The sequence below is a fragment of the Theropithecus gelada genome, chromosome X, assembly GCF_003255815.1.
Source record: "Theropithecus gelada isolate Dixy chromosome X, Tgel_1.0, whole genome shotgun sequence".
NCBI lineage: Eukaryota > Metazoa > Chordata > Mammalia > Primates > Cercopithecidae > Theropithecus > Theropithecus gelada.
In genome coordinates this window covers 151,359,768-151,417,064 of record NC_037689.1, presented here as the reverse complement: position 1 = coordinate 151,417,064, position 57,297 = coordinate 151,359,768, and the positions used below count along the sequence as shown (strand labels likewise).

General features: G+C 52.8%; 1 protein-coding gene and 1 pseudogene across 4 annotated transcripts; one reads left to right on the top strand and one right to left on the bottom strand.

Moving 5' to 3' along the window:
• Nucleotides 1-16,162: 16,162 nt before the first annotated feature.
• LOC112615311 lies at nucleotides 16,163-22,416 on the bottom strand (annotated as a pseudogene).
• L1CAM (L1 cell adhesion molecule) lies at nucleotides 19,673-44,802 on the top strand. Of its 4 annotated transcripts, none has more exons than XM_025371731.1 (29): nucleotides 19,673-19,782; nucleotides 30,371-30,554; nucleotides 33,067-33,081; nucleotides 33,655-33,760; nucleotides 33,999-34,201; nucleotides 35,134-35,256; nucleotides 35,353-35,523; nucleotides 35,813-35,924; nucleotides 36,067-36,251; nucleotides 36,373-36,504; nucleotides 36,644-36,787; nucleotides 37,357-37,468; nucleotides 37,582-37,748; nucleotides 37,851-38,007; nucleotides 38,187-38,311; nucleotides 38,399-38,509; nucleotides 38,756-38,953; nucleotides 39,185-39,255; nucleotides 39,438-39,660; nucleotides 40,469-40,584; nucleotides 40,786-40,987; nucleotides 41,076-41,198; nucleotides 41,292-41,465; nucleotides 41,581-41,700; nucleotides 41,808-41,963; nucleotides 42,275-42,409; nucleotides 42,743-42,815; nucleotides 42,913-42,924; nucleotides 43,396-44,802. In XM_025371731.1, the coding sequence occupies exons 2-29, from the start codon at nucleotides 30,479-30,481 to the stop codon at nucleotides 43,625-43,627; spliced, it is 3,774 nt and encodes a 1,257-aa protein (XP_025227516.1). In that variant the 5' UTR covers nucleotides 19,673-19,782; nucleotides 30,371-30,478; the 3' UTR covers nucleotides 43,628-44,802. The 4 variants fall into 4 exon arrangements, with proteins under 4 accessions (XP_025227516.1, XP_025227518.1, XP_025227517.1 ...); XM_025371733.1 differs by lacking the exon at nucleotides 19,673-19,782 and adding an exon at nucleotides 29,965-30,201; XM_025371732.1 differs by lacking the exon at nucleotides 19,673-19,782 and having other exon boundaries at nucleotides 30,270-30,554.
• Nucleotides 44,803-57,297: the final 12,495 nt, after the last annotated feature.

Genomic DNA, 57,297 nt, shown 5'->3' with positions numbered 1-57,297 from the left:
TTAAAAAAAAAAAAAAAAAAAAAAAAAAAAAAAAAAAAAAAAAAAAAGATTTGACAAATGCATACAGTCATGTAACCACAACCACAGTCATGACATAGAATAAATATTTTGAACATTCCAGAAAGTTCCCTCGTGGCCTTTTGCAGTCAAGTTTCTTCCCCTACCTGAAAGCCTAGCAAACACTGATCTATCACTATAGATTTTCCTTTTCTAGAACTTTATATAAATAGAATCATAGAGTATGTAGTATTTTGAAAAATTAGCCGCACATGATGGCGTGCGCCTGTAATCCCAGCTACTTGTGAGGCTGAGGCAGGAGAATCACTTGAACCCAGGAGAAAGAAGAAGAAGTTGTGGTGAGCCGAGATTACACCACTGCACTCCAGCCTGGGTGACAAGAGTGAAACTCCATCTCAAAAAAAAAAAAATAAATAGGCCGGGCGCGGTGGCTCAAGCCTGTAATCCCAGCACTTTGGGAGGCCGAGACGGGCGGATCACGAGGTCAGGAGATCGAGACCATCCTGGCTAACACGGTGAAACCCCGTCTCTACTACAAAATACAAAAAAACTAGCCGGGCGAGGTGGCGGGCGCCTGTAATCCCAGCCACTCGGGGCTGAGGCAGGAGAAGGGCGTGAACCCGTGAGGCGGAGCTTGCAGTGAGCTGAGATCTGGCCACTGCACTCCAGCCTGGGCGACAGAGCGAGACTCCGTCTCAAAAAAAAAAAAAATAAATAAATAAAAATAAATAAATAAATAAGGGCCAGGGGTAGTGGCTCACATCCGTAATCCCAACACTTTGGGAGGCCGAGGCGGGCAGATCACCTGAGGTCAGGAGTTGGACACCAGTCTGACCAACATGGTGAAACCCTGTCTCTACTAAAAATACAAAAATTAGCCGGGCGTGGTGGTGCACGCCTGTAATCCCAGCTACTCAGAGGCTGAGGCAGGAGAATTACTTGAACCTGGGAGGCAGAGGTTGCAGTGAGCCGAGATCTTGCCATTGCACTCCAGCCTGGGTGACAGAGCAAGACTCCATCTCAAAAATAATAATAATAATAAAAATAAATAAATAAATGAGTACGTAGTACTTTGTAACTTCTTTTTTTTTTTTTTTAATTTTTTTTGGTGGGGAGGAGGAATAGTCTCTCTCTGTCTCCCAGTATACTGAAAGCTTTTATCACAAGTGAGTATTGAATTGTTTCTTTTTTTTTCTTTTTTCTTTTTTTTTTTTTTGAGCCGGAGTTTTGCTATTACTCCTGACCTCAGGTGATCCACCTGCCTTGGCCTCCCAAAGTGCTGGGATTACAGGCGTGAGCCACTGCGCCTGGCCGTTGTTTACCATTTTTACATCTGTATTAATGAGAGATGCTGGTCTACAGTTTCCTTTTCTGTAATATCTTTGGTTTGGGGATGGCTATAATGCTGACTTTATAAAATGAGTTGAGAAGTGTTCTCTCTTTCTGTTTTCTGGAAGAGTTTGTAGAGAATTTTTTTTTTTTTTTGAGACTGAGTCTCACTCTGTCGCCCAGGCTGGAGTGCAGTGGTGTGATCTCGGCTCACTGCAAGCTCTGCCTCCCGGGTTCACGCCATTCTCCTGCCTCAGCCTCTGGAGTAGCTGGGACTACAGGCACCCGCCACCACGCCCGGCTAATTTTTTTGTATATATATTTTTTAACAGAGACAGGGGTTTCACTGTGTTAGCCAGGATGGTCTCGATCTCCTGACCTCGTGATCCACCTGCCTCGGCCTCCCGAAGTGCTGGGATTACAGGCGTGAGCCATCGCGCCTAGCCGAGAATTTTTTTCAGTTATAAATTCAACTCCTCTAACAGATATAGGGCTAATCAGGTTATCTATTTTTTCCTAAATGAGCTTTGACCATTTGTATCTTTCAAGGAATTTGTCCATTTCATCTAAGTTGTTGGATGTATTGGAATAAGTTTTTCACAACATCCTCTTATTATCACTTTTTTATTTTTGTAGGATCTGTAATAATGCCCCCCTCTCTCTTACTCTTCATATTGGTAATTTGTATCTTCTCTCCATTTTTTTTTTCTGATCAGTCTGGCTAGAGGCTTATCAATTTCATTGATCTTTTTGTTTTGTTTCTTTCTGTTTTGAAGCGAAGTTTTGCTCTTGTTGCCCAGGCTGGAGTGCAGTGGTGTGATCTCAGCTCACTGCAACCTCCACCTCCTGGGTTCAAGCGATTCTCCTGCCTCAGCCTCCCAAGTAGCTGGGATTACAGATGCCCACCACCATGCCTGGCTAATTTTTTGTATTTTTAGTACAGATGGGGTTTCACCATGTCGGCCAGGCTGGTCTTGAACTCCTGACCTCAGGTGATCCACCCATCTCGGCATCCCATGATCTTTTCGTTTCTTTCTTTCTTTTCTTTATTTTTTATTTTTGAGACAGGGTCTCACTCTGTCATCCAGGTTGGAGTGCAGTGGTGAGATCTCAGCTCACTACAGCCTGGACCTCCTGAGCTCAAGTGATCCTCCTACCTTAGCCTCCCTAGTAGCTATGACTGCAAGCATGAGCCACCACACCTGGCTAATTTCTGTATTTTGTGTAGAGACAGGGTTTTGTCAGGTTGTCCAGGCTAGTCTCAAACTCCTAGGCTCAAGCAATTCACCTGCCTCCACCTCCCAAAGTGCTGGGAATAGCACCATACCCAGCCTGATTTTTTCATGGAAGCAGATTTTGTTTTGATCCATTTATTCTTCTTCTTTCTTCTTTCTCCTTTCTTCCTTCTTCTTCTTCTTCTTCCTCTTCCTCTTCCTCTTCCTCTTCCTCTTCTTCTTCTTCTTCTTCTTCTTCTCCTTCTTCTCCTTCTCCTTCTCCTTCTTTTTTTTTTTTTTTGATGAAGTCTCACTCTGTCATACAGGCTAGAGTGCAGTGGCACAATCTTGGCTCACTGCAACCTCTGCCTCCCAGGTTCAAGCGATTCTCCTGCCACAGCCTCCCAAGTAGCTGGGATTACAGGCGCCTGCCACCGAGCCCAGCTAGTTTTTGTCTTTTTAGTAGACACAGGGTTTCATCCATGTTGGCAAGGCTGGTCTCGAAATCCTGACCTCAGGAGATCCACCCACCTCAGTCTCCCAAAGTGCTCGGATTACAGACATGAGCCACCGTGCCCAGCCCCGTTTATTCCTCATTTGTTGTTTTGCTTTGTGATATTGTTTGGGTTTTTTTTTTTTTTTTTCCTAGTTTGTTTAGAGACAGGGTCTCACTCTGTCACCCAGGCTGGAGTGCAGAGGTGTGATGATAGCTCACTGCAACTGCAAACTCCTGGGCTCAAACAATCCTCCTGCCCCAGCCTCCCCAGTAGCTAGAATTACAGGTAGTCACCACCACATTTGGCTTTTTTTTTTTTTTTTTTTTTTTTCTGAGATGGAGTCTCACTCTGTCACCCAAGCTGGAGTGCAATGGTGTGATCTCGGCTCACCACAACCTTTGCCTCCGGGGTTCAAGTGATTCTATTGCCTTGGCCTCCTGAGTAGGTGGGACTACAGGCACGTGCCACCATACCCGGCTAATTTTTTTGTATTTTTAGTAGAGACAGGGTTTTACTATGTTGGCCAGGCTGGTCTTGAACTCCTGACCTCAGGATCCACCCACCTCGGCCTCCCAAAGTGCTGGGATTACAGGCATGAGCCACCGCGCCCAGTCCACCTGGCTAATTTTAAATTTTTTTATAGAGGCCGGGCATAGTGGCTCACGCCTGCAACCCTAGTACTCTGAGAGGTTGAGGCAGGTGCATCACTTGAGGTCAGGAGTTTGAGACCAGCCTGGCCAACATGGTGAAACCTCATCTCCACTGAAAATACAAAAAAAATTAGCCAGACATGGTGGCATGCGCCTATAGTCCCAGCTGCTTGGGAGGCTGAGGCAGGAGAATCGCTTGAACCCGGAAGGTAGAGGTTGCAATGAGCCGAGATCGCACCACTGCACTCCAGCCTGGGTGACACAGTAAGACTCTGACTCAAAAAAAAAAAAAAAAAAAAGAAAAGAAAAGAAAAATAGCCAGGTGTGGTGGTGACTACCTGTAATCCTAGCTACTTGTAGAGACAGGGTCTCGCTCTGTTGCCCAGGCTGGTCTTGAACTTCTGGCCTCAAGTGATCCTCCCACCTTGGCCTCCCAAAGCACTGAAATTACGGACGTGAGCCACTATGTACTGCCTACTCTTTTTAATTTTTTCTATTTTACTGATTTATACTGTTTATTATCCCCTCCCTTATGCTTATTTTGGATTTAATTAGCCCTTTCCTTTCTAGTTTCTTTTTCTTTTTCTTTTTCTTTTTCTTTTCTTTTTTTTGAGATGAAGTCTCGCTTTGTCACCAGGCTGGAGTGCAGTGGTGCGATCTTGGCTCACTGCACCTTCTGCCTCCCAGATTCAAGCAATTCTCCTGCCTCAGCCTCCTGAGTAGCAGTAGCTGGGATTACAGGCACACGCCACCATGCCCAGCTAATTTTTATATTTTTTAGTAGAGATGGGGTTTCACCATGTTGGCCAGGATCGGCTCGATCTCTTGACCTCGTGATCTGCCGCCTGCCTCAGCCCTCGCAAAGTGCTGGGATTACAGGTGTGAGCCACCGTGACTGGCTCTAGTTTCTTAAAGTAGAAACTTAAATAATTATTTTGGGACCTTTCTGCTTTTCTAATATAAGTAGTTCATTTTCCTCTCAGTTGTTTTGTTGAATTCCCAAATTTTGATATTTTGTTTTCATTTCTATTCAGTGAAAAATATGTTCTACCAATAATTTTTTTTTTTTGTGTGTGTGTGTGTGTGTGTGAGACGGAGTCTCGCTCTGTCGCCCAGGCTGGAGTGCAGTGGCGCAATCTCGGCTCACTGCAAGCTCCGCCTCCCGGGTTCCTGCCATTCTCCTGGCTCAGCCTCCCGAGTAGCTGGGACTACAGGCGCCCACAACCTCGCCCGGCTAATTTTTTTTTTATACTTTTAGTAGAGACGGGGTTTCACCGTGGTCTCGATCTCCTGACCTTGTGATCTGCCCGCCTCAGCCTCCCAAAGTGCTGGGATTACAGGCGTGAGCCACCGCGCCCAGCCTCTACCAATAATTTTACTTGGGGTTTCTTCTTTGGTTCTTGGGTTATTTGGAAGTAGATATTTTTTCATTTCAAAATACTTAAATATTTAGAAAATTCCTAGATGTCTTTTTGTTGTTGATTTCTAATTCAACATCATTGTGGTCAGAAATCGTACTTTGTATGATTTTGACCCTTTGTAATTTATTGAGGCTTGCTTGATTGCCCAGAAGCTGTCTATGTTGGTTGGGGTTCCATCTGCACTTGAGAAGAATATGTGTTCTGCTGTTGTTGGATGTAGAGTTCCGTATATATCAATTGAGTCAATTAGGTTGATAGTGTTGTTCAAATCTATATTCTTCTGATTGTTTTCGTATTTGCTTTATCATTTACTGAGAAAGGAATGTTAAAGTCAGCCAGTATGTTTGGAGATTTATCTGTATCTAGAATCCTTTAGTCCTATAAATTTTGTTTCATATATTTGGTAGATTAGGTTCTTATATATTTGAAATGGTTGTGTTTTCTTGATTACGTGTTCCTTTTTCATTATGACTGTCCCTCTTGATCTCTAGTAATACTCTTTGTCTTGAATTCTGCTCTACCTGACATTAGTATGATGCCATGGCAGCTTTCTTATGCTCAGTGTTTGCTTGGTATATCTTTTTCCATACTTTTACTCTCAACATGTCTGTGTCTTTATGCTTCAAATGTGCTTCTCATAAATAACATATAGCTATTTTATCTAGCCCAACAGTCTCTGCCTTTTAACTGGTGTGTGTGGCAGATTGTGTTTTTCAAAGGTAGCCCCAACAATATCTCCCATCCCACATGCTCTCCTGGAACCTTGCCACTTCCCCATCAAGAGGTGGAATTTAACCCCCCCCCCCCATGATCTGGGCAGGCTTGTGACTTTCTTGTACTCAAGATAATATGGTAAAGGTGGTGCTGATTGATTTCTTTTTTTTTTTTTTTTTTTTTTGAGACGGAGTCTCGCTCTGTCCCCCAGGCTGGAGTGCAGTGGCCGGATCTCAGCTCACTGCAAGCTCCACCTCCCGGGTTCACGCCATTCTCCTGCCTCAGCCTCCCGAGTAGCTGGGACTACAGGCGCCCGCCACTGCTCCCGGCTAATTTTTGTATTTTTTTTTAGTAGAGACGGGGTTTCACGTGTTAGCCAGGATGGTCTCGATCTCCTGACCTCGTGATCCACCCGTCTCGGCCTCCCAAAGTGCTGGGATTACAGGCTTGAGCCACAGCGCCCGGCCGGTGCTGATTGATTTCTGAGGCTAGTGCAGAAAAGGTAATGAAGCTTCTGCCTTGTTAACAGGGACACTCACTTTTCAAGCCTTTAGCCACCATGTAAGCATTCCAACTTCCCTGAGGCTACAAGAAAGCCCAAATCAGCCATCATGGAAGGACCACACGAAATAGCTCTGAGGCCAGCCACGGTGGCTATGCGTGTAATCCCAACACTTTGGGAGGCTGAGGCAGGCGGATCACAAGGTCAGAAGATAGAGACCAGCCTGACCAACATGGTGAAACCCCGTCTCTACTGAAAAACACAAAAATTAACTGGGTGTGATGGCATGTGCCTGTAATCCCAGCTACTCGGGAGGCTGAGGCAGGAGAATAGCTTGAACCTGGGAGGCGGAGATTGCAGTGAGCCGAGATCATGCCACTGCACTTCAGCCTGGGGACAGAGTGTGACTCTGTCTCAAAAAAAAAAAAAAAGGCCAGGCACCGTGGCTCATATCCGTAATCCCAGCACTTTGGGAGGCCAAGGTGGGCGGATCACTTGAGGTCAGAAGTTGGAGACCAGCCTGGCAAACATGGTGAGACCCCATCTCTACTAAAACTACAAAAAATTAGCTGGGGCATGGCAGTGCATGCCTGTAATCCCAGCTACTCAGGAGGCTGAGGCAGGAGAATCACTTGAACCCGGGAGGCAGAGGTTGCAGTGAGCTGAGATCCCGCCACTGCACTCTAGCCTGGGCAACAAAGTGAGACACCGTCTTAAAAAAAAAAAAAAAAAAGGCTCTGAGGCAATATAAAGAGGGAGAGATGCCCAGGCAACTCTCAGTTGCTCCGGCACCACACTGTTCCAACTTCAGCCACCATCTGACAGCTACCACATGGAAGACCTGGGCCAGGACTACCCAGGTGAGCCCTTCACAAATTCCATTTTTTTTTTTTTAAGGCAGGGTCTTACTCTGTCAGCCAAGCTGGAGTGCAGTGACATGATCACGGCTCACTGCAGCCTCGACCTCCCAGGCTCAAGGGATCCTCCCATCTCAGCCTCCTGAATAGCTGGGACTGTAGACATGCACCACCACACCCAACTAATTGTTGTATTTTTTGTAGAGACACAGTCTTGCCATGTTGCCCAGGCTGTTCTCAAACTCCTGGTCTCAAGCAATCCTCCCACTTCAGCCTCCCAAAGTGCTGGGATTACAGGTGTGAGCCACCACACCTGGCCTATTTCTATTTTAAGAAGTAAATAATCATATATATTTACACCTTCTTGGGTAAATATATGTAATAGAACAGTGGGGAGGACACAAATAAAATTATGCCCAAAAAAGGGCATGACCCTTCTTGTTTGTTCATGTGTGTGTGTGTATTAGAGGCTGGTGTGTAGTTAAGCGGAGTCTGGGGTTTCTTGTTGCTTTGCGTAGACTCAGTTTCCTGTATACTTCAGATGATTTCAGAGCAGGATCAGAACATTCTTTTTGGCAGGACTTGTGATCTGAGTGGCTGGGAGTTTCTTTGGCTCTTCTGCCTCACCCGTAGACTTCAGCAGATCCCTGAACGCACGTTCCCGGGTGCCTATTGTAGGTCTTTTGCCTCCACTCCACCCCATAGTTGGCTCCTGGTTTGTACTCAGGGTAAGGCTTAGAACCAACTGGAAGGTTTGTTTCAGTTCTTCTGTCCTGCCTTAAGACTTCCTAGAGGCCGGGCGCGGTGGCTCAAGCCTGTAATCCCAGCACTTTGGGAGGCCGAGGCGGGTGGATCACGAGGTCAGGAGATCGAGACTATCCTGGCTAACATGGTGAAACCCCGTCTCTACTAAAAATACAAAAAATTAGCCGGGCACGGTGGCGGGCGCCTGTAGTCCCAGCTACTTGGGAGGCTGAGGCGGGAGAATGGCGTGAACCCGGGAGGCGGAGCTTGCAGTGAGCCGAGATCACGCCACTGCACTCCAGCCTGGGTGACACAGTGAGACTCCGTCTCAAAAAAAAAAAAAAAAAAAAGACTTCCTAGAGCCTGGGGATGAACTCTTCAGTCCTCCTGCCCTGCTTCAGTCACCAGTTACAGCTGCTCTGTACTCAGTGGAAGGTCAGGAGCCCAGGGGGGTTCCTGTCTGTTCCCTTGTCCTACATCCAGACTTTAGCAGCCTGAGCACATCTCTACCTCAGAGAGTATCTCTCGACCCACCTGCTTTGCCTTCAAACTCTCTTGGTGAAGGCCCATGCAAAAGAGTTAGTGGGTGAATGTAAGCTCTCTTGAATTGGAGGCATTAGAGAGTCTATAGCCTCATGCCATCCCACACTCAGCCTTTTAAAATGTGTTCAAAGTTTCTCTGTTTCTTTCTTACACAAGTCTGTGGCAGCCTCCTCTTCCTGCTGCTGCTCTGCCAAAAATAAAAGCAGCTATGGGGCTTTTTTTCTCCCAGAAAGGGCTTTTCAAGATTTTGATTCTTTTTTCCCCCAACCTCAGCTTCCCAATAGCCTTAAAATAAAAAAAAAAAAAATTCTATGATTTGTAGGTGATCCAGCTTCTTCTTGTAGCTAGGATGGGAGTGATGTTGTCTTGCAACTTTCTATGTTTTGTTAGAAGAAAAATATCCATCTATTGAATTTTTCATGCATGCTTCCACAAAAAACTCTTGTTTGTTCTCTGAATGTTCCTTTTTTATAGCGTCCTCTTCTTGTTTCATGGATATTTTTGCATTCTATTATCTCCCTGAGTGAGTTAATAGTTTTAAAAATTCTTTTTTTTATTTATTTTATTATTTTTATTATTTTTTTTATTTTTTTATTTTTTTTATTTTTTTATTTATTTATTTATTTTTTTTTTGAGATGGAGTCTCGCTCTGTCGCCCAGGCTGGAGTGCAATGGCCGGATCTCAGCTCACTGCAAGCTCCACCTCCTGGGTTTACGCCATTCTCCTGCCTCAGCCTCCCGAGTAGCTGGGACTACAGGCGCCTGCCACCTCGCCCGGCTAGTTTTTTGTATTTTTTAGTAGAGACGGGTTTCACCGTGTTAGCCAGGATGGTCTCGATCTTCTGACCTCGTGATCCGCCCGTCTTGGCCTCCCAAAGTGCTGGGATTACAGGCTTGAGCCACCGCACCCGGCCTTTTTTTTTTCTTTTTAATGAGAGAGTCTTGCTCTGTTGCCCAGGTTGGTGTGCCATGGTGCAATCTCAGCTCACTGCAATCTCTGCCTCCCGAGTTCAAGCAATTCTCCTGTTTCAACCTTCTGAGTAGCTAGGATGACAGACATGCGCCACCACGCCCAGCTAATTTTTGCATTTTTTAGTAGAGAGCAGGTTTTACCATGTTGGTCAGGCTGGTCTCAAACTCCTGACCTCGTGATGCGCCCGCCTCAGCCTCCCAAAGTGCTGGGATTACAGGCGTGAGCCACCGTGCCTGGCCTAGTTTTAAAAATTCTTATCTCTCATAGTTGTGTTTCCCAACAATTGTTTTCCTCTTTGTTTTGATCTTGATCTTTCCTGCCTTCATGCTAGAGGTTTTCCTCAGGTGTCTGGTGATCCTTGGTTGTCTTCTCATATTTAAGAATAGGGCAGGCTGGGCATGGCAACTCACGCCTGTAATCCCAACACTTTGGGAGGCTGAGGTGGGCAGATCACCTGAGGTCAAGAGATCAAAGCCATCCTGGCCAACATGGTGAAACCCTCTCTCTACTAAAAATACAAAAATTAGCCGGGCGTGGTGGTGCGCACCTGTAGTGCCAGCTACTCAGGAGCCTGAGGCAGGAGAATCGCTTGAACCCGGGAGGTGGAGATTGCAGTGAGCCGAGATGGCTCCACTGCACTCCAGCCAGGGCGACAAGAGTGAAACTCCGTCTCAAAAAAAAAAAAAAAAAAAAGAATGGGGCACTAATGAGCTGAATGGAAGGGAAGGACATGTCAACTATGAGCCTCATCATAGGATGATCTGGCTGGGCTTGTTTTACTGGAGAACCCCAATTTTACTACCTTTAGTTCCTTCACCTTGGGATGGCCAAATACCCAGAGATGGGTAGCCTGATGCCTGAGGCTGGTTGTCAGCACTTGAGAAACAGAGTGGGCCAAGAGGGTCCAAAGTGGTCCAAATTCAGTAGGTAAATATTTATTCAACCCCCTCATTTTTAGTATGCTATCATCTAAGCTGCTCCTGGAATTTATTCCCCACTTGGAACACTCTTTGCTTCATCATCTCCAAAGAGTAAACATTCTGTTCTGTTGGGATGGGGAAAAGCACGTGGAGATCTAACTGCCTCTTCAACAGACTTTTAATGGCACTTCCATACTCACCCCCATTTTCTGGCTCCTCTCTAGGATGTGTGTGGGTTCTGCAGTGAAATTCAGGTGGTGCTCAGCCTTCCCCATTGTCCCACTTTCCTGGGTCTGCTTCATCAGTTACTGTTCAGCTCCCATGATTTTGCAGCTGTTATCTATTTTCCCATTATTTCTGTCCTTGGGAAGTTTTTCTTTTTAAAAAGTCATTTACTGTCATTTTGGTGGGATTTCACGAGGAAGAGAAATTGAATGCTTCATCTGTCACTTTCGCTTGCTTGCTTTCTCTCTCTTTCCCTTTCTTTCTTTCCTTCCTTCCTTCCTTCTATCTGTCTTTCTTTCTTTCTGATGGAGTCTTGCTCTGTTGCCCAGGATGGAGTGTAGTGGCAGGATCTCGGCTCACTGCGACCTCCGCCTCCTGGGTTCAACTGATTCTCCTGCCTCAGTCTCCCAAGTAGCTGGGATTACAGGTGCCCCATCATGCCTGGCTATTTTTTTTTTAACTTTTAGTAGAGACAGGGTTTCACCTTGTTGGACAGGCTGGTCTCAAACTCCTGACCTCAAGTGACCCGCCCGCCTTGGCCTCCCAAGGTGCTGGGATTACAGGCAGGAGCCACCACGCCGGCCAGTGACTTTCATTTTCAAATCAACAGTATGTGGAGAAAGTCTAGAAGGTGCACTGAGTGGAAGGGGAAGCAGGGCTGGCTAAGGGCATGTGGCAGGATTGTGATATTCATGGGCAGCTTGTTTGGAGCCCATAAGCCCCTAGGGATACCAGTCTACACAGTAACATGATCACCTCCAGGCTGTGAGGAGGAGTGGTGAAGGCAAATAAGCAATTCTGTTCAAAGCACGGGGCTTCGTGGGCCTAGTATAAAGTAAAAACAAGGAAATGCACGACTTCAGTGTGGTTAGATAGGAGAGGCTGAGCAAGATGCCCACCAAGACATACTTCCTGCTGCAGCAGCACCACTAGCCAGTGACTTACACATTGGTGGTGTCTTAGTCAGCTCCAGCTGTCATCACAAAATACCACAGACTGGGTGGCTTAAACAATGGAAATTTATCTTCTCACAATTCTGGAGGCTGGAAGTCCCAGATCAAGGTCTGGCAGGGTCCACTTCTGGTGAGGGCTGTCTTCCTGGTTTGGAGACAGCCACCTTCTCACTGTGTCCTCACATGGTAGGGGCAGTGGTGGAAGGGAGGGAAGAGTGCTTTTCTTGTGTTCTTTTACTTTCTCTTTTTTTCCTCTTCTTTCTTCTTTCTTTCTTTCTCACTTTCTTTCTTTCTTTCTCACTTTCTTTCTTTCTTTCTTTCTTTCTTTCTTTCTTTCTTTCTTTCTCTCTCTCTCTCTCATTCATTCTTTTTTTTTTTCTTTCTCTCTCTCTCTCTTTCTTTTTTTTGAGGCAGGGTCTTACTCTATCACCCAGGCTGGAGTGCGGTGGTGCAATCTCGGCTCACTACAGCCTCCTCCACCAAGGCTCAAGTGATCCTCCTACCTCAGCCTCCCAAGTAACAGACTACAGGTGTGTGTCACTATGCCTGGCTAATATTTTGTATTTTTTGTACAGCTAGGGTTTCCCCATGTGGCCCAAGCTAGTCTCGAACTCCTGGACTCAGGTTATCTGCCCACCTTGGTCTCCCAAAGTGCTGGGATTACAGGCATGAGCCATCACGTCCAGCCTCTCTGTTCTTCTTTATCTGCTCCATCTGGGGGTTAGGACTTCAACGTACGAATTTTGGGGGCACATAAACATTCAGTCCATAACAGATGGCCATACTGCATATCACACAGCTTGAACCAACCTTGGCCTCAGCTGTCTGGACCAGGAGCCCGCACCTGGCCAAGACTAGCTAGTCCATAGGCTGGTTAGTTGCCTACGAAGTTACCTGGCATGAAGGCTCTGCCAAAATGAGAATAATGAGTATTTGGGCCCATAAATTTCTCTCTCTTGGAATTGAAACTTCAGTGAGATTAAAAGCCAAAAGACATGTGCAGAAAAAGCCATGGGTATTTGTCACAAAGCAGGATAATGCCAGGAGAAGCAAAGAGATGAAGAAAAGATGGACACAGAGGAGAGGGGACAGCAGCTGGTGGGTAGTGACAGGCACCGTGGGGACTGCAGCACCATAACAGTAGCTCAGGGGTGGGAAGGTGGGGGTGTGGGAGTGTGGGTAAGATAAGCTGGTCCCTAGACCTACTGAAAACCAGGCTTCCCAAAGCTCAGACGGCTGACTCTGCCTGGGTTCCTGTCCACATATCTGAGATTACTGCCTTCCTCGTTCCTAAATGAGAATAGGGTCCACCTCATGTGGCTAGTATGTTATCCCAGGCAGTGCATTGTGTAGGAGGAGGGAAGATGTATAAGTGATCTGTGGCTGCAAACCAAATCACTCCCAAAGGCAGTGGTTCAAAATGACAGTAACCATTTATTTTTTTATATTTATTTATTTATTTATTTATTTATTTATTTATTTATTTTTGAGACGGAGTCTCACTCTGTCGCCCAGGCTGGAGTGCAGTGGCCGGATCTCAGCTCACTACAAGCTCCGCCTCCCAGATTTACGCCATTCTCCTGCCTCAGCCTCCCGAGTAGCTGGGACTACAGGCACCCGCCACCTCGCCCGGCTAGTTTTTTGTATTTTTTGGTAGAGACGGGGTTTCACTGTGTTAGCCAGGATGGTCTCGATCTCCTGACCTCGTGATCCGCCCATCTCGGCCTCCCAAAGTGCTGGGATTACAGGCTTGAGCCACCGCGCCCGGCCTATGACAGTAACCATTTATTATATCATAATCTCTGTGAGTCAGGATTCAGGAGTGGCTTAGCTGGATGGTTCTAGCTCAAAGGCTCTTGTGAGGCTGCAGTGCGATTCTGGCCATGACTGCAGTCATGCAAAGGCTTGACTGGGGCTGGAGGATCCTTTTCAAAGTGGCACACTCATGGTTGTTGGCGGAAGACCTTTGTTTCTCTCCACGTGAGCTCCTCCATAGGGCTGTTGAGTGTCCTCACGATGTGGCACCTGGCTTCACCCAACAGACCAATCTGAGAGAGAGAGAGAGAGAACAAGGAGGAAGCAGCAGTGCCTGTGTGACCTAGTCCCCACAGCTGCAGCCATTGCTTCTGCTTTATTTTATTCCTCAGAAGTGGTGAGCCACGTGTGGTGGTGTGTGCTTGTGGTCCCAGCTCCTCAGAAGGCTGAGATGGGAGGATGACTTGAGCCCAGGAGTTCAAGGCTGCAGTGAGCTATGATCATGCCACAGCACTCCAGCCTGAGTGACAGAGCAGGACCCCAACTTCTAAAATAAAATTTAAAAAAGAAGTGAGGCCGGGCACAGTGGCTCAAGCCTGAAATTCCAGCACTTTGGGAGGCTGAGGCGGGCGGATCACCTGAGGTCAGGAGTTCGAGACCAGCCTGGCCAACATGATGAAACCCTGTATCTACTAAAAATACAAAAATTAGCTGGACGTGCTGGTGGGCGCTTGTAATCCCAGCTACTTGGGGGGCTGAAGCAGAAGAATCGCTTGAACCCAGGGGTTGGAGGTCGCAGTGAGCCGCCAGCCTGGGCAACAGACTGGGCAACAGACTGAGACGCCTTCTCAAAAAAAAAAAAAAAAAAAAAAAGCCCAGCGTGGTGGCTCACACACCTGTAATCCCAGCACTTTGGGAGGCCAAGGTGGGTGGATCACTTGAGGTCAGGATTTCGAGACCAGACTGACCAACATGGTTAAACTCTGTCGCTACTAAAAATACAAAAATTAGCCAGGCGTGGTGGCGCATGCCTGTAATCCCAGATACTTGGGAGGCTGAGGCAAGAGAATTGCTTGAACCCAGGAGGTGGAGGCTGTGGTGAGCCGGGATCACACCATTGCACTCCAGCCTGGGCAACAACAGCAAAACTCCATCTCAAAAAAAAAAAAAAAAAAAAAAAAAAAAAGTGAGCCACCGAGTCCAGCCTATACTCAAGAGGAGGAGAATTAGGCACTACCTCTTGAAGGCAGGAGTATCAAATAATTTATGCACCTACATTAAAACCAACAGAGCAGAGGTATTGGTTAACTTTAGACTTTGTTAAGAATACATGTTAAAATAGGTAGAGGAACTACTAAAAATTTCATAGAACACTTCTAAACAGAGGGGAAAATAGAATAAGAAAACAAATCCAGTCCATCTAAAAGATGACCAAGAGCAGAGCGTCTCCCTGGGTGTGTTGACAGCTCTGGGCACTCACTCCCACCTCGTGGGCTCTGCATGGCAGAGGCTGGAAATGTCCCAGACTCCAGAGCAGCTGGGCTTTGGGAAGCAAATTTAGTTTTGCCAATCTGGTGTGCTCACATGAAGTTTGGATGACCGAAGGAAGAGAAGTCACCCTTCTGCTGTGTGGGGCTGCGTTTCTGCTAGACATCAAGGAATTTCTGGGGTCTAACCTCCACTCCTTGGTTGTTGAGGGGCACTTGTGGCAATGGCTTCCAGGTCCCAGCTTGCTGATCCTCAGGTCATGACTTTGGTGGTATCTTTTTGAACTCAAAGGTTACACTGGCCGCCTCCCAATCCCCCACCTTGTGGATGGTGGCAGAGGTAGCAGCTTCCTTGGGGAGCCAGGTCTGCACTGGTGTTACTGACACCCAGCCCAGAGTCCACTCTTTTGACCCATCCAATGGTCAAGTACGCATCTGATCACTTCTACAGAATTCCTTTCTGTTCATGATCACAGGAGGAATTTCTGCTTCCTATCCTGAACCTTTGAGAGGTGAAGCCAGCTAGACTTCCTGGGTCAAGTGGGGACTTGGAGAACTTTTCTATCTAGCTAGAGGATTGTAAACACACCAATCAGCAGTCTGTAAAAATGCACCAATCAGCACTCTGTGTCTAGCTAGAGGATTGTAAATGCACCAATCAGCACTCTGTAAAATGGACCAATCAGCAGGATGTGGGAGGTGAAAAATAAGGGAATAAAAGCTGGCTACCCCACCTTCCCTCCACCAGCAGGGGCAACCCGCTTGGGTCCCCTTCCATGCCGTGGAAGCTTTGTTCTTTCACTCTTCACAATAAATCTTGCTGCTGCTCACACTTTGGGTCTGTGCCACCTTTAAGAACTGTAACACTCACTGCGAAGGTCCGCAGCTTCATTCTTGAAGTCAGCCAGACCAAGAACCCACTGGAAGGAATCAACTCCGAACACACCTTCACTGATACAAAGTGGGGGTGAGGCCGGGTGCAGTGGCTCACTCCTGTAATCCCAGCACTTTTGTGAGGCCAAGGCAGGTGGATCACCACTTGAGCCCAGGAGTTCAAGACCAGTCTGGGCAACATAGTGAGACCTCACTTCTACCAAAAAAAGAAAAAAAAATTAGTCAGGTATGGTGGTGGCACATCTGTTGTCCCAGTACTTGGGAGGCTGTGGTGGGAGGATCACTTGAGCCCAGGAGGTCAAGGTTGCAGTGAGCCCTGGTCACACCCCTGCACTCCAGCCTAGGCAACAGAGCAAGACCTTGTCTCAAAGTAATAACAACACTAATAAAAAAATAATGAAGTGGAGGTGGGGGAGAGAAATGGGGAAAGCAGGACAAATAGAAAGCAAACACTCAGCTGGCATGACTACATCCAGAGATAATAGCAGTCATCACTGTGCGACCAGCTGACCTGCACAGTCCAAAGACAAAGGCAGGTTCAACGTCAATCTACCACTTGACCGAACAATCCACTCCTAAGCAGTTACCTTAGAGAAATGAAGATGCGCGTTTACACACAAGCCTGCACATAAATGTTTAGAGCCACTCCATCATAATGACACAAAGCAGGAAACCACCCAAGTGTCCTTCAGCGGGTGAATGGCTGAACAAACCCCGATCCAGCCAAACAATGGAATACTATTCGGCAATCAAAAGGAAATGCACTGCTCTCTCTCGCTCTCTCTCTCTCTTTCTCTCTCTCTCTCTCACACACACACACACAAACACACACACCAACACGGATGAAGCTCAAAACGTATGCTGCGTGAAAGAAGCCAGACAAAAGAATACATACCGCATGATTCAATTTATAATAAAGTTTAGAAAAGACAGAAATCAAATCAGAGGTGGCCAAGGGCAGGGGGTGGAGGGAGTGGTTGGCTGCAAAGGGCATGTGGGAATTTGGAGAGGTGATGAGATGTTCTAGAGCGTGGTTTTGGTGATGGTTACACAACATTCACCAAAACTCATTGAACTGTAAACCTCAAAAGGATGAATTTTACTGTATGTAAACTATACTCCAATAAAACTGATTTTTTTTTTTTTTTTTTTGAGACAGGGTTTCACTCTGTCGCCCAGGCTGGAGTGTAGTGGTGTGATCATGGCTCACTGCAGCCTCAACCTCTTGGGCTCCAGGGATCCTCCCACCTCAGCCTCCTGAGTAGTTGAGACTATAGGCATGCACCACCATGCCTGACTAACTTTTCTATTTTTTTTTTAAGAGATGGGATCTCACTATGTTGCTGCCCAGGCTGGTCTCAAAGCTGATTTTTAAAAAGACAAGAATTGTTAGACAGAGTCAAACGAAACCAAAACCCAACTATGTGCTGTTTCCAAGCGCCACACCTGAGATATGAAGGCACAGAAAGATTGAAAGGAGAACAGAGAAAGACATGTCTGGCTGAACGCAGCTTGCCTGCCTGCTGGCCCTTCCTTCCTGCCCCACTGTTGGCTGTGGCTTCTTCGACTTCCACATGCTCATCACAGGGTCAGTCTGGGGCTTCCCTTGTCCAGTCCACTGTGTCTGTGAGGGGTGGGTCACAGGGAGCAGGGCTGTGAGAAGCACTTGACGTTGAAGGGAAAGAGGCAGCCATCTGTCTGCTTGGTGTCTCCCTAACCGCCACAGCAAGCACATGGCAGTGGAGGGGTGGCTTGCCTCTTGTTCAGGGCCAGTCCCTCCTGCTTCTCCTGGGACTTACCCTGCCCTTGGTCTTCTGTCACTCTTGCTTTTGCTCCCATTGGCTCCTCCACCTCATTACATGGAAGTGAGAATGGACATTGTGGTCAAGCAGAAGGGAATTCAAGTCCCAGTTCTGCCATTTACCTTCTGGGCGATCTTGGGTGGGTCATTTGACCTCTCTGGACCTTGGTTTCCTCATCTGTGAAATGGGGGCACTGATAGTGCCAATTATTTCCTGGTTGCATGACTGCCCCTCTCTGGACCTTGGGTACCTCACTGGTAGAGTGAGGATAATAACAGCACTGTCATCTGGGGGAGGTGTGTGTGTGGATGCAATGAGCCAGTGGAGATAAAGAGACCTTCCTAACTGTGCCTGCTGGACCCAGCCCTTGAGCTCTGTGGGCTTTGGTTTTCTCATCTGTAACGTGGGGCGAATGCTTCAACAGACCTCCCCAGGTTGGTGTGCAATTTAAATGTGCAGGAAACGTAATGATGGCAGGTCCATGGCTCTGCTCAGGAAATGTGATGTCGTGTGTCCTAGTAATGAATTTTTTGTTATCATAAATGGACCCATCACTACACATTAGCAGTAGCATATAAACGGGCTCTATTCTCTGCTTACTTCACCCCTGTCAAAGTCATCATCCTGATGGGCATCAAACCCTAGATTAGGGAAAGGATTTGCAGAAGTTGGGGCTTGGAGAAAAGGCTGGGAACATAGGGAGTGAGTGGAGGCAGCAGCTGGAGAGGAGAGAGGCCTATCAGAGTTCAGATCAGCAAAGGCAGAAAGCTGACCACAGCTCAGTGCCTCATGGAAAACACACCCTCTTCGCCCAGCTCATGGGCCCGCTGGCCTCGTGACCCAGGCAGGCTCAGTTTCCTCTGCTGTCACCTGAAGATGCCCTGCAGGTGCCTCCACTCTGGGAGCAGTCTCCCTAGCTGTCCACCTTCACTCAGGTGCCTAGTCTTGTCCATTTCCCTCCTAAAGACTGGGCAAACATGGCATCCAGACCCTCTCTGAGCACAGGTGGGTCACCGCAAGCTTCCCATTCCAGGGGAACTGAAGCTGGCACTATGGGGGTGGGGCATCCAAGCCAGGATGCCAGGGCTGCTCCCATGTGGGCCCTCCAGGGCCCCACACCACTTGGGGAATCTTGTGAGACTGAGTTGAGGGCCCCTGGAATGCTTCACTGGGCAACAGGCATGCCCATAAAAATATCTTGGCCACCAGAGCTGTAATCTGCCATCAGGGCTCTAGGCCTTCCTAGCCCTGCGGCTGCAGCCAGCTCGCCAGCTCCGGAATTCCTACCCCTCCATTTTGCTTCCTCGCCTGTGAGGTCATGGCCTTGAGCCTAGAAGGGGGCGCTGGGGAGGAGCTCCTTCCTTCTCGATCCTGTGCAGGGCTGCGGGGAGAGTGGGAGAGAGTGGGGTCGGCGGGAAAGGTCGAATGAGGCCAATCCCGAGGACAAAGAAATAAGACACCGGAGAGCTGGAGGAAAATCTGGGAGTTGGGGGTGGCAGTTCGAGGGATACCCTCTCCGAGACCCTGTCGCCCCTGGACTCGCCTCCTACTCTGCCGCCCGCCTGGGCTCTGGGGTGCGCAGGAGCCCGCCCTCCGCGGCGCCTCCCCAACACGCTGGAGATCGAAGCCCCCGCACCCCTCCCATTAGGACCCGAACTGGGAGCTCAGGATCGGGGGGGCATTCGGGAGAGGTCCCGGGAGTCCTGCCCTGGGTATGTGTGTGTGTGTCGGGGGGAGGGGGCGTTACATGCGATGCCCATCGCTGGCCTGCGCCGTCGAGGGCCGGGCCGAGACTGGGGGAGAATCCCCTTCCTTGTCGGACTCCTCTCTCCACCGCCCGGCCCCAGGTCTCTGGGAGCACTCTCGCCCCGCGATTCCCGCTCCGAGCCTTCACAGCGGGCTCCCTTGCGCTGGGGCTGGGAACACTCTCCGGCCGGAGACTCCTGGTCCGCTGGGGAGGGGGTCTGGCGGGACCCGTCGACTGGGATCCCAATGAGCTCCCTGAGTGGGCTGCCCGGGGGCCCCCAGCCCGAGTCGCGCTCGGCTGGAACCAGGGGCTAGGGTGCGGCGGGGCGGGGCGGGGCGGGCGGTCGGGGAGGTGATCTCACTCCTCCCTCCTTCTCCTCCCCGGCGCTCCCCTCCCCCGCCCCGCGCGCACGCCAGCCCCGCCCCGCCACCGCCGCTGCTGCCGCAGCATCGGCATCACAGACGCGCTCGGTCGGCGGGTCCGAGGCCGGCGTGCGCGGAGGCTGGGCGGGCAGCCCCAGCGGTGGCCACAGCGCAGGTAAGGCGGGCTGGCTTCCCCGTGCGCCCGGGCCGCGGCTGCGATCCCCGGCGTCTCCCACCCCACTCTGCCCGGGGTGCACGGACCAGGGAGCGCCGCCCGGCCCGGTCCGGCCCGCGGTAACCTGCGTTGCTGACGGAGCCCCACCCATGCAGGGCGTCCGGCTCCAGGCACCGCGGGCGGGAGCGGGGCGGGGGAGGGAGGCCGGGTGCCCGAGCCCGACAGGTGAAGGGTACCTGGGCGGCGCCCCATATGCTGGCCTGGGCGAGAGAACAGGGCGGGGGGCGTCAGGTAGGGTCTGTGTGGGCAGGCGGGGGCTGAAGTTGGCGGGTCCCCGTGCGCGTATGCGTGTCTGAGAAAAGAAGCCAGATCGGGCTGAGCGCTCCCTCACCGGCCGCCGTGGGGTGTGGCCCTGGGCGTGGCTGCCCCCTCATCCCCAGCCGAGAGCCCAGTTTGGTTGAAAACCCCGGCTGACAGCGTGGTGAGGGGAGATTGGAATAAGCCGCCCCTGCAAAGCGGGGAAGGGAGTGAACGGGACTGGGCGCTGCCTGCCCTCCGCCCCAAGGTTGGGGGGCTTTGTTCTCCTCCTTCTTCTTTCCAAATCCCAGCCTGGGCTCCTCCGGGCTCACCTGAAAACCTGCCGCAGAGCCAGGGGCTCCTCCCTGGAGGCGCAGGGCACCTCTGGAGCCCGTTTCCACAGGCTCTGTGGCCAGTCAGGGCTGCAGTGGGTGAGGTCGGTTCGGGCACACACTGCTGCGCCTCCCGTGCATGGGTGTCCATCAGGTAGGGTCCATCAGGTCGGGGTGAGGAGGGTGGGCCTCACTGGCTCAGACGGTTCCTGCGCATTGCAGGTCTTTTGCCCACTGCCACATCTTCCCATCTCTGTGCGGTTATGGGAGGGGTCAGCGATTCCTATTCCTTCCTTTCCAAGACAGACTTTTGGGGCCTCTTGGTTGGCAGGGATTGCAAAGAACAGGTACTACAATCCATTGCCCCCAACAGGGTATCTGGACCCCCCACCTATCACTGCCCGTCTCAGGAAGGCAGGCCTAGAGCCATCTGCCCCTTCCCCAGAAGGAGTGGGGCCTGGCACCCCCTACCCTGCCCTTATTAACCCCACCCTGAAGGCAGGGGCATCGGGGCAGCCCAGTGCCATCTCTGCTGACTCACGTGGCCCTGACATAAATCACTGCAGTCCTCCCTTCTTTCCCCGGGGGCTGCTGCCCAGTGTCATCTTTCTGAGTCGGGGGCCTCTCCCCTCCCATCGGCTCCTTGCTGCAGGTGGTGGGACTTGGCCCAGCCCGGCCTCTTCCCTGGCACAGCTCCCATGCAGCCCCGCATGTGCACACCTGTGGGCCCCAGAGCCTTTGAGGACTTAGCTGTCTTGGCCACATGGGAAGTTCGGGGCAGGGTTGGGCCTGGGACCTTCCCACCTCCCTGGCTCCTGGTCATTTCTCTCTGCTGCAACTGAGTCTCTCTCCATATTTATTGATGTTTGTGTGTGTATGATCCCGAAAATAATACATCTTATTGTAGGACACTTGAAATATACAGAAAAGAACAAAAGAAATTAAGAATCGCTGGTGATCTGATCACCAAGAGGGAAACACGTTCAGCACGCCCCAGCCTCCCTGGTTTGCTACACCGCACTCCTAAAAGGCTCCTCCCCCTCCCCTTCCCAGCTGCCAGCCCCCTGCTGAGCATCAGGAGGACAATCAGCGCTTCAAGGTGGCGGGGTCCGCTGCCCTGCAGCCAGTGAAGAGCTTCCCTACCCGGGTGCTAAGCATCCCAGCGATGGGCAGTCATGTACTGGGCAGCTGCTCACTGCCAGTGCTCCTTTGGGCCGGGCTCTGGGCTGCCCATGGAAGAGCCAGTGGCACACTGGAGCAGCGTCATCCCTGTCTTCGTGGGGTGTCACTTGTTTCCTTTTTTTCTTGATGATTATCTGAAGGGAAAAGGGAGGCAGAGAGTGAGGAAGGGCCTGGCCTGAAGGCTGCTACAGTGAGCAGGGTGCCCAGGTTGTGCCCCCAATCAGCCTCTCCCAGTTCTGAGCCCTTTCCACCCCTGGACCTACAGCTGGCGCCTTCCTTGGCATGCACCTGGCCAGGACTGGCCCGTGAGGGTCGAGGAGACAGGCCTGTGTGCCATACTGGCCAGCCCCCAGCCCAAGGACTTGGGATAGTCGGTCCCTTTCCCATGGGGGTAGGTTCCTTGATCACCAAGATCCCTTTCAAAGCTTGGAATGGCTGCAACTGGGTGCTTTTCTGGATGTGAGGGTGATGTGGCCTTGCAGAGTGGCCCAGGCTCCAGGAGGGCACGTTCACGGGAGAACACGGGGTAGCGGTGGGGTCCTGTGAGGAGGTCTGCAAGGATGGGGATTCCAGCCAAGCCCCTGGTCTGCCAGGCTTCCCTCTGTGGGCATGAGTGGGGGCCGTGCCCCCCATCCCCCGTGGTTCAGACAGTGGGGGACGCAGGGGGTCTGGATGCCCCTCTAGGGTCCCCAGCAGGGTGCTCATTGCCCTGTCCTCTGCCCTCACGATGGGCTGGGGTTGGGTCCCTGGGTGGGGCCATCTGGAATGGGCCTGCAGCATCCCTGCCCTCACAGTCGCTCTTACTTGCTCTGATCTGGCCCATCCCGGACACCTCCCTCTCCTGCTTCCCCCGCCCCGCAGCTCTCTCCTCTGAAGCCTCCCACGTCTCCCTGCGCCCCACCCCCAGGGCCATCACCTTCCCCCTCCTTCTAGGAAGAAGTCTGCTGCTGCCAGGGATGGGGTACACCACTCCCTGTCTCCTCCCTCTGCCTCTGCCTGCCTGGCCCTCCCTCCCCTCTTCCCCCTTCCTGTCGGGGCTCTGCTCCATCTCTCTGCTTACCCTTTTGTCTGTCTTCCACCACTCTTCTCCTCTCCCTGTCCCCCCTAGCTGCCCCTGCCTCACCCTTGAAGGCCCTGAGGTTGTGCCCTGTCCAGCAGCCACTCAGCACCCCTCTGCTGGACTCTATGCCTTAGGGTTGGGCCCAGACCCCCCATGGGGGCCTTGTCTGAGTGGAAGGCTGGATGGGGGGTGCCTGGTGAATACCAGCCAGACAAGCACTGGGGGAGGTAGCCTGCCCAGCCTGCTTCTTCCCCAGATATCAACAGGGTCTTTGTGGCTTCCTGAAGGCTGTGGCTGGAAATAGAGGGAGGAGCCGGGAAGGGTCTGGTCGCTGTTCTTTCTAGAAGCTTTTCTTTGTCCAGTGGCCCCCTCCCCAGGCCCCCGTGTTCTTCCCAGGTTGGAAAGCTGCAGAGGGAGTGCCCAGCCACCGCCAGTCAGCAGCTCCTGCTCATCTAACTGGCCCTTATGCCCAGCAGGGGCAGCTGCGCGGGCCAGGGGTTGGGTGGGGCAGGAGGGTGGCAGCGTCCTGGGCTCCATGCACTTGGCCAAGGAGGACTTCTGAGCCCGTCCATCCCAGTGTGAGTCTGAGAGTGGAGCTTGAAGGAAAGAGACTGAGTCCCGGGAGCCCCTCTGCCCCCAGCCCTCCAGCCAGGCAGTCTTCCTATCTGCATGTGTGGGGTTTGTGTCTCTGCTTGTGTTTGTGTATTTGTGTGTGTGTAACTTCCAGTATTCCTGTTTGTCTGGGTGGGGTCATATATTTGGCTGCATGTATGTGTGTGTTCATGAGCCAGCATGCACACAGATATTGTCATGTGGCCACGTGGGTCTCCTCAGATGCCCCAACAGGGCCTGTGCTGGGAAGGGGTGGGGCTGAGGGTGGCGGCTGCAGTGGTTGGAAGCAGCGATGCATGATATGGGGACAGAGCCTCTGGCCAACCCAGGCTGTGCTTCAGTGGAGGGGGGTTCCCTGTGGCCCTCTCCCCCAGCCATCTGCGTCTGTGTTCATGACTTAGGAATGCCCAAGCCCTGGGGATCACAGAGGCTCCATTGTCTGCCCCCGGGCTTCCTGTGTCCCCCTCTGCCCTTTAACCCTTTGGGAGTGGGTCCCCTGGAGGGGGCCGATGGGGCCTGGCAGTGTCTGAGCTGTTTCCAGGCACCTCCACCCCACCCCCTCAAACCAACACAGGCTAGGTGTTCCAGGACTGATGTGGGCCAGGGCCTCTCCCTGCCTCAGGCTCGACTCCCTCCCTGCTCTGCTTTTCAGGCCACAGCCCCAGGAACTGGATGCACTCTGTTCCTTCTGGCCTGACCCCTGAAGTCCCCTCTAGTACTAGGGTTATCCTAGCTCACTGAGGAGGCCCGGGGCTGGAGAGGAGCCCTATTTTTGCTGCCACCGCATTTCTCTGGCCTTCTAGGGGTCTGGGAGGCTGAAGCCTTGCCAGCTGCTGGGCATCAGTATCCCCTTTGACACAAGAATGGGTCTAGTGCTGTCCCTAAGTGCTGATTGGAGACAGGCCTCTCTGGGAGGGTTCTGGAGCCTCTGGCTGCAAGAAAAAGTCCAGATTTCAGACAGCAGAAGAGGGGACCAAGAAACCAGCCTGTCCCCAAACCCAAAAGGGAAAGGAGTTGGCCTTCTCTTGGACTGGGTACCTGGGTGGGGGACTTGGGGGTTTGTTTAGTGTCAGGCTTCAGCTCTGTGCTGAGACGTGATGTTGATCACATCCTTCTTCCGCATGGCCTCCATCCCAAGATGTCACTCCCTGCCCCCTACATTTGCCTGCCATCTGCCTGGCAAATAAGCCCTCCCCGTGGGGCAGGATGGCTTGGAGGCCATCCTTGCTCAGGCCACTGGTCCCCTGGGAAGCCTAGCAGGCACACATATTAGGATGCCAGAGCCTCTGAGAGGCAACTTGGGGAGCCACCATGCCCTCTAGAACCCCACCCCTGCTGAGAGCCAGTGCCAGCTCTGTGATCTTGGACACAGTTTCCAGTTTTCTGAGCCTCCGTTTCTCATCTGTAAAATGGGGATGATGATAGCACCTCTCTCCCTGGGGCAAATCTGGGGAGGAGATGAGTGGATGTGCTTGGAAGTGCTCATGAGACTTTCTGGTATGTGGTAAGTCCACGCCGAGGGTTGATTTAATAGAACAGACCACAGAGGGATGTGATTTCGGGGATGGAGTGGGGCTCCTCCCTCCCTTTCCCAGTAGTCAAGATCATCCTCCCTGCACCCCCACAAAAGGTAAACCTCTGTCTCTTCTCCCCATCTTTTAAGGAGAATGGTCCATGACAGGTGAGCTGTAGTTGCCTTGGAGACTAAAGCCTCAGGCGAGATGAGGGGGCTGAAGGCTCACTCTCTGGGGGGTACCCCCTTAGGGAGGGGTGAGGTGGGGAGTGCAGGGACTAAGTAGCAGTCATAAAGGACTTCTGGGCCCCCAGGTACCTGTGGGGGCTCCCTGGAGCAGCCCCCTTTATGTGCTGTCTACATAACACATAACAAGGCTTTCCTTGGCTTCCCCACCTCTGGCTCCCCCACCTCTGCTACCGAGGGACTCGGGCTGCATCACCATAGAAACCTGCCAGCCACAGCCTCAGGGGGAGGGCCAGCGGGAGCCTTAAAGGGACACAGTGCAAGGGGTGTAAGTGACACCCACACCATCATATACACACCAACAGGCACAAAAGACCCCCAGGCTCCCAGGCCTGCAAGCATATGGGCCTAGCACCACACTCTGACCGTCATGTGCCCTGTGCTGAGCCCCCAGCCCCACCCCCACTCTGACCCATTGGGTCACCAGGCACCATGTCCCCAGAAGACAAGGGCAGGAGAAGCTGGGGAGTCTCTGCTGTGCTGTTGAAGGGCCCTCTTGTTGCTTTTCCTTTGAGAGGAACTCCAGGCAGAACCTGAGAACTGACAGGCAGGTGTGCAGGGCACATGTGCAGGGCACCGCTGGAGGTTCCCTTCCCAAGGTGTGTGGTGGTGGTGGTGGTGGTGATGGTGTGTGTGTGTGTGTGTGTGTTTTCAGAGAGGAGGCAGCCACCCCAGGTCTAGCCAGGCTCCACGACCTCCCAGGTCCCTCCCTGGCAAGCTGCTTCCCGTCAGACCGAAGCAGGCATTTCGGAGCAGAGGACAGAGGACTCCCTGAGGGACCTGCGGTCATAGTGGGAGGCCAGGTAGGGTGGGATGGGGCGAGGTTCTTCTGGGGCTGAACCCCTCCCTGTAGGCTGCTGGGCCTGACCCTTGCCTCCCTGGTCCTTTCCCACCAGGGAGGATGGGTTTGGGACCGGACTTACTCAGGAACGGTCCCACCTTCAACTGCCCCAGCACAGCGGCTACTGTCCACTCAGTGCATGGTCAGACATGATCACTGTTGGCCTAACACATGTGTGTCTCCTCCAGCCAGGTGGCCGCTTACTCCCAGCCAGCAGCAATATTGGAAGGCTTCTCTGGGGTCTTCTGGGTGCTTTTCCCTCTCCCATCCCTACCCACAGCAGGAAACCCACCACCTGTTCCCTGGCTTGGCATGGGTCAGCCAGCAGTGCACCATTCATCCTGTCTCACGGCCGTCCCTTGCCCAGTGCCACAAGTGGGCAGGGCCTTGATGCTCTGTTGCATGGGGCTTTGTAGGCTCTTCCGGCCCCAGCTCACAGCTTCTCCACCCTCTGTCTGTCTCTACCCTGCTCCCAGGCCAGCATGACGTCCACACTTGGAAGCCCCTCCACTGACCCAGGACCATCTTCCTTCCTCCCCGCCCCTTGCCTGGCACAGCCCCTAGGGACAAGGATGCTGTGCAGGCGGCCTGTGCGCACGCGCATGCGCACGTGCACACGCCCACCCCCACCCCTCACTCTTCTCGCTCTTTCTGCCATTTCTCAGCAGCGCTCTCTGCGGCTGCCTCTCACCCTTTGTGCTCCGGTTTCCTCTTCTCTCCCTTTCCCTGCTGCCTGGGTCTCCGTTTCTGAATTTCCCCACCTCCCTAACCGTCTCCATCGTGGTTAGCGCTGTCTTCCTACATCTGTCTTTGTCTCCTGCTCCCTCCTGCCTCTTCTCACTCTGTCTGTCACCCTTGGCAGACCCGGCCTTGGCTCCATCTGTGGAACACATCCCCTCCCCGCTCCTTTGCCCTTGGTGGTGCTGGTGGGAGGTAGAAGGCCTGCTGAGCTGACAACCCTAGCCGCTTGCTCTGTAATTGCCTGAGGAACGGTGAGAGATCAGAGACCCAGCAGCAGTGGGAGGGGAAGAGGGAGGGGAAGAGGGAGCGCAACCTTCTGGCTGCTTCCTGCCTGTCTCCAAGTGCCCAGGGCGGTGGAAAGCTGGGTGGAAAATACTGGGAGACCAAAAAAGAAGTTGGATATGAGCCTGTGGGAAGATAGGATAGCGCCGGGATGGGGCAGGGAGTGGGGACCAGGGGTTTGGGGATATTGTATTTCCCCTGAGTGTACATGCCACACACCATTCCAGGATTCTAGATTTGGAGGACAAATAGAGGAACTTGCGTGGCAGAAATCATCAACCTCCAGAGCACCCAAGCCTCTGATATGCAGGAGGGCCCTTCTTTGAGCTTCTCCTTGCTCCAGTTTCCTCCCCTCCCCCTCCCAAGACCAATGCTCAGAGCTCCCAAGGCTGCTGTTTGATCATCTGCTCTCTGATCTGAGTCTCCTACTGCTCCTACAGGCCTTGAAGTTGAGGCCAGTGCTGCCTGGGGCCTCCCCTGATCCACTGGCTTTGTGGGGAGAGGCTGGGGTGGAACAGATCCACTGTTGCTCCTCCCTTCTGGGCCCTGGTCCAGCTCTTGCAGGTTGGGAATCACACTTCTTACCCTCCAAGTCATCTCTTGGCCTCCAGGCCATGCATGCTGACCCACCCTGCTGCTTCTCCACCACCCTCTGCAGCAAGCTCCTGCCCAGAGTCCCCACAGGATCTGCTGCATTCACAGCTCTTCTTGGGTGACTCTGTTACACAAAACTGACAAGGCCCAGAGCCTTAGCACAGCATGGCTGACTTCTCTACCATCCTTTCGGTGTTCCTGCTGAGACTCGGTACCCGCTTTGATAAGGTCCTGGCTGGGCAGAGGGAGGATGTGCAGTATGGATTAAATGAAAGCGTCCAGTCTGGGACTTCAGCCTCCAAGCTCTGTCACCTAACAACACCTTTTCTTGCCTCACCTGCACTTTAACCACTTCCTGTTTGTAATTGAAGTGGTCTGGCCACTTGGGAGTCTGTTTCCTCTTCTTGTCATTGTCAGAGGAGCTCCCTCTTTCAGACCCTTAGTCTTTGGGTCCACTTACTTGTAGGTGGATGTGGACATGGTTGGTGTGGCTTGGGTTTGGGGTGGACACATGCAGCAGTTGAGCTCTGAAGACTCAGACAAAGACCTAGAAGTTGGGACTTTGAGACACACAAGAAGTGTCAGAAACACTCTCACAGAAAATGTCCTGGACGGGCGCGGTGGCTCAAGCCTGTAATCCCAGCACTTTGGGAGGCCGAGACGGGCGGATCACAAGGTCAGGAGATCGAGACCATCCTGGCTAACACGGTGAAACCCCATCTCTACTAAAAAAATACAAAAAATTAGCCGGGCGTGGTGGCGGGCGCCTGTAGTCCCAGCTACTCGGGAGGCTGAGGCAGGAGAATGGTGTAAACCCGGGAGGCGGAGCTTGCAGTGAGCTGAGATCCGGCCACTGCACTCCAGCCTGGGCGACAGAGCAAGACTCCATCTCAAAAAAAAAAAAAAAAAATGTCCCAGAGCTTGTCCTGACCCCTGTCCTGACCCTAACCTGGAGCATCTGGAAGGGAGGAGGCCTCAGTGGCCTCTCTTGCCCCCAAGGGGGATGAGGAGCAGCAGGGGGGCTGTTTTCCTCCTTGCTCTCATCTCCCACACCAATTCTCGAGGGAAGGCTTCCTTCCCCATTCCCTCTTCCTTCCTTCCTTCCTTCCTTCCTTCCTTCCTTCCTTCCTTCCTTCCTTCCTTCCTTCCTCTTTCTTTCCTCCTTCCTTCCTTCCTTCCTTCCTTCCTTCCTTCCTTCCTTTCATGGAATTTCTCTCTTGTTGCCCAGGCTGGAGTGCAATGGCGTGATCTTGGCTCACTGCAACTTCAGCCTCCTGGATTCAGGAGATTCTCCTGCCTCAACCTCCCGAGTAGCTGGGATTACAGGAATGCACCACCACACCAGGCTAACTTTTTCTTTTTGAGACAGAGTCTTGCTCTGTTGACCAGGCTGGAGTGCAATGGCACAATCTCTACTCACCACAACCTCCGTCTCCTGGGTTCAAATGATTCTCCTGCCTCAGCCTCCTGAGTAGCTAGGATTATAGGCATGCACTGCCATGCCTGGCCAATTTTTTTGTATTTTTAGTAAAGATGGGATTTCACCATGTTGGCCAGGCTGGTCTCAAACTGCTGACCTCAAGATCCGCCTGCCTCAGCCTCCCAAAGTGCTGGGATTACAGGCTTGAGCCACCGTGCCCGGCCCTAATTTTGTATTTTTACTAGAGACAGGGTTTCACCATGTTGGCCTGGCTGGTTTTGAACTCCTGACTTCAGGTGATCCACCCACCTCGGCCTCCCAAATTGCTGGGATTACAGGCATGAGCCACTGCGCCCGGCCTTTTATTTTTATTTTTATTTTTAGACAGAGTCTCACTCCATCACCCAGGCTGGAGTGCAGTGGCACAGTCTTGGCTCACTGCAACCTCTGCCTGTCAGGCTCAAGTGACTCCCGTGCCTCAGCCTCCCAAGTAGCTGGCATTACAGGCATCCACCACTACAGCTAATTTTTTTTTCTTTGCTTTTTTTTTTTTTTTTTTTTTGTATTTTTAGTAGAGACAGGGTTCCACCATGTTGGCCAGGCTGGTCTCAAACTCCCACCCTCAAGTGGTCCACCTGCCTCAGCCTCCCAAAGTACGAGGATTACAGGCATGAGCCACCGTGCCTGGCCCTTTCTCCATTCTTTCTTCATTTTCTTGAAACTATTTTGTGAAATGCAGCCATCTTGGGCCCCTTTCCTCCCTTCTCTATCCCATTTTCCAAGTCCCCCATTAGCTTTTTAGGGCTGTACAGCACCCAGGCATCAGTTGGCTCTGAAAGCTATAGCAACGTGACTGCAAGAAGAGTTCTTCTTTACATATATGTGCACACAGAGATAATAGATACATGGATTCATCTCCACAGATACATAAAGACACACGTAGCTAGCAGACTTGTGTGTTGATTCCCTCAGGCACACATACTAACACACCCACTCATGAGTGCAACCCCTCCCAGAGAAGACACGCCACAGAAATACCAGCTCACATTCAGCTCACTCCCTGCATGCAGATCTACAACCACACACATGCCCACGGACACCTGCTCACAGGCACATGCAGACACATACGGGGATGGTGTGCACACAGTGGCCTGTGCCATGCATAGGGGAGCTGATGGGGCAACAAGTTGGTGCTGGGTAGGCAGCTGGCAGGAAAGGTGCAGACAGAGAGTAGAGAGGGAATAAAAGGCAACCTGGAGGCCCAGCCCGGGCTATCTCTTCTAGATTTCTCCCTCCAAGGTGGGGAGGGGTGCGGATGGGGAGGGGACGGCTGGAGAAGCCGGCCAGCTGGGGGCGGGGCTGAGGGCGGGGCCAAGAGCCCGGGCTTACCCAGATGTTAGTCACTAACGTCCTTCCGTTCTCTCGTCTCTCTTCCCCCACCTTTCCCTTCCCTTCTCCCCTCTCCCAGTGCCCCCACTCCCAGCTCCCGCCCCAAGCCGACCACAAGACCCCTTCCCCTGCGACCGGAGCCTGAACCGAGCCCGGCTGGCTGTGCTGCGCGGTGCTGCCGGGAAAGATGGTCGTGGCGCTGCGGTATGTGTGGCCTCTCCTCCTCTGCAGCCCCTGCCTGCTTATCCAGATCCCCGAGGAATGTGAGTAGCTGAAGGGAACCTGGGCGCCTCCCCTCGCCGCTATGTTGGACCCCTCTTTATCTTCTGCCTCCTCACCTTCTCCTTGTTCCGCACTCTGACTCCTCTCCCTGGCCTTTCCTGGGCATGGGGTGGGCAGGACACAGCCAGGACGTTGGGTACCCCTGGAGAGAAGGGCAGGGTAGAAGGTGCGGGGCGTGTCAGCACCATGGACAGGGACAGGCGCGGCCGGCCGTGGCGATTTCAGCACCAGGGACAGCGAACCCGGCACAGGGCCACGAGGTCTTGGGCCTCCTCCATGCTCTCCTTAGCCGCCCCATCCCTGCCCGCCCCACTCCGACTCCTCCTCTTCCATCCCCCACTACAGGGGTGTGGCAGCAGGAGAATGGGGCTGTCCCAGCCCTCAGCTGGTTTGTGCAAAGGCTTGTGTTCAAGTCTTGTCCCCGTTTCTCTTTCTCCTCCTGGGCCCTTGGCCACCCTGTCTCTGAACTGAGACAGGAAAAGGTGGCTTGAAAAATCCTGGTCCCAGCTCAGCAGCCTTCTGGACCCTTTTTCGTGTGTAGTTATTTGGTGGGGATGGGGGCAGGGCTGCTGGAGCATTTGTCTCTGGTTGTAACATTTGTTGGGGGCAAAGCAGGTTGGGGAGTGTGGCCATAGGGTTGTGACTAAGCATGGATACACTGTGTATTTCTGTGTGTTCTTGTGATTGACTGAGTGTAGATATTCGTGAATGTGATTTTGACTTCCTTACATGGGTAACTGTGTGAGTCACTCTGTTACTTACTGGCCAGGTTTGTGGAGGTTGGGAGGTATTTGATCACGACATTTGATTGCAGTGGGTCATGTGTATGTGTGAGTGGGGCTGAATGTGAGTACACACTTGCATGTGGGGGGTGTTACTGTGATGGTGTCTTCTCTTTAAGTAGCTGTCAGGCTGTGTGAGGGGCATGTCACAAGGCATCATATGTGAGGGCATTTGTGTCTCTTGAGCTACCAGGCTCCAGTCCCTTCCCAGCCTCATCTTGACACCTTTGTCTCTGGACCTGGACAAGGAAGAGGCCAGTGTCACTGAGAGATTAGTTGGCGGATAGGGGTTGGGAAGACTGTCTGTACCAGCAGTGGGACAGGGGCTGCGAGAGAGAGGCTGGGGAGGCACCTGGCATTGGGAGGCAGTGAGGGCTTGGAGGAGGTAAAGAGGCTGGCCCCTTAGGCACATACATGGAGGGCCAGGGCCATGCAGACTCCCCTGGCACAGATGCATATGGGCACATGCACACTGGTGCATGAAGACAAGCCAGGTACAGGGATGAAGGAGCAGAGCCACTGAGAGGCCACACAAGTGGAAGCACATACCAGTGAGGCTTTTAGACACAGAGGACACAGAGGTGGATACACAATATAACACTGTACAGTGGAATGCAAGCTGTGCATTCTCTACAGAAAGATGGGAGTGGGGAGAACAGAACTAGGCCAAAGGCCATGGCAGCTCCAAGGCTGCCCTGGGCACTGACCAGCACTTGTTCTTGACCCTGATATGGCACAGTGGGCAGTGGCAGGCAGCCGGCCCTCCCTGTTGGAACCTATCTTCCATCTCTCCCTCCCAGCCACTCCAGCCTGCTTTGTCTCTTTTCCTGCTTCCTCCACCTAGTTGGCTTTCTGCATCCTGTCATCCCTGTCACCATCTCCCTCCCCAGCTCAGGGCCCTCTGCAGTGTCCCCAGGGAGCCCCCTCCTCCCTCCCTGGACCTTCACACTGAGGTCTTCTGCAGAGACAAAGCTTTCAGAGGCAGCCTGCTGCTCCCTCCCTCCCTCTTCTCCCTTCCTCGAGGCCGCCCTGGCCAGTGCTCTGCAGAGTCCTGGGGCTGGGGCAGCAGCTCTGGCCTCTGCCCCAGAGAGCTTGGTGACTGACTGGGAGGAAGGAGGGAGAAGAGGAGGGCTGGTGCCAACCCCGCAGGCTATGGAAACTCAGAGGCAGCAGGGCCTTTGGGATAGTTTTCAGGGGGAGGGGGCAGCAGGGCTCTGAAGGCTGGGCCCTGGTAATTGAAAACACTCAGCTGTGCTAATTGGATTAGGAGGGAAGCAGGCTGGAGCAGGGGAGGGTGCCTTCCAAGGCATCCTGAACGGGTGGGGTCAGTTCTGCAGGCCCTGCCAGGTCCTGCCAGGCCCTGCCAGGGGGCTGCAAGGACGCTCCTTATTAAAGGCAAGAATTTCTCTCTCCCTGTCTGCTAGAGCTGGAGGCATGGCCTGGCTGCCTCTGGGCTACATATCCCGTGTCTATCCAGTGCAGCCCCTCCCCCTGGGCATTTCTCTGCCCCATCTCCCTGGGCTTGACCTGCCACTGCTCCAGCCCAGCGTGTGCCCCCTTGTTGCTACTGCCAGGGCCTGTTCTACTGCCATTCCCTCTCCACCGGGGGACTGCAGAAGCTTACTATATCCCCTGCCATCTGCCCCACTCTGGGGCTGCCTGTCAGTATTTCTCTCCATTCCCTCCCTCACTGCCTGCCTGGATTTCTCAGATGAAGGACACCATGGTAAGTTGGGGAGGGGTGAGAGTGTTTCCAAGAAGGCCAAGAAGAGGGGTAAGGGGGCCCTTGGCTGAGCCTGCATGCCCGCCCTCCTGAGTGCCCGGGTCCTGCTTGGCTTTCCTGAGCACCATGTGCTTCTCTCACCTGTGCAGGGCTGGCTTTGCTCTGCCTCTGCCCCAGCCTGGGTACTCTGTCACCCTCACTGTTCCTCTCTGCCATTCTCTCTGGTCCCTTCTCCCCTGTCTAGGGTTTGTCCTTCTTGGTTTCTGTGTCTTGGCTTTTGTTATCCCGGCTTCTTTCTGTCATACGCTTTTTGTCTTTTTCAGGCGTCTCTTTGTAACTTCCGTGGCTGTCCCCTCTGTCCCTGCCTCTCTTTACATTTTTGCATGTGTCCCTTTCTCTTTCTCCCTCTTTTCATGTCCCACAAGCCTCTTTTGTTCTTCCCCTCCATTCATCCCCCTGTGGCCATGGGGCCTCCAAGGGCTCTGGACCCTGCTTCCCTCACGATGGGACAGGGGCCGAGGCTATGACACCAGCCAGGCAGCACCCTCACCACCGCTCTCTCCACCCTGTCTCCAGTGATGGAGCCACCTGTCATCACGGAACAGTCTCCACGGCGCCTGGTTGTCTTCCCCACAGATGACATCAGCCTCAAGTGTGAGGCCAGTGGCAAGCCTGAAGTGCAGTGAGTGATCTCTGCCGTCTCAGCCCCTGTTGCCTGCCACTGACCCCGGCCTTGTGCCTCCCTGAACTGCCTAATTTCTAAGCCCAGAAGCCCCAAACCTTGCTAATCAGCCCAAGTCCTTGCCATCTCCCAGTCCATCCCCTGGGGGCCCTGACTGCTTGCACCTGTCCCCTCCAGCCTGTTCCAGCCCCCGTTGGGTTCCAGGGCCTCAGGCCTCTGGGCCTTTTTCCGCCCACAGGTTCCGCTGGACGAGGGATGGTGTCCACTTCAAACCCAAGGAAGAGCTGGGTGTGACCGTGTACCAGTCGCCCCACTCTGGCTCCTTCACCATCACAGGCAACAACAGCAACTTTGCGCAGAGGTTCCAGGGCATCTACCGCTGCTTTGCCAGCAATAAGCTGGGCACCGCCATGTCCCATGAGATCCGACTCATGGCCGAGGGTGCGAGGCGCTGCAGGGACCAGGGAGGGCAGGTCCCGGAGCTCGTGTGGGAGTGTGGGCTGGAAGCTGCTGTCTCTCAGCTGGTTGTCTCATGGCGAGGGGCCTGGGTGCCCTGCCAGCCTTCCACCCCAGCTTCTCCCCTGGCCCATCTTGTTTCTTGTGCAGTCTTCTCCTTCTTTACCCTGTCTCTGTCTCCATTGCGCTTCCAGTCATCTCATGCCCCTTCACTCCCTCAGGCTTTCCTGGTGCCTGCTTCATGGCTGGGTGGGAAGGTGGCGGGGGTGAGGGGCTGGCTGGCTGCAGTCATCTCTGTCCACACCCGCACTCCTTAGCAGGGCCCCTCTTCTCTGGCTTTTCCACTTGGCTCTCCATCTCTCCCTCTCCACCTCCGACTTGCTTTCTCTTGCCCCACGGCTCTGTCTTGATCTGTGTCGCCTTTTCCCTGGGGTTTTCCCTTCGCATTCCATCCTCCCTGAGCTTTCTGCCTCCTGAGCGCTCTCCTCTCCCCTCCCCACCCCTCTGGTTACCTTGGGAACCGTTGCCATGGTTTCTGTGTCAGGATGATGGAAGGGTCTGTGACTCCTGCATCCCTCCACAGCTCCCCTCCCCCATCACTGCACCTCAGCCTCAGCCTCCCCCCACCCGTCCTTTCCTGGGGTGGGCAGGGAGAGTTGAGAACCATGGAAGGTTAACCCTTCCTGGCCTCCTGGCCTCCTGCTCACCCTGGCCTCCCTAAGTGCCAGTCTCTGCCATGAGCCCAGAAGGTATCCAGAGTGTCTGCCTCCTTTTCTGTGAACTTTCTCCTGGCCTGACCCTCTCGCCTTCTCATCCATCCCCAGGGTAGCCCACCATCCCCCCCGCCTCCGCCTCCCTTCTCCTGCCCAGCACCATCTGGGCCAAGAGGAGAGTGTCAGCCCGTCTGTCCCTTCTAGGTGCCCCCAAGTGGCCAAAGGAGACAGTGAAGCCCGTGGAGGTGGAGGAAGGGGAGTCAGTTGTTCTGCCTTGCCACCCTCCCCCAAGTGCAGAGCCTCTCCGGATATACTGGATGAACAGCAGTGAGTGCCGGCGAGCAACTGCCTCATGGGGTCGGGGTGTTAGCGGGGGTGTCTTCCTGGATAGGGTCATGACCTCAGCCTCCTTTCCCCCTGCAGAGATCTTGCACATCAAACAGGATGAGCGGGTGACGATGGGCCAGAACGGCAACCTCTACTTTGCCAATGTGCTCACCTCTGACAATCACTCAGACTACATCTGCCACGCCCACTTCCCAGGCACCAGGACTATCATTCAGAAGGAGCCCATTGACCTCCGGGTCAAGGCCAGTGAGTCTCAGAGGCTCTGCACCCTCTCCCTGACTCCTTTCACCCTCAGGCATGGCCCTTCCCAACATAGGTCCATCTGACGACTCCAGGCTTCCTCAAGAACAGCTTGGCTCCCACCTCTACTCTGCCCAGACCCCTTCCCAGGCGTCGAGAGCAGAGACAGCACACTCTCCTTCACGGAGGAAGAAACAGAGGCCCCAGGGGCTGGCTGGAGTGTTAAGTCCCTCAGCCTTGCGATTTTGGGGTGGAGGGAAGGTGGGCAGCCCACCCACCCACTTTCTCCTGGCAGCCAACAGCATGATTGACAGGAAGCCGCGCCTGCTCTTCCCCACCAACTCCAGCAGCCACCTGGTGGCCTTGCAGGGGCAGCCATTGGTCCTGGAGTGCATCGCCGAGGGCTTGTGAGTCTGGGCACCCAAGGCAGGGCAGATCAGGGTGGGGCAGCCCTAGCGGGGAGCTCAGACCACTGCAGGGTGTAGGGGGCTGGGGTGAGTGGCCTTGTCCTCTCTCCCTTCTGCTCTCTTCCTTTTGCCTCCTGGGCAGTCCAACGCCCACCATCAAATGGCTGCGCCCCAGCGGCCCCATGCCAGCCGACCGTGTCACCTACCAGAACCACAACAAGACCCTGCAGCTGCTGAAAGTGGGCGAGGAGGATGATGGCGAGTACCGCTGCCTGGCCGAGAATTCACTGGGCAGTGCCCGGCACGCCTACTATGTCACCGTGGAGGGTATGGACCTCCTGGGACAGTGGCCCATGATGCCCACTGTCATGGGGGAGGGGAGGGTCTTTGCTGGGGCAAGAGCCGGTTGCCGGCTGCGGGCTCAGGTTGGCTCTCCCCTTCTTCCTAGCTGCCCCGTACTGGCTGCACAAGCCCCAGAGCCATCTATATGGGCCAGGAGAGACTGCCCGCCTGGACTGTCAAGTCCAGGGCAGGCCCCAACCAGAGGTCACCTGGAGAATCAACGGGATCCCCATGGAGGGTGAGCAGGGCCTCAGGCAGGAGTGGGGAGTGTGGTGAGCCCTGGGCGCTGTAGGGGAGAGGAAAAGGAGGGTGAGAAAGGGCCTCAACTCAGCTCAATGCCGGGCTGGGGCCCACGGGCACACCTGCTGCATGCACAGAGTTAGCCAAGGACCAGAAGTACCGGATTCAGCGTGGTGCCCTGATCCTGAGCAACGCGCAGCCCAGTGACACAATGGTGACCCAATGTGAGGCCCGCAACCGGCATGGGCTCCTGCTGGCCAATGCTTACATCTATGTTGTCCGTGAGTACCCTCCCTTCCTTACCTCCTAACTCCCAGTCTGTCCCTGCAGCCCACTGGGCCAGGCCAGCAGAGTGACTCAGCTGGCAGCTGACGTGTCCTCGGCCTACCAGGCTGGCACTGGCCTTTCTCCTTGCTGAGACCCTTCACCCCATCTCACTCAGCCTCATGATAGCCGAGGGAGATGTAAGAGGGGAAAGGCCTTGTCACTGTGACTGAGTGGAGGCTCACCACGGACAGGATGTGACCGAGGCCAGCCCAGGTGGCACCTCTCCTGGAACCTCAGGGAAGGCTGGGGACCAGGCCAGGAAGGTTTTTGGGGAGAGGTGACTGTCAGTTAGGTCTGGAATAACGTAAAAGTTGGGTGGCTGCAACCAGAGGCGCATCTGAGGCAGAGGGCAGTGTCTAAAGGCAGAGAGAGACGCAGCCTGGCGGGGGCCTCGGCTGGGAGCAGGGAAGCACGACTTGCAGGGCTCTTGGGGGCCTGAGGAAGCCGTGCAGAGGGTCCCTGGCTCCTGGCCCAGCTGTGGCCCCAAGTCCCACCCTGTTTCCCGAGACTGTTCCTCCCCTAGAGCTGCCGGCCAAGATCCTGACTGCGGACAATCAGACGTACATGGCTGTCCAGGGCAGCACCGCCTACCTTCTCTGCAAGGCCTTCGGAGCGCCTGTGCCCAGCGTTCAGTGGTGAGTGTCTTGTCCCGGTAGTGGTGAGAGTCCTGTCTCAGTGGCCAGGGAGCCAGGGAGGGCAGGGAGCCCAGGCCAGCCAGTCAGAGCCAGGCCCACCCTGCTCCCTCCAGGCTGGATGAGGATGGGACAACAGTGCTTCAGGATGAACGCTTCTTCCCCTATGCCAACGGGACCCTGGGCATTCGAGACCTCCAGGCCAATGACACCGGACGCTACTTCTGCCTGGCTGCCAATGACCAAAACAATGTGACCATTGTGGCTAACTTGAAGGTTAAAGGTCAGGCTACCCTGGCCACATGGCTGGCTGTGCCTCTGGGAGGGAGGGTCCGGGCCCCTGGAGGACATCAGAGTGACTTCCTCACGTATGCATTACCCTCAGATGCAACTCAGATCACGCAGGGACCCCGCAGCGCAATCGAGAAGAAAGGTTCGAGGGTGACCTTCACGTGCCAGGCCTCCTTTGACCCCTCCTTGCAGCCCAGCATCACCTGGCGTGGGGACGGCCGAGACCTCCAGGAGCTTGGGGACAGTGACAAGTGAGGACAGTGATAGTGAAAGGGGGCAGAGTGGGAAAAGCTGGAAGTCCAGACCTTCTGGTCTCATGCTTGCTTTGAGGGGGAAGGCTCTGACAGGAGTGGGGAAAGAAGGCAGGAGGCAGGGATGAGAGGGGAGAAGAGCCCAGATGGCAGGAAGGACAGACATGGCTCCTCCACAGGTACTTCATAGAGGATGGGCGCCTGGTCATCCACAGCCTGGACTACAGCGACCAGGGCAACTACAGCTGCATGGCCAGCACCGAGCTGGATGTGGTGGAGAGTAGGGCACAGCTCTTGGTGGTGGGTAAGTCTTAGGGTGGAAGCCTCCACTCCAGAAGGCCAGGGCTCACATCGCTGGGCCCTTTCAAGCACCTACCCTCCCCACCCTCAGGCAGCCCCGGGCCAGTGCCACGGCTGGTGCTGTCCGATCTGCACCTGCTGACGCAGAGCCAGGTGCGCGTGTCCTGGAGTCCTGCAGAAGACCACAATGCCCCCATTGAGAGTAAGAGGCTTGAGCTCGGTGCTACCCTACCATCACCTCTGCCAGCCCTGGCCCCTCCTGGGGTCCTCCCTCCTCCTGGAGCCTTCCTGGGGGGACATGGCTTGGGGAGACTCACGGTTCCTCATGGGAATCTGGAGATGCCAGTTGGCCTGGGTACTCAGGGACCCAGATTGTACCCAATCCCTCCACAGCCCTTCCCCCAAAGCCACACGCCGATCACTTCATTGCTGGTTCACTTCTTGGCAGAATATGACATTGAATTTGAGGACAAGGAAATGGCGCCTGAAAAATGGTACAGTCTGGGCAAGGTTCCAGGAAACCAGACCTCTACCACCCTCAAGCTGTCGCCCTATGTCCACTACACCTTTAGGGTTACTGCCATCAACAAATACGGCCCCGGGGAGCCCAGCCCCGTCTCTGAGACTGTGGTCACACCTGAGGCAGGTGAGTCAGGTTGGCACCCACTCCCATGCCACCTGGAAGGGGCTCTGGGCTGTGAAGGGAGGGCTGTGAGAGGTGCCGTGCCCAAGTTCCTCTGCTTCCAAATTTCCAGGGGGAGTGCGAGGGGACTGGACTCCCTTGGTGCCAGAATGAGCCGTTTGTTCCTTGGTCCTCAGTCCTCATGGTTCTCCAAAAGAGGCTGCAGCATTGATGTGTTAATACATTCCTTTCCAGCCCCGGAGAAGAACCCTGTAGATGTGAAGGGGGAAGGAAATGAGACCACCAATATGGTCATCACATGGAAGGTGAGAGTCCCTGGGCTAAGCTGCCTGTGGGACATGAGGCCATGACCTGGGTGTCTGTTGCTCCCCCTTGGCTGTGCAAAGGAAGGGGCTGATGTCTGGGGATGCCAGTCTGCACTGGGGGGCGGGCCAAAGAATGCTGATGTTCTTGGCCAACCAATTCCTCTTCTGCTGGCCTCCTCCAGCCGCTCCGGTGGATGGACTGGAACGCCCCCCAGGTTCAGTACCGCGTGCAGTGGCGCCCTCAGGGCACACGAGGGCCCTGGCAGGAGCAGATTGTCAGCGACCCCTTCCTGGTGGTGTCCAACACGTCCACCTTTGTGCCCTACGAGATCAAAGTCCAGGCCGTCAACAGCCAGGGCAAGGGACCAGAGCCCCAGGTCACCATTGGCTACTCCGGAGAGGACTGTGAGTATCTGGCAGGCTCCTTCGCCCAGGGTGGAGCTCGCCTGCTTCCACCCCAGCCCATGTCCACACCTCTCCGCGCTGGTGTGCGCCTTTCCTAAGGGTGAGGATATTCTCTTACATAACCAGAGCGACGTTATGAAATTCCCCACACTTCACATTTCTATAATTGGCAGCAGTATTCCAGTTGTATCAGCCAATGATGCTTCTTTCATTTCCTTGAATCTGGAACATGACCAGATGGTAACTGGAAGTACCCGGTCAAGTTTTTTTCTGGTTTCTCCTTTTTTTTTTCACTTTTTTTTTTTTTTTCTTTTTGAGATGGAGTCTTGCTCTGTCAGCCAGGCTGGAGTGCAGGGGAGCGATCTTGGCTCACTGCAACCTCCACCTCCCGAGTTCAAGCGATTCTCCTGCCTCAGCCTCCTGATTAGCTGGGATTACAGGCACCCGCCACCACACCCAACTAATTTTCGTATTTAGTAGAGATGGGGTTTCACCATGTTGGTCATGTTGGTCTCTAACTCCAGACCTCAAATGTTCCACCTGCCTCTGTCTCCCAAAGTGCTGGGAATATGGGTGTGAACCACCACACCCGGCCATGGTTTCTCCTTTGTATAAGCTACGATTTTCACCTTTGCAACTAATAAGCAGCCCAGGGAGAGATCTTGAGACCATGCAAATACACCTCTCCTCCTCAAACTGTGCCTCATAAAACTTCCGAATCCATCTTCTCTGTGTTTGGGGGCTTGGGCCTGGCCTCAGGGCTAGGGTGAGAGCTTGTGGCTCTTTCCAAGTCACTGGTGGTTTCCAGATCCCCAGGCAATCCCTGAGCTGGAAGGCATCGAGATCCTCAACTCAAGTGCCGTGCTGGTCAAGTGGCGGCCGGTGGACCTGGCCCAGGTCAAGGGCCACCTCCGCGGATACAATGTAAGGGTTGAAGGTGTGGGGGCCCGGGAGGGTGATCACTGAGGTAAGGTGACAGGACGGTGAGGGGGCTTTGCCACCTGTCAGCCGCTCTCCTGGAAGACTTGGGTTGAGAAGAGGGTCCCCATCAAGGGTGGTGGGCGTGCGCTGGGGGCCCTGCTGGGTGCCTTCTGCCCCTGTGAGGTCTCCTGTCCGCATGTGCAGGTGACGTACTGGAGGGAGGGCAGTCAGAGGAAGCACAGCAAGAGACATATCCACAAAGACCATGTGGTGGTGCCCGCCAACACCACCAGTGTCATCCTCAGTGGCTTGCGGCCCTATAGCTCCTACCACCTGGAGGTGCAGGCCTTTAATGGGCGGGGATTGGGGCCTGCCAGCGAGTTCACCTTCAGCACCCCAGAGGGAGGTGAGTCCTGCACCCCACGCCTCATCCCGTACCCTCCTCCCCAGACCTGGGCGAGGACCTACCTGCCACTCGGTTCTGTGCCCTGCAGTGCCTGGCCACCCTGAGGCGTTGCACCTGGAGTGCCAGTCGAACACCAGCCTGCTGCTGCGCTGGCAGCCCCCACTCAGCCACAACGGTGTGCTGACCGGCTACGTGCTCTCCTACCACCCCTGTGCGTGCACTGCCCCAGCAGGGAAGGGAGGTGGAGGGGCCACGGGGAGGGGGCAGAGCTGCAGCCACAGCCAACCCCTGCCTGTCCCCACAGTGGATGAGGGGGGCAAGGGGCAGCTGTCTTTCAACCTTCGGGACCCTGAACTTCGGACACACAACCTGACCGATCTCAGTCCCCACCTGCGGTACCGCTTCCAGCTTCAGGCCACCACCAAAGAGGGCCCTGGTGAAGCCATCGTACGGGAAGGAGGCACTATGGCCTTGTCTGGTGAGACGGAGGAATGACCTGCCAACAGGGATGCCCTGGCCAGCCGGGTCCAGGAGGGAGGGCCTTAGACTGCCTGGCAGCTGCCACACTCTCCTCGTGCCCCTGCATCCCCCAGGGATCTCAGATTTTGGCAACATCTCAGCCACAGCGGGTGAAAACTACAGCGTCGTCTCCTGGGTCCCCAAGGAGGGCCAGTGCAACTTTAGGTTCCATATCTTGTTCAAAGCCTTGGGAGGTAAGGGTGAAAGGGGGCCCTGGGGCATGGTGGGGAAGGGGGCTCTGGGCCAGAAGGGCTGCCTGGCACTCCAAGTCACCCCCGCTGCTACCCTCTTGCCTTTGCAGAAGAGAAGGGCGGGGCTTCCCTCTCACCACAGTATGTCAGCTACAACCAGAGCTCCTACACGCAGTGGGACCTGCAGCCTGACACTGACTATGAGATCCACTTGTTTAAGGAGAGGATGTTCCGGCACCAGATGGCTGTGAAGACCAATGGCACAGGTGAGGCGCCGGGGGCCCGCCATTGCCTGCCAGGGAGGCATGGAGGCTGCACAATTCATGCCCTTCTGTCCCCTGAATGACCACTACTGCCCAGGCCCCTCCACGGCTCCTGTCTGCTTCTCCTCCCAGAATCTGGGTGTCCCCAAATCAGCCCCCTTTTGTACCCTTTCCGCAGATGCCCTCTTCACTATCTCCCTGTCCCTGTCACTCCTCAGCCCCCCAGAGGGCCCCGACTTTAAGAGCATACTTCAGGGCCTCAGGTCGGGTTCTGGCTTGGGCGGCAGCATGGGGGGCTGGTGTCTCACCCTCAGGCCGCGTGAGGCTCCCTCCTGCTGGCTTTGCCACTGAAGGCTGGTTCATCGGCTTTGTGAGTGCCATCATCCTCCTGCTCCTCGTCCTGCTCATCCTCTGCTTCATCAAGCGCAGCAAGGGCGGCAAATACTCAGGTAGCCTCTGAGCCCCATGTGAGTGGGGTGGAGCCGAGGGTAGAGAGGAGCACTTCGCCCCTTCCACCCTTCTGCAAGGCCTCCTGGATTCCCCGAGCCCCCCACAAGACGACAGGCGCATGGTGGGGGCGGGCAGGGGGATCATCCTCCTAGGCCGGGGTTGGGGCCACAGGCAAGTGGTGGCCGGACCACAGGGGACCAGTGGTTTCTTTCAAGGCCTGTCGCCTCTGGACGCTGTTGAGACAGAGTGCTGCAGGTGCAGGGCGTAGAGGGGCCTGGAGCCCTGGGTCAGGCTGGGGTGGGAGAAGAAGCTGTCCCTCTCTGTGTCTCCAGTGAAGGATAAGGAGGACACCCAGGTGGACTCTGAGGCCCGACCGATGAAAGATGAGACCTTTGGCGAGTACAGGTGAGCTGGGGCAGGAGCGGGTGCTGGCACTCAGCTCCACCCTGGCCTTCACATCTCACCCCCTCTCTCTCTTCTCTGTGCTGCTGGGTGACTTCAGGTCCCTGGAGAGGTAAGGCAGGGGTAGTGGGGAGGGGCCAACAGCAGGGACTCCCTAAAGACAATGTGTGCCTGGTGTGCCATTGTCCCCTGGCTGCCGGTGCTCTGACAGGACTCTCACTTCCCAGTCCCCAGGCCCGGCAGCTCCTCATTTCAGGGAGAGGCCAATACACCCCAGCCCCTTCTCTCCAAACAGATACCTTCACTGCTCCCATCTCCCCAAGGGAGGCCCCAGACAGTTTCCCAGACAGGAACCAGGCCCTGTAATCCCTGCTGAATGCACACTTGCTCCCTCACAGTCCCCAGGATCTGGGGAATGCCCAAAGGTGACAGCTCCAGACCTGCCTGCCAGGGTGGCCGGAGCTGCTCTTCCTGAGCTCATTCTAAGCAAATGGAAGGCAGGCGGGCGTCTGCCTCACCCCCAGCCAGGCTCCTGCAGGGGCTCGGCAGTGCTCTCACTCACACCTGCCTTGTGCCTCCGCAGTGACAACGAGGAGAAGGCCTTCGGCAGCAGCCAACCATCGCTCAATGGGGACATTAAGCCCCTGGGCAGTGACGACAGCCTGGCCGATTATGGGGGAAGCGTGGATGTTCAGTTCAACGAGGATGGCTCCTTCATTGGCCAGTATAGTGGCAAGAAGGAGAAGGAAGCGGCAGGGGGCAACGACAGCTCAGGGGCCACTTCCCCCATCAACCCTGCTGTGGCCCTAGAATAGTGGAATCCAGGACAGGAGATGCTGTGCCCCTGGCCTTGGGATCGAGGCCCCTTCCTCTCCAGCCGGCCCATGGGAGGCTGGAGTTGGGGCAGAGGAGAACTTGCTGCCTCAGATCCCCTTCTTACCACCCAGTCCCCACTTTATTGCCAAAACCCAGCTGCATCCCTTCCTGGGCACACGCTGCTTTGCCCCAGCTTGGGGGCAGATCTCCCACATGTCAGGGGCCTTTGGATGCTGCCTTGCCAGCCCATTTGGGCAGAGAGGCTGTGGTTTGGGGGAGAAGAAGTAGGGGTGGCCTGAAAGGATCTCGAAAATGCTGTCTTTCTTGCTCCCTGACTGGGGGCAGACATGGTGGGGTCTCCTCAGGACCAGAGTTGGCACCTTCCCCCTCCCCCAGCCACTCCCCAGCCAGCCTGGCTGGGACTGGGGACAAAACTCGGTGTCCCCACCATCTGCTGTCTTTTCTTTGCCATCTCTGCTCCAACTGGGATGGGAGGTGGGCAAGCTGGCCGCAGGGGCAAGGGAGGCCATCTGGAGAGCCCAGAGAGTCCCCCCACCCCCGCCGCCAGCATTGCACTCTGGCAGCACCACCTCTTCCTGCCGCCCAGCCCGCTCCACAGCCGGCTTTCAGGAGCCCCAAACACACGCTGCCTTCGGTACCCACCAGACAACATCCAAGTGGCCTCCGTCACTACCTGGCTGCGGGGCGGGCACACCTCCTCCCACTGCCCACCGGCCGGCCTCTTCCAGCCACCCCCACTTCCCAGGACCCCTTAGCAGCCCTGCCCTCCCCCACTTCCCATCGTCTGAACAATTGTCTTCCTCAGCCTCCTCCTGCCCCCACCTTGGGAATGTAAATACACCGTGACTTTGAAAGTTTGTACCCCTGTCCTTCCCTTTACATCACTAGTGTGTAGGCAGATGTCCGAGTCCCTAGGTGGTTTCTAGGATTGATAGCAATTAGCTTTGATGAACCCATCCCAGGAAAAATAAAAACAGACAAAAAAAAAGGAAAGATTGGTTCTCCCAGCACTGCTGTGCCCCTGTTCAGCAGCCACAGCCTCCCTGTATGCCTGTGCTTGGTCTACTGATAAGCCCTCTACAAAAAACAAAAGTATATATATATATGTACATAATATCAGAATTATAACAGGCAAATAAAACCTGAAAATCAAGAGCACCTTTTGTCATTTCGCAGAACGCTTACTTCCCCTGTCCATGTCACACTGTGGGAGGTGCTAGGGGCGACCTGCCAGGCGGGCCCAGGTGTGGCCCAGCCACACAGTCCTGATGTTTCCCTGCCCCTTCCCAGAGCCCGGGCCTTCCACCCACCCTCTCAGGCCTGGCTATTGGCCCCCTTGGGTGTTGCTGTCACATTGTTGCTAGGACTCAGGATCCTCGCCTCTGCTGGCCTCCTGAGACCAATCTTAGCTGTCACCATGGCGGGGCTCTTCACTGCTCAAACATGGGAGTGGAGTGTGGCCAGCAGCGGGAGCCTCTTCCCCTGTCTCAAGGGACACAGCTCCATGGCTCAGTGGAAGATGCATGATGTGTCCCGGTGGCATAGTTCTCTCTGGGGTATCCAGCCCTCTAAACCAGTACAAAGCACCTTATTTATTCATTTTTTGAGACAGGGTCTCACTCTGTCTCCCAGGCTGGAGTGCAGTGGCGCAATCAGGAGCAGGTGAGACCATCTACAGCCGTAGATGGCAGGACGGGACTTACCTCTGTAGCTGGGGATTGGCAGCCTGGAAGCACAAAGGCATTCTCTGTGGTGATGCAAATGTTCTTTAGTTTGGTCCGAGTCGTGGTTGCATGTGTAGATAGGCAGGTAAAAAAAATCAGGTTGTAGTGACCGGAATTGTGCTGCTGCACTCCAGCCTGGGTGACAGAGCAAGACTCTGGAAAAAAAAAAAAAAAAAAGAAAGAAAGAAAGAGAAAGAAAGAAAAAGAAAGAAGAAAGAAAGAAAAAGAAAAAAAGAAAGAAAAGCAAGCAAGCAAGCAAGCAAGCAAGCTGGTACAGGTGAGCCCTCAACTTCCCAGGCTCAAGAAATCCTTTGGCTTCAGCCTCTCAAGTAGCTAGGACCACTGGAGCACGCCACCACGCCTGGCTAATCTTTAAATTTTTGTTGTAGAGATGGGGTCTCCCTATGTTGCTCAGGCTGGTTTCAAACCCCTGGGCTCAAGCAATTCTCCCACCTCGGCCTCCCAATAGTGCTGGGATTATAGGCGTGAGCCACCACACCCAGCCCAGGACAAAGCACCTTAGATTTATGACCACAAGCCTCGAGTGGACCCAGGCAGAGCCAGCCTTCCTTGGGAATTCTGGAGTTTCCTCCCTGGTTCTCCAAGGCCTCACACCTTCCCCTCAACCCCCAGGCCCTGCACTCTCAAGGTGAGAACTTTGTTTCATGTTTCACTGAGAAAGTTGAGAGCATCTGACGAGAATTTCTTTCTTTGAGTTCCCATCATCAAATCTGTCCCCTCCCCAGCCCTAGCCCCCTCAGGTGAACCCCTCCTCCCATGTGCAGTGGTCTCTGCCACCCCTGGGACCCTGTCTCTCCTCCTGTTTTCTGCATCTGTAATTTTTCTCTCCTCCCTATGGGGTCAGGCCCAGCAGCATACCAACATGCCCTCGGAGCTTCTATCACCAGAAGCGCCCGCTCCTGCCTGCGCACACCCCTTGGCTCTTGCCTCATTTCACTGCTCCTGTTTACAGCAAAACCCCACAAGACTCCTCTATACTCATTGGCCCCCTTGATCCCCACCTGTAATGGCGTCCGCTTATTGCCCTCCAATATCTGTTTTTCTGTTCTTCCATAACAGCAAATCTGTGGCTTGGGGACGTGGCAACTCAGCTGAAGACCCATTTCCCAGCCTCTATGTACCCAGTAGGATGGTGGGGTATGAGTGTGCCTATACCTGCAGGGCAAACCTGTGCTAGCCTCTTTCTTTCTTTCTTCCTTTCTTCCTTTTTTCTTCTTTCTTCTTTCTTTTTTTTCTTTTTTGAGATGGAGTCTTGCTGTGTCACCCAGGCTGGAGTGCAGTGGCATGATGTCCGCTCACTGCAACCTCTGCCTCCTGGGTTCAAGTGATTCTCCTGCTTCAGCCTCCAGAGTAGCTGGGATCACAGGCACCCGCCACCACGCCCAGCTTATTTTTGTATTTTTAGTACAGACGGGGTTTTGACACATTGGCCAGGCTGGTCTCGAACTACTGACCTCAGGCAATCCACTCGCCTCGGCATCCCAAACTGCTGGGATTACAGGCATGAGCCACCGTGCCCGGCCTTGTGCCAGCCACTTTCTGTCTCCTTACAGCTGAAAGGCAAACGTGATCTGTGATGGTGGGGAGAGCTACCTTGTCACACCAAAGGGAAGTCGCACGTTAAGGATGGCAGAACAGCAAGAATTGCAGCCTGAGGGCCTGAGGACCTGGAGCTGCCACATCGGCCCTGAGCTGCTTCCCTGGGTTTTTAAAAAATTAAGGCTTTTTTTTTTTTTTTTTTTTTTTGAGACGGAGTCTGGCTCTGTCGCCCAGGCTGGAGTGCAGTGGCCGGATCTCAGCTCACTGCAAGCTCCGCCTCCCGGGTTTACGCCATTCTCCTGCCTCAGCCTCCCGAGGAGCTGGGACTACAGGCGCCCGCCATCACGCCCGGCTAGTTTTTTGTATTTTTTCAGTAGAGACGGGATTTCGCCATGTTAGCCAGGATGGTCTGGATCTCCTGACCTCGTGATCCGCCCGTCTCGGCCTCCCAAAGTGCTGGGATTATAGGCTTGAGCCACGGCGCCCGGCCGGCATTTTGTTTTTTAGAGAAATTTTAGGTTTGCAGAAAAATTGAGCGGAAAGTAAGGAGTTCCTGCGGACCCATCACTCCCCCCACACCTCCCCATGGTGAACATTTCGCATCAGTGTAGTACATTTGTTACAATTGATGAGCGACCAGTGAGAAGCTCCATAAACTGAAGCCCATAGCTGACATAGGGGTTCACTCTGGTGTTGTCCATTTATGGGTTTGGACAAATGTATAATGACATGGGTCCACCATTACAGTATCATACAGAGTAACTCCACTGCCCTAAAAATCTATGAAACATGTCCTTATTGAGGGTTACTGTGCAGAAAATCAAGTGCACGCCTGCTTTTTTCACCTGCCTATTCACACATGCAACCACAACTTGGTCCAAACTAAAGAGCATCTGCATCACCACACAGAGTGCATTTGTGCCTCCAGGCAGCCAATCCCTGGCTGCACAGCTAAGCCCTGTGCTGTCATCTATGGCTGTAGATGGTCTCACCTGCTCCTGATGGGTATGGAAATGGGACCATATGCTTTGGAGCCCTTTGTGCCGGCTTCTTTCTGGCATTATTTCTATGAGACTCATCCAGGTTGCTGTCTGTGTCACTTCTTCCCTCTGTGATGCTGACTAGTAGCCATATTGTATGTATGCATTGCAACTCACTTACCCATTTCCCCGTTGATAGACGTATGGGTTGTTTCCAGTTGTAGCCATCATGGATAAAGTGGGCATATGCAGTCCTTTCTCTGAGATCTGTGCCCTAGAAGGAGCAGTGTTGGCTTGTGCAGTGGGCATGCCACCCCCTTTGCTGTCCTCTGCTTGGTGATGTTCCTGCTTTGCCAGAGCCTCCCTCCTAGGCTCTGCTAGCTGGGGGCGTTTGAGGGAGACCACAAGACTGAAGGAGGAAGAAGGGACCTGCTCTCCCTGTACGCACCATCTAGCAAGGCTTCTTCATCCTTGCAGCAAGCGCTTCATTTCCGTGGCACCGCCTGAAGCCAATTTTCAGATCTCTCACCACTTGCAAGACGAGCTTCATTGCATCCCACCTCTGAGACACCACCACCAGACACCCAGTGCCCTATGCTCAAAAATCTGAGTACTAGGCCATCCCCGGAGCTCAGAAACCCCAGCATCAGCCAGACCCCTGCTCCTTAGAGGTCTGGATCCCAGCCCCACAAGTCCCTCTACTGAGCTCACTCCTACACAACTAGCTAGGCCATGCCCCCACCTCAGACCTCAGAGACCCAGCTTCAGCTCTGTGGGCCTCTCTCTAACCTTCCTTCCTTCCTTCCTTCTTTTTCTTTCTTTCTTTCTTTTTCTTTCCTTCCTTTCCTTCTTCCTTTCTTTCTTCTTTTTTTCTTTCTTTCTTTTTTCTTTCTCTTTTCTTCCTTTCTCTCTGTCCTTACTTCCTTTTCTCGTACTCTTTCTTTTCTCTTTCTGTCTTCTTTCTTTCTTTTTCCTTTCTTCTTTCTTTTTTCTTCTTTCTTTCTCTTTTCTTCTTTCTTTTCTCTCTCCTTACTTCCTTTTCTCATTCTTTCTTTCTTTCTCTTTCTTTCTTTCTTCTTTCCTTCTTTCCTTCCTTTCTTTTCCTTTCTTTTCTTTCTCTATCTTTTCTTTCTCTCCTTCCTTCCTTTCTCTCTCTCCTTTCTTCCTTTCTCTTTCTCTCTCTCTCCTTTTCTTATTTCCTTCTCCTCCGTCCTGTCTTTCTTTCCTTCCTTCCTTCCTTCCTTCCTTCCTTCCTTCCTTCCTTCCTTCCTTCCTTCCTTCCTTCCTTCCTTCCTTCCTTCTTTCCTTCCTCTCTCTCTCTCTCTTTTTCTTTCTTTCCACATAATCTCCCTCTGTTGCCCAGAGTGGAGTGCAGTGGGACAGTCATGGCTCACTGCAACCTCAAACTCCCAGGCTCAAGTGATCCTCCTGCTCTCTCACAGCCTTGATCTAGGGCTTCTTCCCTGCAGAACTGTGAGAGAATCCATTTCTGCTGTCGAAGCCACTGGGTTTGTGGTGCTTTTCTATGGCAGCTCCAGGAAATTAACAGAGCCTCTAAGACTGGGGAATGAAGGGAGTTAGAACTCTTCAAACAGAGGAGGCTGGGCGCTGTGACTCACACTTGGAGCCCCTGCACTTTGGGAGGCTGAGCTGGGAGGATCACTTGAGCCCAGGAATTCAAGAGATCCGTCTACAAAAAATACAAAACGTAGCCTGGTGTGGTGGCAGGTGCCTGTAGTCCCAGATACTCAGGAAGCCAAGGCAGGAAGATCACTTGAAATCTCAACTGCATGCACCAGGGGAGGAGCTGTCATCCTTTCTACTTCCTGATCAGATCCTGGGTGATAGCAAAATTGGCAGCTGGAGTGGTGTCAAGAATCATATCCTGGAAGATGGGGTTTGAAGATTGGTTTGTTTGCATCCTTGTGCTTGAAAGCAGTGGTAAGTTTCAGGGTCTCACTCCTCCCGACCACTGCCTGACATTTCATGTGAGACACATGACTAGGCTGGGAATTCAACTGATGTTACAATTCTGTAACCCAAGCAATTAAAGTTTGTGTTTGATTTAGCACTGTTAGCCCTGCAGGTACAAGGAGTAAGACAATTTTTAGGGCTGACCTGGTAGCCCTCTGGTGCCTTGCAAGAGGATACCCATTATCCTCTCAGGACCCACCACAACCACCACCGCCTGTTCCATAATGAGGGTGCAATCCACCACAGGTGGACAGGTACACACTAAAACACAAGAAGAAAACCTATACACCAAAACAATAACATGATTTTTGTTAAGAAATATTGGCAAAAACCTGGGTGAATATGTGTATAAGTGAATTCTAAGGAAGTTCTACCAAAAGGGATGGATATAACATTGGACTGGGCACAATTTCTTGAGCTGGGGACATTTACCAGAGGGCCTATATTTAATGTTGGTCCATGCAGCTGAAAGTGACTTTAACAGCCTATGTGGTTGGTTGACTTAAACTGGAACTCAACTGTGGCCTAAATTCAATGATATTGAGATGTCAGAACAACCCTTGCCTAATGGAGAGAAAGGAACCCAAAGTCACGATTCTGGGGGAAATTGCAGAGATTAGTGCCTTGAACCTGAAGGTTGCAGTCGTGATGTCTCTCATGTGCTATTTGTCTATTTGACACTTGGCAGAAGGTGGATGGCTCTTCAAGAATGACCGCAGGTGAATTGATTGCAGCTGCTGTTTCAGACACAGTCACTTTACTGAAGCAAAGCATCATAGCCCCTGCATCTAGTTGGCTACTGCCCTGTCAAATAGTGTTACTCCATAGCAATTTGCAAAGACCACCAGAGCACTTTTTTTATTGCTCAGGGTTGAAAAGCTCACATATTTGCACTTCAAAGATCACATTTCTTTTAACCTGGCAGGGCCAACAGTACATCTTCACAGTCTTCCCTAAAGGCTCTGCCATCTCTCCTCCTCTCTGACACGAAATAGTACTTACAGATTTTGATTCTCTCTCTCTCTCTCTTTTTTTTTTTTTTTTTTTTTTTTTGACGGAGTCTCGCTCTGCCGCCCAGGCTGGAGTGCAGTGGCCCGATCTCGGCTCACTGCAAGCTCTGCCTCCCGGGTTCCCGCCATTCTCTTGCCTCAGCGTCCGGAGTAGCTGGGACTACAGGTGCCCGCCACCTCACCCGACTAGTTTTTTGTATTTTTATAGAGACAGGGTTTCACCATGCTAGCCAGGATGGTCTCGATCTCCTGACCTCGTGATCCACCCGCCTCGGCCTCCCAAAGTGCTGGGATTATAGGCGTGAGCCACCGCGCCCAGCCTCTCTCTCTCTTTTAATTTGAGACAATCTCGCTCTGTTGCCCAGGCTGGAGTGCAGTGGTACAATCTTGGCTCACTGCAACCCCCACCTCCTGGGCTCAAGCGGTTCTCCTGCCTCAGCCTCCTGAGTAGCTGGGACTACAGGCATGCGCCACCGCACCTGGTCAATAACAGTTGTTTTGATGGTAAGTTTTACAACTTAGCCTCTAGGTCACAGAATAGTTAAGTGGTACTATGACTTATTTAAAGGAGAAATTAATATCATCAATAGCGTGACTAATTTGGAGATGATTGCAAAGACTGTTGGGACTTTATGTCTCCCCTCTTGAGAAGAGAGTAGGAGCATATTTGTATGAAAGAGACTGGCATCTTGTTAGGCAGAAACATAAAGTTGTCATTACTGTGGAGGGAAGTTCAAACGTATGTAAGGCTTCGAACTCATGTTGCGAAGCCAAAGGGACGGGGGTGGGGAAGGTGCCATACTCTGCTTTGTGAGGCTGACGCTGGGACTCTGAACCTACATTCCTTCTTTGTCTTCTGGCTGGCTGTCAGTTTCCACCAACTGGGACACTAGAGGGAGACTGGAAGGCTGGGAAGGAGAGAAGGGTCTTGCTCCTTCCTGTTTGCTTTCTATTCCTGTTGCTGTAGCGCCAGTCTCGATCGGCCCTTAGCAGCAGCAGTGGTTTCAGGTTCCAGCTCATTTCAGCCTTCTCAGAACCCGCCAGATGACACCCCTTCCTCAGAGGTCGGAGGCCCAGCTCTACATGCCCCACCAAGTGTTGGCAGCACCAGCAGCAGACATTCCACACCCAAGATGTGCAAGCCCATTGATTATCAGAGGAATGCAAATCAAAACAACAGTATCACTGCATACCCATTAGATTGACAAATATGCACACACCTAGAAATGCAGGCAATAGCAAATGCTGGCAGGGATGTGTGGCTAGAGAGCGCTCATGTACTGCTGGTGGAGATACAGACCAACACAACCATTCTGGAGAACAATATGTCAGTATCCTGTCAAATAAAGTGTACACTAGGTTGGGTAATTCTGGTAATTCTCTGTAATTCTGCTCTTGGGTATACATCACAAAAATTCTTGGCTGGGCGTGGTGGCTCATGCCTGTAATCATGGCACTTTGGGAGGCTGAGGTGGGAGAACTACTTGAAGCTAGGAGTTTGAGACCAGCCTGGGCAGCATGGTGAGACTCTTTCTCTACAAAAAATACAAAAATTTGCTGCGTGTGGTAGCTCATGCCTGTGGTCCCAGCTACGTGAGAGGCTTAGGCAGGAGGATCCATTGAGTCCAGAAGGTTGAGGCTGCAGTGAGCCATGTTCATGCTACTGCACTCCAATCTGGGTGACAGAGCAATGGCCTGCATGACAAAGGTCATGGCAGCATTATTTGCAGTGACTGAAGAAGCAGATAAAATATTAGGGAGTGCTATGCAGTACTTGGAAGCAAGATTATATGTAGACCCAACAATATAAATAGAGCCTAAAACCTAGTGCTGAATGACTTCTGTGTCTGGCAATGACAAAATAAGTAATTTGAACCACGACATCCACTGGGAACAACTAAACAGACTCAATAAAATAGGGAAAATATTTGCTTGAAAATATCCAAGTGATAATAGGTGGTGAAGCATATGGGACCAAGATATGGGAGAAAGGAAATGAGCTGAGAGATGAGCTCAGCATTTAAGGCTGCTTATCCCCTATGGCCATCCGCTAATTCCAGCAGACAGCTGAGGGCCCAAGAAGCTGAGCAGAACTGTTAGTAGACTTATGAGGTAAGGGGTCAAAAATCAGAGTTCAGGGCTCACCAAGGAGGAGGGCCCTAGTAAGCCCCTCATGCTTTGGGTTGGAAACCCAAAGGTCTAGGAATAAGTGTAAACGGGAAATAGAATAGCCCTCTAAAGGACTGCATCCTCGTCCCCTAAGGGACTGTAGTCAAGATTTGAGCTCTTTCAATCCCTGAAAATTGAATTAAGGTGACCAGGATTTCCAGTGCCCCAGCTGCCTGCCAGAAACAAATGTAAATTTTCTCTGGAGGAAGATAACATTGTCCTTGGCCTCAAATGATTTATAGTTTTCCATTCACAATGTCCAGCACTCAATAAAAAATAACCAGGACAAGGCCCGGCATGGTGGCTCATGCCTGCAATCCCAGCACTTGGGAGGCCTAGGCAGGTGGATTGCTTGAGCCCAGTAGTTCAAGGTTATAGTGAGCTATGATTGCACTCCAGCCTAGGTGACAGTGTGAGACCTTGTCTTAAAAACAAACAAAAAATGTCATAAGGAGAAAAGGAAATGTAATAAAAATGAAATTGGAAAAGTAATATAATAAAAACAGAGCCACAAGGACTCCAAATAATGGCATTATCAGATACAGAATTTAAAATAATTATATTTAATAATTCAAGGAAACAGAAGACAGAATTGAGAAATTTAGCAGATAATTTGAAACTACAAAAAGAATCTAATGAAAAATTTAGAAATATAAAATATACAAGTTAAAATTAGCAGCTCAATGGGTGGGAGACACAAGAGTTGAAGACAGAATTAGTGACCTGAAAGATAAGTCAGAAGAAAATAACCAGACTAAAGCTTGGAGAGGTAAAAAGATGGTAAAAGACAAGGCAAAGGAGGTAAGAGACATAGGGCATACAGAAAGAAGGTCTAATATATATATGTGTGTGTGTGTGTGTGTGTGTGTGTGTGTGTAAGACAAGGTCTTGCTGTGTTACCCAGGCTGGAGGGCAGTGGCACAATCTCTGCTCACTGCAGCCTCAACTTTCTGGGCTCAAGCAATCCTCCTGCCTCAGCCTCCTGAGTAGCTAGCACCACAGGCACATGCAATCATGCCCAGCTAATTTTGATCATTTTTTTTTTTTTTTTTTTGTAGAGATGAGGTCTCACTATGTTGCCCAGGTTGGTCTTGAGCTCCTAGGATCAAGGAATCCTCCTGCCTCAGCCTCCCAAAGTGCTGGGATTACAGGCGTGAGTGACCATGCTTGACCTAATATACGCTTAATTGGAGTTCAGAAAAACAAGGTGAGAAAGAATGGGACACAGATAACATTTGAAGAGTTAATGGATGAAATATTTCCAAACTGGTAAAAGATATCAAGTCAGTTTCTAGAAGTCACATGAACCAATTGCGGGATAAAACAAACAAACAAAAAACCACACCTAGGCACATCATAGTAAAACTGAGGGAAAGCAAAGACAAAGAGAAAATATTCAAAGTAGCTGGTGGGTGGGTTGATTACTTTTATAGTTATGCAGTTTGACTGACAGCCGACTTCTCAACACAAACTACAGAAGCCAGAAAACAAGACAATGGTATATTTGATGTGCCAACAAAAAAAATAACTGCCAGCCTTGAATTTTATGTCCAAGGACAATCTCTGCGAGAGATCACAAAAATGGCCTCAAATTCTTGCCATCCCTGGATGCATACCCTTTTGTGATGGAACTTTCGGCTCCTCCCTGCAAGAGGTAGAGTCCATTTTTCCACACTCTCCGATCTGTGCTTGATCATGTGATTTGCTTTGGTTAATGGGACATTAAAAAACACGAGGCTTAAAAAGTGCCAATATGGCTGGGCGCAGTGGCTCACGCCTGTAATCCCAGCACTTTGGGAGGCTGAGGCAGGTGGATCACCTGAGGTCAGGAGTTCGAGACCAGCTTGAACAACATGGTGAAAGCCTATCCCTACTAAAAATACAAAATTAACCAGGCATGGTGGTGCAGGCCTGTAATCCCAGCTATTCGGGAGGCTGAGGCAGGGGAACTGCTTGAAGCCGGGAGGTGGAGGTTGCAGTGAGCAGAGATGGTGCCATTGCACTCCACCCTGGGCAACAAGAGCAAAATTCTGTCTCAAAACAAAAAACAAAACAAATAACAACAACAACTCAAATAAGGGAAAAGGTGGTAGGATGGCAGGACTGACTATCATGTAAGCTTAGGAGCAGCTATTCAGTATTTGGGAATCTAGAGAAAGTCAAAGAAGTAAAGAAACTGAAAAATTTCTGGTTAGTTGCTCATGTCTGTTTACTAAAAGGGAGTAACTCCTGCTCTGGACAACCTAGAAAGGAAAGGAAGCAAGACACGTGTCATCATTGCAAGAAGCAAGGACATTGGAAGAGGGATTGTCCAAAGAGACTGGGGCATGAAGGATGGCAGGAACAAGAGAATCAGGGGTGGGGGCGTAAGAGGACAAAACCTTCAGCTAGGGGATGCTTTGCAAATGGCTCAAAATAGATAGATTGAGGAAATGGCAGTGGTGGGAAGGGATTAGGGTTAAGTGTGTGTGTGTCGATCACTGTTTGTTAGGCTGATCTGTCCTTGCCTTTTCTCCTAGAGACTGGTGCTACTTATTCTGCATTTGCCTTGGAAAGCTCTTGCTTTCCATCAGTACAGGTTGTTGGTATCTTGGCTCAGCCTTCTACATGTTCCCTTCCCTCCAATTCCCATCAGGTGGGCCCTCTGCCTTTGCTTAAGGAGCAAGTACTCCCCCTTTCTCCTGACTCTTCTGTAAACCTATTGGCGAGAGACCTGCCATGCACCTTCAAGCCTACCATATTCAGTGCCGGAAAAGCCCCCTTCCTGAGCTGACACAAATCAAGGCATCTTTTGAGCCCTAGAGAATCAAGATGCTGGTTTAATTTGAGCTATAGAACCCATAAAATCAATTTACCAAAGGGATAAGCCATAGCTGCGTGTAAAACTATCTCCTTTGTTGGGAGCTCAATTAGAAGGAATGAAATAAGTTATAAAAGAATTAGAGAGTTGGGCGTGGTGGCTCACGCCTGTAATCCTAGCACTTTGGGAGGCCAAGGCGGGTGGATTACGAGGTCAGGAGATCGAGACCATCCTGGCTCACACGGTGAAACCCTGTCTCTACTAAAAATACAAAAAATTGGCCGGGCATGGTGGCGGTGCCTGTGGTCCCAGCTACTCAGGAGGCTGAGGCGGGAGAATGGCGTGAGTCTGGGAGGTGGAGCTTGCAGTGAGCCGAGATTGCACCACCGCACTCCAGTCTGGGAGACAGAGTGAGACTCCGTCTCAAAAAAAAAAAAAACTAAAAAAAAAGAATTAGAGGCCAGATGTGGGGGCTCACCTGTAATCCTAGCAGTTTGGGAGGTCAAGGCAGAAGGATCACTTGAGCCCAGGAGTTTGAGACCAGCCTGGGCAACATAGCAAGACCCTGTCTCCACAAAAATAAAAAATAAAAAATTTAAAAAAAAAGAAAAAAGAAAAATTAGCCAGGCATGGTGGTGCGTGCCTCTAGCCCCAGCTACTCAGGAGGCAGAGGTCAGAGGATCTCTTGAGCCTGGGAGGTTGAGGCTGCCGTGAGCTGAGATCGTGCCACTACACTCCAGCTTGGGTGACAGAGCAAGACTCTGTCTCAAAAAAAAAAATAGAGAAACAAGGGATAAATTGAAAAAGCCACCAACTTTGAAATAGTCTCACACTTCTGAAAGAGAAGAGAGGTAAAAGTGATGAAGATGGTCAACTGCTGAATTTATTTGTATAAGATCTTAAAGAAGGCCGCGTGTGGTGGCTCACCTGTAATCCCAGCACTTTGGGAGGCCAAGGCAGGCAGATCACCTGAGGTCAGGAGTTCGAGACCAGCCTGGCCAACATGGTGAAACCCTGTCTCTAAGAAACATACAAAAAATTAGCTGGGTGTGGTGGCACGTGCCTGTAATCCCAGCTACTTGAGATACTGAGGCAGGAGAATTGCTTAAACCTGGGGGGCAGAGTTTGCAGTGAGCCGAGATCGTACCACTGACCTCCAATCTGGGCGGCAGAGCAAGACTCCATCTCAAAAAAAAAAAAAAAAAAAAAAAATCTTAGGCCAGGCGCGGTGGCTCAAGCCTGTAATCCCAGCACTTTGGGAGGCCGAGACGGGCGGATCACGAGGTCAGGAGATCCAGACCATCCTGGCTAACACGGTGAAACCCCATCTCTACTAAAAAATACAAAAAACTAGCCGGGCGAAGTGGCGAGTGCCTGTAGTCCCAGCTACTCGGGAGGCTGAGGCAGGAGAATGGCGTGAACCCGAGAGGA

Bases quoted from the DNA above. Each gene is read 5' to 3' on its own strand.
- L1CAM (XM_025371730.1), top strand. From the start codon at position 32,790: ATGGCCTGGCTGCCTCTGGGCTACATATCCCGTGTCTATCCAGTGCAG. The intron at 36,252-36,372 runs GTATGGACCTCC...CCTTCTTCCTAG, and splicing joins CTACTATGTCACCGTGGAGG to CTGCCCCGTACTGGCTGCAC. The intron at 38,510-38,755 runs GTAAGAGGCTTG...ACTTCTTGGCAG, and splicing joins CCACAATGCCCCCATTGAGA to AATATGACATTGAATTTGAG.